This window comes from Azolla caroliniana, unplaced genomic scaffold (assembly GCF_043228905.1).
Source record: "Azolla caroliniana isolate FFs.n. ecotype wild unplaced genomic scaffold, voAzoCaro1.0.p SCAF_5, whole genome shotgun sequence".
Taxonomy (NCBI): domain Eukaryota; kingdom Viridiplantae; phylum Streptophyta; class Polypodiopsida; order Salviniales; family Salviniaceae; genus Azolla; species Azolla caroliniana.
The window spans coordinates 17,413,049-17,485,137 of NW_028230440.1; the positions used below are offsets into that span (position 1 = coordinate 17,413,049).

Here is a 72,089-nt window from a genome sequence, read left to right on the forward strand (position 1 = left end):
GTACGTTCTTTCACCAGTTTTGCTTAATGTGCGCCGTCCGCAACCATGGTCGTCCAAGCAATAGTGGGTAAGCCCCTTGGGTATTTAACTAGAGAACCACCGTAGAAATGCGGAATACATGTCCTCCAATTGTTACCTCCAGATCTCGTATTAAACCGGTGGGTCTTACCGAACTCGTGTCTGCCATCCGGAGCCAAAACGGACAAGGCTCCCACTCCTGGATTCCCAAGGTATCACAAGTACGGAGGCTGATTACATTGACGCCTGATCCTCCGTCAATGATTGTCCCTGGTAGCTCGCGCCCTTTGACTATGGCAGTGATTGCCGGACTGCTTGTGTCCACCACTACCGACTCGTCCTCTGGGTTGGAAAAGAAAGTCGGAGCCGGCGATGAGTCTCATGGTATTATTGCTAATTTCAGTCCATCCGTGAACCGGGGTACTAATTGTAGTAGTCGGCCTAATGGCAACATAATTGGACATTCCTATAACGCCTTCCATGTTGGGTTTTTGGATTGTATTGTGTCGGTAACCTCCGTCAGTGCCTCCTTTTGTTGTTTGACCTCGGCCGCATTTCGTTCATTTGCCTTCTCTACCCATTTGGTGGCCTGTTTCCGGATAGCCTCTTGTGTCTTTGCTTAGATGTATCTGATGTTGATACATCTGCGGATCCAGCCCTCACATATCCTCATAAGACCATGCAAATACATCCTGGAATTCTTTCAATAATGTAATCATTGCCGTTTTGTTTTCTGGTGACATCTCTTTGGCAATATGTATTGGCCGTGCTTCCTCTCCAATTCCCAAGTCTACTTCTTCTAGCTAGGATGGCTTCACCCTTTGAGATACCGCCATTTCCCGTTCCAGGGCCTCCTGTGCTTGACGTAGTTCTCTGACGGCATCTCTATTTAGTTGCTCTCCGGCATCTTCCGGTTGTGCAATATACAGAGAGACTGCTTTGGCCACATCTATTTCGAACAAGGGTATGCTTCAAGATACTGATCGACTTCCTCGTCGGCAAGCCCTTCCAGCATATTAACGCTTTCAATGTATAACGGTGTTAGCTCTTTGCCCGTTCTAGTTTGTGGATGTGTTGGTACCCATACTTTGGTTTTGCCTCGTCGGAACGTAATCACGTACGTTCTTTCACCAGTTTTGCTTAATGTGCGCCGTCCGCAACCAATGTCGTCCAAGCAATAGTGGGTAAGCCCCTTGGGTATTTAACTGGAGAACCACCGCAGAAATGCGGAATACATGTCCTTCAATTGTTACCTCCAGATCTCATATTAAACCGGTGGGTCTTACCGAACTCGTGTCTGCCATCCGGAGCCAAAACGGACAAGGCTCCCACTCCTGGATTCCCAGGGTATCACAAGTACGGAGGCTGATTACATTGACGCCCGATCCTCCGTCAATGATCGTCCCTGGTAGCTCGCGTCCTTGGACAATGGCAGTGATTGCCGGACTGCTTGTGTCCACCACTATCGACCCGTCCTCTGGGTTGGAAAAGAAAGTCGGAGCCGGCGACAAGTCTTGTGGTGTTATTGCTAAATTCAGTCCATCCGTGAACCGGGGTACTAATTGTAGTAGTCGGCCTAATGGCAACGTAATTGGACATTCCTATAACGCCTTCCATGTTGGGTTTTTGGATTGTATTGTGTCGGTAACCTCCGTTAGTACCTCCTTTTGTTGTTTGACCTCGGCCACATTTCGTTCATTTGCCTTCTCTACCCATTTGGTGGCCTGTTTCCGGATAGCCTCTTGTGCTTCCCACTCCGTCGTCTTTCCTTTTGCCCTGGTGGTGACTTGCTGTATATCCGCGACCTCTGCTACCACCATATTGACTACCGGTCATTTTTCATTACTTTTCATCAGTCATTGGTTGTTGTAATGGCCTTCCTGCCGACAATAATAACAATACGCTTTCCGGGTATTGTTTGATTCTACTTTTGGCCCGATACTTAGTTGAAATCTTGTTGCCAGCCGATTAGGCTCTTCCGTTCATCTTTGTTTTGGCTGAGTGCCACTCAAGCCTCCCTCTGGCTCTCGTGGGTATTCCTTCGCCAGTTCCCGATGCTCCTCCTTTCGGTTGTTTCATTTCTTATTAAAACATCGATGGATCTTGTATCCTTGTTGGCGGCGATCTCCGTAATCCCCGCGTTGATCCTCTCCCCTTTGTTGAATACGAGTGTATAATGGCCGTATTCACATTGTCCCTTTGGACAGCCCAAGTTTGGGCCATTTCTGTAAATAGCATAAAGGGCAGTTGCCCTAGGATAGTCACTATATATAGTGACTTTGTAACCTTTAGTGAAGGTTGGTTGTCATTTGTAATTGTTGCTATTAGAATATACCGTTTCCTTTGTGCCTCTCTCTCTCTCTCTCTCTCTCCCTCTGTGTCTATCTTGCTCATGTATACACAGGTTCTTCATCACGAATGTTGCTTGCACTTCCGCATTGACGACGTTGTCCACAACATTTGGTATCAGAGCGTTGGAGGTTCTTCAACCCGTTGCCAGCAGTCATCGTACAACACAACATTTTGTTTTCGTTTTCTTTGAAGAACAGAGAAGGGAGAAGAAAAAACAAAAAGCTCTCATCTCACTGTGTTAAATCACAAATTGGAGTAAGCTAGTCAGTTGTACTCTATTCCTGTGATTGTAACCGCTTGAGGGGAGCTCCTTGAGCAACAATCGACCCAATCGTGCTTCATTCGGTTAAACAACATCCGAATAGGTCACCGGACGCTATTCATCCGCTTGTTGTAACCACCCATTGCAGATTGGTCTCCTGGCAACAACCATTCCGTGCTTCAATCGGCTGATCGACATTTGGGAGGATCAGTTGGATCCGTCCCTCACATCGTTGCAGTCATCCGAAGCAGAATCGGCCCAAACAATCGGTTTCGTGTAATCGGTATTCAGGATACAATCGGAAGCTAACCAGGCTCACTCCGACTCGGCAACATTCGGGAAGACCAGCCAGTTCTATCCCTCAAGTTATGTTGAGAGACAAGCTCAACATTTGTGCGTAATACGATGCGTAACTAGTGTGTAGACTGGGTGCGTAAACTCGGTACGCATAACATGGTCGTAGCGGTGCGTAAACCGTGAGGCCGTTAGAAAGATATTCCTCGTAAGGAATAGTTTTGGGAGTATGTGTCGAGGCTCATTTATGAGCAGTCGAGTACTGTTAGTACTTGTGTCAGCCCAATTGTCATGGCTTGTATAAAAGTGCTCACTGAGCACATCCTATGTACAGATTGAGTATTATTTTTTAATTAAGTTCTGTGTTTACTCTCTCTCTGTCTCTCCCGTGCGTATTGTGCAAACCTAAGCTTTCCATTAAACCTGCGTTTTTTGTTCAGTTTTCTATATTGCTTCTGCACGCAATTCTTTTCAAGTTACCAGAGTCACTCCGAGCAAGTTCAGCAACAAGTATCCGAAACCAAACCGACTCGGGTTCAAAACCGACTAGAACGATATCGGATGAGCCGACCGACTGCACCCCACTAAGGTTCGTAGTCAACTCCGAAACGAGTCTTACCAACCGAAACCGAAGCAGATGGCATCAACATCCGGCTCATCGGAGATAAGTCTAAGGAGGTTCGACGGTTCGAACTTCAACTTCTAGAAGGAACAAATGCATGACTATCTCATAGTCAAGGGTCAGATAGACCTGATTGAGAATGAAAATCCTCCAGAAGCATACAAGGCAAATGAGTGGCTAAAGCTGGACAGAATCGTCCGCGCCACGATTCGGATGCACTTGTCGGAGTCAGTGTACTTCACAGTGCAATCATGCACGACAACGTTTGAAATTTGGAAAACACTGTCGGAAACTTATGTAAAGAAGGTTGCCGCAACGAAGATGTATCTGATCCGGCGCCTCTACAACTTGCGGTTCAAGCACACCTCAACAAGTATGAAAGCATAAGCTCCCAAATCTCGTCTCAGGGGACGGTAATCGAGGATGAACTCAAAGCAATGATACTCATGAGTAGTCTCCCCTCTTCATGGGAAACTTTCATTACAACCGTGTGCAATGCTTCAACAACTGTCGTTAAGTACTCCGAAGTCACGAGCGCAATCCTGACTGAAGCAGCTCGGAGAAAGTCTTTCGCCAAAGACTTTCCAGATGAAGCTTACGTAGTACAAGGTTCGACCAACCGATCGAACAACCGGGGAAGAAGTTCTTCCCGACCACCGAACAATCAGCAAAGCCAGAGCAAGTCCCAGGACAACCGAATTTGCAACTATTGCAAGAAATCGGGACACATCAAAGTCGACTGTCTGGCACTCAAAGCAAAAAACAACAAAGCTCAGAGAGCGGATCAGAAGAGTAGCCGGCATGAGGAGGTCAACTACGAAGAGTCAAAATTTTGACGACCGACCCGAACATACTGTCCATAGAGAAACTAGTCGAATCAGAAGTTCTGCTTACGACTGAGGAATCGAGCACATGGCTCCTGGACTCGGGCGCATCGTATCATGTGACACCTCACCGATCTCAGTTTTGGCAATACACGGACTGGTACTCCGACTCAGTTCGAGTTAGAAACGCACAACATTGTGCTATAATCGAAATCGGCACCGTAGAGCTCAAACTTCCGGGTTGCTCTACACTCATACTACACAACATCCGACACGTTCCTGAGCTATCAAGACCCTTGATCTCATTCGGACAACTTGACGAAGCCGGCATCTATGTCGGGTTCTCATCAGGAGGGTGGACACTCCATAAAGGGAACCTCCTGCTTGCTCGAGGACCCAAGTTACACTCTTTGTATCCTTTATATGTCACGCTCAAAGAGGGTGACTTATTTCTGGTTGATATCCCTGTGTCATCGTTATGGCATGGACGACTTGGACACCTCAGCAAGGCTGGCATAACGCACCTATCCAGAGCCGGTTACATCCCCAAGCTCTCCTTCTCGGATCACCAATTCTGCGAGCATTGCTAGTATAGCAAACAGGTAGCCACATCACACCCGACATCAGCACCAAGAGAATCGAGCCCCCTCGATTTAGTCCACTCGGACGTCTGTGGCCCGATGCCACATCAATCTCTCGGTGGTGCTTCGTACTTCGTCAGTTTCATTGACAACTCGACTCGGAAGGTGTGGGCTTATCCCATCCGAACCAAAGATCGAGTGTTATCAATCTTCTCTGAATGGCTTGCAATGGTCGAAAATCAGACCGGTCGGAAACTGAAATGTCTCCGAACCGACAATGGAGGAGAATTCAAGTCTAAAGAATTCGTCAAATTCTGCCAGGAACACGGCATTCGACGTGAATATATGGCACCCTATAGTCCAGAGCAGAACAGAATTGTTGAACACATGAATCGAACGATTCAAGAACGCGTAGTATCCATGCTCCAACACTCCGGACTGTCGGATGGCTTCTGGGCGGAGGCTCTACTTACGGCAGTACACATAATAATTATGTCGCCAAGTAGACCTCTAGGACTCCAAATACCTCAGGAAATATGGACCGGCAGTAAGCTGAATTATGACAAACTGAGGATCTTCGGTTGCGAGGTGTATGCTCTCATACCGAAAGACGACCGCCGGAAACTCGCACCAAGGTCAAGGAAATGTGTTTTTCTTGGATATGGACCCGACGGCGAGATCGGATACCGACTCTGGGACCCCGAGCACAGACAAATCGTCCGAAGTTCGGACGTCGTGTTCAACGAGTCGGCTATGCATAAAACGGCCGAAAGGCCTATTGAAGTTTGAAGGGTAATATTTTCCGAAGTGCCAACCCTTCATGACAGCCCAGCCCACAACACGAGATCGGTTTCACGGGTAACCGAGAACTCTCACACCGAATCCCCCAATTCGGCACAGCCGAATGGCTCGGCTCCCGACCATCCGACATTGACACCCGGTGCGACTAGTCCAGTCATACCTCACAGATCCAAGAGACTATCGCAACCTCCCGAGAGGTACTCTCCCGGAATTTTCTTTACCGACGTCTTACGAAGAAGCATCGGCATCTACCGATTCAGCCACATGGCATCTAGCGATGGAGTCGGAAATGCACTCCATTCGGGCAAAAAAGACTTGGGACTTGGTCGAATTACCAAAGAATCGACATGCTTTTCCATGTAAGTGGGTCTATCGACTAAAAGAGACGTCTGACTCGACCACCCCAAAGTACAAGGCCAGATTAGTTGCGAAGGGATTTAGACAAGAACATGGCGTCGACTTCGACGAAATCTTTTCACTAGTGGTGAAAATGACGACCCTCCATTTCATGCTCAACTTCATGGCCGCCGACAACTTGGAGTTGATTCAGCTAGATGTAAAAGCGGCATTCCTCCATGGTGACCTATAGGAGGAAATCTATATGGAGCAGCTAAAAGGTTTTGTGGTATCCGGCCAGGAACATCTAGTCTGCTGACTCATGAAGAGTTTATACGGCCTGAAATAGGCACCCCAACAGTGGTACAAGAAGTTCGACGACTTCATCCAATTGGTCGGCTTCTCCAAGAGCGATGAGAACCACTGTCTCTTCACCAAAACAGCTCAAGATGGGTCTCTCGTCTTCTTCATCATCTACGTGGACGACATGCTACTCTCCGGTCGGCATGCCGAAGAGCTCACCGAACTCGTTCGGCAACTATGGCTGAAGTTTGCCATGAAGAACCGCGGTCCGGCAAGACACATACTTGGTATGAAGATTAGTCGGTATCGCGATACACGACAACTTTTCTTGTCTCAAACCGACTACATCAGACGTGTCTTAGAACGCTTCAACATGCAATAGGCCAAGTCTGCTTCGACCCCGCTCCCCATTAACCTTCGGCTGTCTCAGCAAGATTGTCCGACACCCGGTCCGGAGGGGGAAGATATGAAGTCAGTACCGTATGCACCGGCAGTCAGCTCCCTCATGTACGCGATGGTCGCGACACGGCCTGATATTTCTCACGCCGTATGAGTCGTCAGCAGATTCATGCACAACCCCGGCCGATCACACTAGAACGCAGTCAAGCATGTGTTCAGATATCTAGCTGGCACAAAAGACCACGACATTCTTTTCGGCCTGAACTCAACCTTAGGCGTAGTCGGTTACACTGACTCGGACTTCGCCGGCTATGTGGACAGTCGGAAATCAACAACCGGATATTGTTTCAAATTCAGCAATGGAACAATCTCGTGGAAGTCAAAACTTCAAGAGTGCACGACCACCTCAACGACCGAAGCAGAATATGTAGTTGTGTCCGACGCGGCAAAAGAAGCTTTATGGCTCAGTCGGCTAGCGCACACGTTTCGATAGGTCGACTCCGACTCGGCTCCAGTTGTCTACAGCGACAGTTGGGGTGTTGTTGCTTTGTCAAAAAATCCAATTCACCACAACGCCTCTAAGCATATCGACGTTCAATATCACTTCGTTCAGGACTGCGTCATTTCAGGGAAAATCGGTCTCGAGAAGATATCCTAAACTGATAATGTCGCAAATGGAATGACCAAGTGCCTTTCGGTGGATCGTTTCCGGTCCCTTCGGCACCAGATGGGCGTAATGAAAAATCGGTTTGATTAAAGTCGGACACACAGCACAGGATGGTTTCGGACCACCGACATCGATTCTCTTAGGATCGGCTTCAGCCCTTCCGACCCGATCGATTCGGTCCTCTGTCTTCGGATCTTGTCGACTCTGACAAAACTGATCTTGTCAGATCTTGTCGCTATACCGGACATCCTGTACAGGTCGGTAACACTCGTCTCGATGCCAACGTTCTTCTTCCTCTTCCCAGTCGTTGCGGGTATCGATTTGTCTTACATGTGCCGCTTGCCAGTTCAGTAGGCTATATTCGCATCGGTCCATTGTGTGCGACTTGGAATGACATAACATGCATTGTGATCGCATGGTACATTCTATTGCAGAGTGCCCAGCATTGAGACAAGTCGTACATTGTATAGCTTGTCGAAAATGTAGGTCTTCTTCTGTTGGTAATGTACGTTGGAGTGCCCCCACTATTAGCCCCGAGTTCATTTTCTCCATCTCCCTGACCCGGTCTATGACATGGTCGATCGTGCTAGTGTGAAAATCAATGAATGCGCACAACGTACGCAGGGGTTCCTGGAGTGCTGCTAGGAATATTGCTTTAGCCTCTGCTTCTTGTGGTGCCCGACTTAGCTGGTTGTGCATCCGCTGGAACCAGATTACGAATTGTTGAATGGTTTCTATAGGTTCTTCCTGTATGGTGTAGAATAGGCCGACCATCTCTCATTGATCCATCTCCTTGTTGAAGAATTGTAAAAATCTGGTTTTCAAGTCCTCAAACGTAGTGATGGTGCCGGGAAGGTGCGTCAAACGCCATCGCGCGGTTGGTCCTTCCAAAGTCATGCCAAACTCTGCGATCTTCGATCGTTCTGCTTCGGCGGCGTTCAAGCGTTGCAACACATGGTTTGCTTCCCATGTTTGTAGAAATGCATACACATGGGCTTCTACGTCTAGATCATCCCGGTACTTGGGATATTGGAAAGGCATATTGTCATCCGGTGTCGGAACTCAAGGTGGTGGTGACGGAGGTCTCTCCCCCTCTTCTGTTGGAGGCGGTGTCAGAGGTTTTTCCTCCTCTTTTGTCGGAGGCGGTGTATGAGGTCTTTCCTCCTCTTTTTTCGGCGTTGAAGGTCTTCCCTCTTCCTCCTTCGGAGGCCCACGTGGTACTGTCGGAGGTCGATCCGCCTCGTGCCTTCTTGAAGCTTCTAGTTCTGTTATCGCTGGTTATGGTGTCAGTATATTATCCAATACCTCGTCCTCCGGTCCGTCCGGGGTGTCGTGATTGTTGTGGTAATTCGAATGTACGTTGTAAAACGCCGAAAATGGTTCTGAATCGCCTTCTCCCGGTGCTAATGCTTGTAGGATGGATTCCACTTCTCTTAGACTACTTAAACTGCTTCCTTCGTCTGGATGGGGATTTTGCTGCACACGGAGTGACTCCGCGGCCACTCGCTGGATCACCTTTGAAAAGGATCGATCCGCGCGGATTTCTTCCACCGCCTAGTGGTACGCTTCGTGCTTCCGCAGTCTTTCGGCAAGTCGTCTCGCTCGCTCTGTTGCTGGGTCGTTTGTTGGTCTAGTCATCCATGCCCCCCGTTGTTCACTGCGCTTGAGTAGGAATCGTGGTCGCCAAAAATTGTGTTACTCCTTGGGCAGGACTAGCCCTAACACAGAGTGTCCCTCTAGGACACTTCACCAAAGGGTGGTGCAAGTGGGGTAGGCGTAGACCGTGATACAAACGTATTCCTAACCGGCTATTAGCTAGCATGGTAAATGATCTCAATACACGTGTAAGATAGATTCTATTAAGCACAGAACGGTAATTAACTAAAGCTTCAAAGATTAAACAAGATATAGAACAACAATACTCTCATTAATAAACCGCTAATTGATTACAATCTAACCGGGTCCTTTTATAGGTCACCGGCTTTGGGTACGAACCGGTCCGGATCTGAATCGGCATACTGAATCCGTGTCCATCCGTTCGATTCTCAAAATATAATAATTATAGATAGTTCTAAAATAAATATCCCTTTCCCATTCTGGACTTTATTCGGCTTGTAAGTCTTTGTCGGTCAACACCGTCCGATTTGGATAAAAAAGAACACACAAAAAAAATTGTTGTTGGAGGTCGCCCAACTTTGACACCTCGGTCACCCAACCACATCTGCTTGCCCAACTCTGGTCGTTGTAGGTTGGGCGACCTGATTATAGGTTGGGTGACCTGATTAAAAAACTTGAGATCCAACAAAAACTGGAGTACTACTTGACATCAAAAACTTGAGATAAACAACAAAAACTTGAGTATTACTTGACATCAAGAACTTGAGATACATAACAAAAACTTTAGTACTACTTGACATTAAAAACTTGAGATCCAACACAAACTTAAGTACTTCTTGACATAAAAAACTTGAGATAAACAATAAAAACTTGAGTACTACTTGACATCAAAAACTTGAGATAAACAACAAAATACATCAAAAACTTGAGTACTACTTGACATCAAAAACTTGAGATCCAACAAAAACTTGAGTACTACTTGACATCAAAAACTTGAGATCCAACAAAAACTTGAGACAACACTTGACATAAAAAACTTGAGTACTGCTTGACATCAAAAACTTGAGTACTACATGACATCAAGAACTTGAGATAAATAACAAAAACTTGAGTACTACTTGACATCAAAATCTTGAGATCCAACAAGAACTTGAGACAACACTTGACATAAAAAACTTGAGATAAACAACAAAAACTTGAGACAACACTTGACATCAAAAACTTGAGATAAACAACAAAAACTTGAGACAACACTTGACATCAAAAACTTGAGATAAACAACAAAAACTTGAGATCCAACACTTGAATTGAAAATGGATAGATATTCCATTAATAAGGTTATTCAATATACAATATGTGGCATTTTTTCCGTATACAAAATACAAAAAAATTTACAAAATCCGTCGTATACACAATTTACAAAATCTGGAGTATACAAAATTTACAAAATCCCCCCACCCTACGCAACTGGAAATCCTAGTACCCTTCATGCCCACCCTGCAACCTGAATCTGAAGGGAATCCACGTCATATTTGGTGAACCACATACTCTATGCCTTGTCACCAAATACGTATAAGAAGAAAATTTACAAAATCCGCATGAGACATCCATTTGCAATCACACTTACAATCTGGAGATATCCATCATCATAAAAACTCATCGACCAACATCTGTATAGTCTTCATCATGTAAAAGCCATAATCCCAACCATTTGGTTGAGTTGGGATGTGCATTGTCAACCCTCCAACACAATGGTGTGATCTTCTGTAGCACTAGAAATTGTCCGATCGCAATATCTACAAGACTCCGTAAGGTGTAAGTCGCCTTGTTGTTCAGTGGATCAGAGAAGACTATTGTGCTTGTTAGCTTAGAAACTTTGTGTTGTATCTTTATCCACAACACCCAATGGCCCGATACCACGATTAGAATGAAGATGAAATCATGATCGGACACATGTCTAAGGATGTCTTGCACCTTCGTCGTTTGCTTGTGTAGTTGCACCCAAAGTGGGTCGACTATGGTGAACTATTCTAATACCTCATGGAGTAGTGAGTACTCCATCCACATGGTGAATAATGTCATGTTCCATGTGAATGCCATTTCTCCATCCTTGCATATCGGTTGAAGATCTGACTCCGCAATGTCAAAGGCAAGCTTGAGCCTTTGGCATGTAAGATGGTACCTATTTCAAAGAAACATTCATGCAATTTGAGTCGAAGCCACCCTTAAATATGAAAGTTTACAAATTGTATTCCACAAATAAAAAACCTGGCAAACTGTTCCACAATCGGATGGCATTGGCTCTTCCAATATTTACCGTGGCCACATTCGGTGCTACATCATCTAAATCTGGTGTTAATGGGACAACATCTGTCACCAACTCCACCTCCTTCCGTCTAACTTGCATTTTGGGTCGTCTTTGTCTAGGTGGTGTGGACACATTGGATGGGTGTTGTGCCTATTGTGTATCTATTGACACACCACCCTCTTTGGTGGATATGCCCACCTTTTTACACTGTTTCACCAAATAGACACATGTTATGACCTAATCCAAAGATTTAACCCTCCAACACTAAAAAAGCATGAAAGGTTCATACTTACATAAGAATCCAATCCAGATGCAATATTCTTCTTCAACATCTCCATTCATTCATCCTTTTTGGTGTCATAGATGGCCATCTCATGCGCTATAAATCTCACAATGAACTCTACCTCGGTGATACATCGGAGTTCTACGGGAATGGAGTTGAACCTCAAAATGACCCTAACCTTCAACTTCTGAATGTATGATTGTCGACCAATATTCCATAGAGGAATAATTTTGGGAGTTAGTGTCAGATGCTCATTTAATGAGCACTCTGAACTACTTGTTAGCCCATTGTCAGGGCTTGTATTTAAAGTGCTCTCTAAGCATATTTGTATGTAAAGAGTATTATTCATTTTGTATCTAAGTTTGTTGTCTACTCACTTTGTCACCCTCTCATCTCATCTCTACGTATACCTAATTGTTGTATTTCTGGATATTCGACTGTGTATTCTGTGCTTCACATAATGCTTCCGCGCGTAATCTTTTACATGGCATCAAAGTATGAGGGTTAGAAGAAACCTCTATTGCCGACAAAGTAAACAAGACAGAGACAAGTTTTCTTCTTCCGGAGAAGAAAAGAAAGGAACATGGATAGAGTTATGGGTAGCTCGCTTCCAACAAGAAGCTGGACAGAAGGAACTATGCATCTTGGTCTTACAAGACACCAGTACTTGCTCGGACACAAGTACTGGAGCTATGTCGAAGGAGCCAATGATGTGGCACCGGATTCGACACACAGAGATTTCCTGGCCTAGGAACAGGCAACAAGCAAAGTTCTTTACTGTTTCACATCTAGTGTGCGCAACTAGCTATTGAGCTACATCTGGGACGCCAAAACACCAAAGGATGCTTGGGGAAATCTGAAGAAGATTTTTGCAGCAAGCACGACGGCCAAGAAGCTACAACTCAGACAAGAGTAACTGAGCAATGTCTGACAAAGAGATATGTCGGTGGCTAATTACACCTCCAAGATGAAGGAGATTTGCAACTCAATCGGGTCTATTAATGTGACGGTTGAAGAAGACGAGATGGTGTAGGTCTACCTTGGAGGTTTGGCCCAAAAGTTTAGATCATTCAGAATGGTGGTTTGCACAAGAAGAACACGTTGTCGTTCTTCGAGCTAGAATCAATGTTGCCTGTTGAAGAAAACCACACAGGTGACCAACAAGCACGCACGCCGACAGCAAGATGTTGTACACAGAGACGGACCAGCCCTGTGTTCATGGTGGACGAGGTGGGTTGGCACGTAATGGAGGCGACCGACAAGAGTAAAACTAGAGGCATAATAGAAATGTTGACGGCAATTCCGGACCCTCCATAAGCAGGGGGAGTCAAGGCGGCGCTAGAAGCCAACAAGGAAAGGCCGCAACGAATTGCTGGTAGTCTGGCCAGAAGGACCACAGAGAGAGCGAGTGCCGGAAAAAGCACGTTGATTCAGACAGAACCGGATCAAACCAATGAAACATAAATAGGCATCACTGATCACACTTCGTCGAAGGCTCAGGATGAGTCAAAACGGGCCCTACTCTCGTGATGAAGCACAAGACAAATTAGATGGGTTGGTAACTGTCACACAAATCGCCGATCAAGGACTCTTCACTTTTTATCCGGCGGGGTCGGAATGGGTCGGTAAGCATTCTACTTTATGTTGATGACCTAGTCATCGCTAGGTCCGACTATTGGCATAAAAGGTTGACTCCATCCACTTTGTATCCTAGTGTGAACATGTCCTCTAGCTAGGGATTGAGTAAATAAGCTCAACCCTAACATTGTAAACATATACTTGGAGTGTAAGAGTTGCAAAGTAAGAGAAGAAGAACTTCCATTCAAGCTCGTATCTGAGTCTATTTTCTGTTTCTCCCTTTGTCATCTATCTGTGTTGTTTGTTGTGCACAACTTGACAAGTCCTCACACATTCTTCCGCATATCTTACTTCAAGTGGTATCAGAGGGACCTTGTTGTTCGGCGGCAACGAAAAATAGAAAAGGCTAAAAGAAAAGACTAAGCCAACAACGTCCATCTTCCAGAAAAATGGCAACACAATCCAACACAAATGTGGAGATCCAAAAATTTGATGGAAAGAACTTCGCCCTATGGAAAGAAATGATGCAAGACGTTGTCGCGATTTTCTGTGGGTGTGTGTTGAAATGGGGCAGGACCACCAGGGTCTCAGACCAAGGAGACAATGAGAGAAGAAAGGTTGTACGGATCATTTCCGGATAACTTCACCAGATCGGTTTTCGGGCACGTGTCCAATCCGGATCGATCCCCGGATGTTGGACGGTGAGTGCATGGGCTCGGAGACGAATATTGTTTCGGACCGGTTGCCGGATAGCAGCGAAGAGCTCACTGGCTCACTAACTTGGATACGCACACTCAAACAGGAATAGAATAGAGATAAGAACATGTGGGTACCAAAACACGCAGAGAGACTCAACAAAACTATTGATTAACAGATGAAACAGGAAGATTACAACCGGATGCGGCCGACAAAGGAGCTTCGAGCTCTACACGCACACACACAAACACAGACACAAAACGATGGATCTCTGATCGGGAGCACATAGGCTTCCTATGCGAGCAAAGGCCTCCACCTTCTTCGCAAAAACCAACGCATAATAGAAACAGAACAACCGAGCTTGGAACTCAAACCGACAACACTTCATTCTCCAAATCCTGGATCCCTTCTCAGTCTTCTCTCCCTCCTTTTATTGCTCAAGGAGTGAGAGACCATTACATTAGGTTGTTATGACAACCGCTTTCTGTCCTTGATCCTCTCCTCGATTTTCTCACATCATATCTTCTTATTCCTCTCTTTTTGTGGGACATTAAAGTACCCATCAAAATCATACTCTCTAGTACTTATTAGTCCTATGTTATTACACACTTTTGTACATAAAGACAATTTTTGTGTGCATCCACGCACACTCCCGTTCATGCGCACCAAACAAATTTTCTCAATGTAGCCAGAATTCCCCACGACATCCACCCCCACCAAACCGTGCATCCTCCGGTATGTGCCGATCTAGGGAACCAGTGGGGATTCCGGGTCGTTCTTTAATCGCCCTCGTCTGAACCATCGCCGATCCAATCTGCATCCGGTTCCTCGTCCTCGTCCGTGCTTCCGATCCCTACCTCTGGATCTGGTTCTGCTTTGTGTCGCTTCTTGAAGGCCTTGATCCACTTCCCCACAACCGGTATCAAGATCCTCGTTCCATCGAGCTCTACAAGGTGATAGGTTGCATTGTCATTCACACTTGTCAACACGTAAGGCCCAAACCACCACTTCGCGAACTTCTAGGTTGACTAGTGTTGATTGTCGAGGTTGTTGTCGTAGACTAGCACCCAGTCACCTTCCTCAATCTTCTTTGGCCAAAGTCGGTGTGTTTGGTCGGATCGCCCTTTCTTCCTCAATCGCGTTGCATGTAGCTTCGCCATAGCAACCCTGACAACTTCTACCACATCTCGTAGGCATTAGTGTCATTAGCCACATGCTGAAGGACACTCACATCTATGCACTGTTTGATGGTGGACACCGCCTTCCTATTTAGGAGTTGGGTGAAAGCATGGGAATGGGAACAATTAGCTATGTCCTTGACATAGCTAATTAGCTATCTAAAAAGCTACATGTAATCTGTATAATTTGGCAATTTTAGGGATGATTAGAATTTGATCTCAAATAAAGACTAGCTAAACGGTGGACCATAAATGGTAATATTTCCATTCCCATCATAAATGATACGTATCTTTAAGATCTTCCTACTAAAAATTAGCTATAAAAAAAACTATTTAGCTGTGGTCAATTTACCAGCTAAATAGCTATAATAGTGTTTCCATTCGCATGCTTTCACCCAGTTTCCATTCAGACTATAATACCCCTGTGGGTATTTCTTCTCTCTCAATGGGCTCATACAAATCTTTGACAATGAGAAGATCTTCCATTTTGATCTTCCATTTTGATCTCCCAATCAGAGTAGTTATGTGAGTTTAGGACTATCATACCTGGGAAGTCACTCACACCTCCTTCCATTTCTGCACCTCTACTTTGATACTAATTTGAAAGACAAGGACCGTAGATTTCTGAGAAAGGATTTGTTGAAATGTACAACGTGGAAGCAGAAAACACAGATTATACACAATACACAACGTTTTTTGTGGAAACTCCTAAACAAGGGAAAAACCATGGGAACAGATATTCCACTATATGAACGAAAGTACAGAAGAAAGAACAAGTTGCAACTCTCTCATAATAAACAGAGAATACCCACTTAGGGTTCTTGGCAAGTTTCTCAGAACTATGCCGCCGCTCTCTCACGCTCTCTTCTTACTCTCTCACTCTGTTACGCTTTGTACAACACTTCGTTATGTTCTGCACCTGTATACACTATGTTTGCCCTAGGTCTATTTATACTCATACACAATATGGGCTATTTACAAACATAGCTTTCATTATTATTATTAATCTTAGTTGATCAGCCGACTAATCGACTCTTATGTCATTTTTTCAATTGGCCCGACTAGCCGACTCCCATGTCAGCTATCTAGTCGACCCGACTACCGGCCTTCTCCTTGACTTGCAACATCCATGATGTAGTCGACTATTATAGTCTACTCTCTCTATCTCCTTCAGAGCAGTCGACAACCCTGTCGACTCGCTAGTCGATCCGACCGACCATCCAGTGTTCGGCTTGTGTCTGTTCGACTGCTGACTTCTCTCATAGACACCGATTGTCGACTTCTCCCAAAGGAGGGACACATTCCGAACAAATATTTGGTCTTACTTACAAATCCTTTTGTCCGAGTCTTAAGCTTGAATCGAGTTCCCTCACCCCCCCTCCCCGCATGGTAAGGCTATGTTAAACGTATATGTACATACATATGTCCATAGCTTTCAAGTTTGAAGAAAAAGAAGAAAGAAGAAAGAAGAAGAGAGACATCGTCAGGCGTGGGACAAAAGCCATTGGCAGTGTGAAACCTGCATTTCATTTCCCTTTTGCAGAAGCTCATTTTCTGTAGCCATGGGAGACAGTCAGAGAGAGAGAGAGAGAGATCGACAGATTTTCTGTTGTTGACTGGAACACTCAACGCACACGCACGATATTTGAAGGGAACGAATACTGCAGAAGTGTAGGACGCAACTGAAGAAGACCGAAGATTGAAAGGAAAAGAAGAAAAGACGAGAGAAGTAAGGGAAGGAAGGAAGAAAAAATAGGCAGGAAGGAAGTCTCTGGAATTCAGGACCTTTCCGTCATCAGCCAAGATCGTTAATCTTGACGAGAGGCAGCCTTCCACAGAAGAAGAAGAAGAAGGAGAAGAAGAAGAAGAAGAAGAAGAAGACAAGAGAAAGAAAAAGGAGAAGGGAGGGGTAGAGAAAAGGAGAAAGAAGAGAAGAGAAAAGTAGGAGAACAAGAACAAACAGCAGGAGGAGGAGGAGGAGGAGAAGAAGACGGAGCTAGAAATAGCCGATAATAGATATGGAGGAAGAGACGGTTGGAGTGTTGCTGGAACGGACGAGCCGTTCCACCCGGGGCAAGAGGTAAACACCATTTGACTTTATTATGTCTGATTTCGTCCACTTCAATGGATTCTTTATATACACTCCCTGTATGTTGTTTTTCTTTCCAGAATGACAAAGCTCGTCGATGATGAACTCGAAGCAGATGAGGAATTCTGGGGCCAAGATGCATTCAAAGAGGTCAGTCTGACCTTCTCTCCTTTCTGTGAAATGCTTTCTTCACTAATAAGTGACTGAGGTTCCCTTTTCTCATGTAGAGAATTATAGGAATTCAGTAGGAAATTAATACTTCCCTGACTGATTTCATTCCTGTACAAAGATGTCCAGATGTACTATTCTTATTTTCATCTTTATCTATCGTTGTTTCATCTGTGAAAATGCTTGATTGTTGTACTATTCTGATGAGATTACATCCTTTATACACACCGATAGGCTGGAGAAGATGCTGAATATGAAGCTGAGGACGATGTTATTGATGAATTTGACAGTGATTTTGATGAAGAAGTGAGTATTTTGCTCCTTAGGTTCCTTCTAGCACATTACAGTAGTGTAGTGCTTGATCTTTTGATTCTTCCAACCAGGAAGCGAATATCGAAGAGGAGGAAAAACAAGAAGAATATGAAAGGTATTTTCTGTATATGATATGCATTGATTACTCATGCTTGTAGTGTAGATGTTGTGTCTTATCTTGAACGACATCCAGAGTTTTAAAAAAAACAGATGTTTTGTAGATTTTGTGTCTTATCTTTAAACTATGTTTAGTATAGAGTTAAAAGGAAGAGACTTTTGCCTCCGGGAAGTAAGCCAGTCAAAAAAGATGGAAAGGGAACAGCACAAAAAACCAAAGATTTAGATGCAATTGAGGCAGCAGTTGCAGCAGCAATGGAACCTTTGAACGATGAGCATAAGACCATTATAGTAGAGGATTCTCATAAGGAGATCATGTCACAAGAGGTTCATGATTCAATGGAGGATCTAGAAAGTGAAAAGATAGTGAGGAAGTCTACTCGTACTGCTGTTGTTGTCAGGCAAGCTGAAAGAGAGGCCCTAAGAGCTGCTATGCATGTTGCAACCATCAAAGTAAGTGGTTCAATTAGCTAATATCTTTGACATTCCATTTGCATGAAGGAATCCTCCATATTGTCTCTTTTGTGCATAATTGGGACTCATGCTACTTGTTTGTGTTCATATCTCAGCCAGTAAAGAGAAAGCGTGAAGGGGAACGCCGAATAACACAAGAAGATATGCTTCTTGAAGCTGCTCAAACAGGTAAAATATGGAAAAGACTGTCAAGAATATTTGTTGGAGCAAATGCTCACATGTTTGAAATTGGGAGTTATGCCGTGTATAAAGCAATGACTGTAGTATTTCTAGGAGCCCAAACCATTAATTAGAGCTCATATGAGACTATGGACTATAAGCAAAAAAACATTTGATGTGGAACTCATATGTTTGAAGTTGGGAGTTATGCCCTGGTACAAAACAATTATTGTAGCATTTCTAGAACCCCAAACTATTAATCAGAGCTCATATGAGACTATTAGCAATGAATCTTTCTTACTCTTGCACTCCCTTTTCACTTGTGTTGTTTTTGAAAAGTTGTATGAGTGTGAGATTCGATTCTTGATGAGCCTTGCCCCTGAGCCAAGTAAATGCATTGTCTATGCAAGAGGATGTAACTCATTTGGGAGGAATCCTCTCACTGATCAGTCCGAAGATATTTCACCTTCAGGTTCAATTTCTTGTGCACCATGTGATGCCACAATGGAAATGTTCCACAAGTCCATGGCTTCTCTTTGAGAAAGTATATCCACATCATCCTACTATAATTTCCTGCGATCAGGAATAAGTAGGATGATCCACCTGCCTGTCGCTATGAGAAAAACTTGTGATTTTCATTCAGTGTGCAAGCCTCACACTTCGGTGAGTGTAGGCAGGCAGTGTACAGGCCCATTCGTCTGCATCTTCCATAGTAATATGAGACTCAAGTGCTGCACCTTTGCATTCTAAACACGTTTACACTTGTTGACAACAATTGTAGTAAGCTGTAACTGCTTGACTCTTCTCTCCACTGGCCCAACTACATGTATTGTGTTGTATATTTTGACACCTGATTTGTGGAAGATTGTCGCTTAGCTGGCATATGCCAACCTTGACAAGGACAATAGATTCTGTTGGATTTGGTCTTCTAGGCACTTTGTCCACTTGCATCAGTCTTCACACAGTGTAATCCAGTTCCCTTGGTTCGATGTTCTGGTTCCCCACTAATAAACTCACCTTCATCTCACGGTGACTGTTTGCATATTGGCTTTCTGCCCTATTTCTATTCTAGTGAGAATGCTTAGTTCATATTCAACTGGAAATGAATCTTCATCCGTAGCTGCTCTTGAAATATAGAGAATTCCTCAAAATGAAGTGACTAATTCTGCACATTATTAAATTTCAAAGCCACCGTACAGTTAGGTCTTCATGCCAATTCTTCCCGAGGCAGACTTCTCCAATCTGACCCCAACCATCTGAAGGTGCTTTATATTTGTGTAAATTACTTTTGGATGCTTATAGATAATGCCTAGGGTAGGGTGGTTATGGGGCTTATTTTGTAGGGGAAGTGTTTGTACTTGTGAGCATTTGGCTGTATGATATCTCCATCCAAAGCATTTTGGTAATCATATTGGGGTGTTAAAATGTGAATTAGATTTGGTTTCTTGCTTCTTAAATAGTAAGACTTGGAAGTTGGGATCAAGATTAGAGTATGCATTGAGATATTAGTCATTTGACTATATGGCCTCAGTTATATTCATGTGCAGTAATCTGACTGGTTACTTTCGTTTTTGTGATAGAGATACTTAATCGCCAGAATCTGGAGAGAATGCTTGCTCGGGAAGAGGAGGTCAAACAGAAGGCCATTATCCATAAAACAGTCTATACTGGTCCAACAATACGATTTTATTCGCGAGATGGTGAATACGAGCATCATTATGAATGTGTTTAAACAATGAATTCCCAATGTCTTAACAATGATGTCTTACAGGGAATAATTTTCTGGAATTTTGTGGTGAGATTCCTGAAGCTGAGAAGTTGTTTATGTCAGCCACTAAACCTGGTGAGATACAATGTTCCTTTTATGCTCCTTTCATGTTTTTGTCTTTAGGAAAACCTAAGATTTTAGTTAATGCATTTCAGATGTCAAGAAACCAACGAAGTGTGTAGTGACAGGGTTGCCTGCGAAGTAAGAAAAAACTTAGCATTTGCAACGCATTAAACATAACTGCAACTACTTTCTTCTGTGAAATGCTTTGTTTTTCATCGGACATATGCTAGCAACATTTCTACAATGGTTATTCTTTTACTTGCTAGATACATCGATCCTTTGACTGGGTTTCCATATGCCACAAAAGAGGCTTTCAACATCATTAGAAAGAGGTACACATTTTCTGCAAATGTAATGGAAAAGTCCTTAGTTTGGATGGACATGTGCAATCCAAAAACTTTTATGCCTGCCCAAAAGGGCAGGATCATCAGCATGAATAATTATTCCACTTGGTGAAAACAAAAGTGCATCAACCATTTAATGATTTGTATTTTTCACCGCATTTTGTTCTCGTACCATATCTTTAGTGCAGTCATGTGAAGCTTTGTTTCACCTTGTTTATAGGGTGGAAAAAAAAGAGAGCTCGCAAAGGAAAGCTACTCCTGGTAAAAAGCTGAGGTCTGAGAGGATAATCTCAGGTCGTCCACACTCCAAGACACCAAGGTCTGCTCATAAGTCTATCTCACGAAGACACCTTTCTAGAATTGAAGCAAGGCACATTGATTTCAAGGGTGATGTAGATGATGTGATTCAAGATCTACCCTTAGCTCCAGACTTGACTCAACAAGAATCTATTGCTCAGCCCATGCATGAAGTGAAGTTCCCAGGATCTTCCATGTCAACTCCTATATCAGAACAATCATTTGATGATAATAGAGCTTCAACTCTCAAACCTTTGGATCAGTTAGGGAACACGGAAAACCTATCTAAAGGAACAGGGCAGCCTAGGCAAGTCAAGGATGAACTTTTGTGGGTAGAGATTCCACCACCAAGTGAGGAACCGATCGATGATGATTACCTACTTGATGACCTTACGTCGCTGGACTTCGGCCCAATTTTGACATTAGAACATGGTGTAAGAGTTGATCTTCAAGACCAAGATGAACAGGAAATTGGAGATCCAACTTTAGGACTCATTTCTCTATTAGATTTTTCTGCAAATACGGCATTCTGATATAAATGAATACGGTCAAACAGCTGAATCCATTGCCACTTTCTCCACTCATTATTGGTTTGTGTTAAGAAAGTGAAGAAGCAGAGCGAATGAGATGGTTTCTGTGACGATATCAGTTTTTGAGGAAGACAAAGCACGTCTTTTGCAAGGCTATATCCATCAAGCACAAAATCATTGTAGAGTATGGAAACCTAAAACAATACATTAATATCTAACATGCTATCAAACCCTGATTAACCTGGGTAATCGACTTACGAATGCATCGTGTAATCTGTGCTTTTATTAGTCCAAATTGGAGCAATACTAAGGTGATAGCAAATTCAGTTCTGTATCATTCTTGGAATTTAGATTATATAGTTGAAGATTAGGATCTGAAAATAGTACACGGATAGTTCTTTATGGGTACAAATTCAATTATTAGCAAATGTGAATAGTTAAGTGATCTTTAAATGCAGATTAGCTTCACAAAGTCCACATTTATGATAAAGTTGAAGTGATTAATGTTTGATAATATGATTAATAGTAGACATGTTCTAGTATTTCATTAGTTGACTACACATGGCATATGCATTATTTAGAAGAACTAAAATGTTGGTGTTCTATGTTGTACATATAGAGAGAGGTGATGGTGCATGTAGAGGGAGTAAAAATGTCCTATGGAATTAGAAAAATTATTGCTTACTTATCCCCTTTCTAATCAGGGTAGATTTGTGTGTTAGGCTTAACTGCAATTAATTTGGATAGGTCATTGTGATTACTGATCTTCAACAAGGATTTCATTGGTGTGTTATGCAGAAGTGCAAGGGGATGGGGCTTCTAACCACATGTTTACTTGCTGGTATATGCTGCAAATAGATCTTTGATAGTAGTGCATCCTTTGTTTTTGTGTTCTTAATTATGACGTTAGCATACATTAGAAAAGAAGAGGACAAATTATTTGACTTAAAAAAAAGGGATGTTGTCCAAAGGGATAACAAGAAGCATATGCGGTATGCCTAGTGAATGTTGAACTCTTGGATATCATTGGCTTGCCTTGATAATCCACTCACTTACCATTTGCATTGATTGCTTGCACTTTCTTGGGTTCTTTTTTAGTTGCAAGCTTGGTGCCTTGAGGAATCATCCTAAGATGAAGATCAAGCATTTCTTTCTTTTGAAGTCTTGAACATAGTCTCAATAGGATATCAAACAAAAATGTCCATTAAGTTTACATGTCAATGAATGGAGGAAATATGATACATTTCTAGTGTATATTGGGTTTGAAATAGAGAATATGGTCCCAATCATTATAAACAAAGGGGCCATTCACTTGAACTAATAAGTTTCATCCACACATTGTCCTCGTGCCCTTTCATATGTCTTAAGCCTTCTTCACGAATCACACCTAATGATTACCTTCATCTTCATTAATGTCCTCATTCACAAACCTTATCCTTTACCAATCTCAACTTAGGCAATTATTCTTATCCTAAAAAATATTATAACATAATACAATGAGGTACTTACTCATTGCATAACATATGGAGAATGAAGAGGTGACCCAACCTTTTAAAATCTTTTAGTCGAGAGCCTTAATTTTGCAAGATTAAAGGCATAGAAACACTTTATTAGCAAGAAAAATATAGTTTCGAGTATTTTTTCATTTATGTATAGCAATAGCATTATTGTTCAAATGATGTTTTATATAATCATTGAGGATCAACTTTCAAATATACTCATTATCACCATGATTCCAACTTTCATGTATTTGGTTTTTAATGGTGTATATGTAAAGGTGTTAAATATTCTCATGTTTATTACATTTTTGCTCAAGAACATTCTAGGTTACAAAGCTTTACTATATATGACTACATACAAAAGGAGAAAGGAAAAATAACAATTTGTTACATCTGTATACATTAGTTATTATGGATAATATGTAATAATTTTGTACTCTTCATGATTGTCTATTAATATAATATAGATGTTGATTCCTCCTCTTTTATCTTCTTTTCCTTGCACATAGACTTGTTAAGTGTGAGACGTGAAGCCTACGACACAAGTTCTTAACACCCCCCAACCTAATAAGTGCATATTCCATGGTGCATTGTGTTAGACTCTCCTCATTGAGCCATAGTCCAAAAAGTTCAAGGAAGGGGGAGACAAAGAATGAGAGTTGGGCGAGAGGTGGATATCGTTACACATGGGAATATGTGGGAGGGGGATTAGGGTTGAAATGAAGAGGAATTATTTGGGGCAAGGATTAGAGGTGACATTGGAAACGATGGAGATGGGGTTGATACAAGTATAATGGTGTAGGATGGGTTGTTGATAGGTCAACACAAGGGTAGTGGGGCTTGTTGAAGTCATTAAATATTGCGGGGAGGCAATTGGATATCTTGCACGAGTGTGGTTTCCTACCAAAACTTTGTTATGTTGTTATAAACCCTATAGTGAGTGGCATGACAAGCGAACATGGAGAGCATGTTACATTCTTACATGAAGTAGGGTAGGTAGAACCATGTAGTGACCATGGGTTCAAAGTATCATTGGTAAGACAAGGATAGAATAATTGCCCCGTCTAGTGGAACCTTTCGTAAGGTAAAAAGCAAGGCCCCAACTAAATTGGTCATATTGGTGAAAATATGAAGGCTCAATCATGAGATATAGAAGCCAAAGGAGAATATGTTGGGGCGAAGAATATCTCTTGCATTAACATTATTGGATGCGCGGTTTGGTTGGAGAAGACCCGTCTACACCATTGTTTCCATAGAAACCAGAGAGTTATTGGGCTAACCAATTCCAACACAACTTGAGATTTGGCATTAATAGGACTTGAGTGGATATTGCCAATGGTGGAAAAAAACCTCATGTGTTTTTATCATCAAAGTCATCCCTTCCTCTTGATGCTCGTACATGTCAAGTGGGGCTTGCCATGATGACAACATACATTTCCCCACTTGATTGTGCCTTGCACCTAGCATAATTGCAATAGGCATCCAACCCCCTGCCATATTCGATGGGTCTCTGGGCAGTCCCACAAAGCGTGTCGGATTGATTCTATTGCATTTCGGCACGCTACACAATTAGGAGAGCTAAGACGTGCCAACCGGTAGTGACTTATGTATTAATTGTCATTGGAACGTGGTAATTCGCCTTGTGTGTTGTTGTTTCCAGATTTACCGCAAAAACTTGGTGATAATTGTGTGAGGAACATGATATGTGTGCCAGACCTTTGCAACAACCGGCTCTCGGGTGGTTTGAGCGGTTAGAATGTGGCGACCCAATCTAGTCGTGAATTCGAAGAAAGGGATGGCTTTGCTTCCTGGACCCGCATAAGGATCATGCCATGCCCATTGCAAAGGGTTCCAACTTATATGTAACCATGTGTTTTCATGAGTACATATGTGCCATTCTAGTTTGTACTTTGATCAGATTGGGATCTACAATCCATTTATGTCCAGTATATGCAAGTACTCAAATTACCATATTCAATGTTAGTATCTCATTGTCTCGCAATTTAGAGCCTTCGATCCTGTCCGGTGTTTCCCTACTGTAAAGAATCGGGTATGATTCTTGTGTAGCGGAATAGATGCGTGTTATGTGCGTATGTGTGTGTGTGTGAGAGAGAGAGAGAGACACACACACACACACACACATAGAGTATACGCAAGGTAGATTGTATTAACAAAGGAGAAAGACTCAACTTCATACAAGGTGGGAGGAGGGTGCTTTATATAGTCACCCTCTCTCTTCATTAACTACAAGACTCATGGAGCATGGGGAATGTGAAAGCTCATAAGTTATGTGTCATAGAATATGATTCTATGACTCATACTAAATGCTAGAATACAAAGAGGTGACATAATGGCGACTCTTGACCGTTGGAGTGTCTATTCACTCTCAAGGTGAGTTCACACACTAGACCAAGTTGAGCTTGATTCTCAACACGCCCCCTCAAGCTCAAGCCGGGTCGGTTTTAGACAGTATCCGAAATCCGCTTCGACTCGCGTTCCGAAGTCCGCGTCGACTCGCATTTATGCGGAGTTGCGGAATACGTGCTCCAGCTTGCGTTGTGCGTAGTTGCGAAGTCTGTGCTTCGGCTTGCGTCTTTCTTCACGACTTTGTGCGGTAGATCGGCTCTTCGCGGCTTCGTTGCGTGGTTGCGTAATCCACGCGTTCTTGCGTAGTGTGCGCAGCTTGCGGAATCCACACGTTATTGCGTAATGTCTTCAGTACTCCCCCTCAAGCTTGGCAAGTCAGGGATCGTCAATCCAAGATCGGTCATGAATTGCCACAGCTTGTCGGCTCCTAAGGCTTTAGTGTCGGTCGTTTGAAGATTTGAGCTAATGTGTTGTAGGTCGACATCGCCAGCTAGAACGCGCTCTCGGATGAAGTGATAGTGCACTTCGATGTGCTTTGTCCACGCGTGGAACACCGGGTTCCGAGCTAGATAGATACTGCTCATGTTGTCGCAGTAAAGGGAAGTTGGATCCTTGATGGGTACGCCCAGATCCTTGAGTATCCTTTTGAGCCATACGGCTTCACATGCGGCCACTGTCGTGCCCTTGTATTCCGCCTCTGTGCTCGAAAGAGTGACAGTTGGTTGTTTTTTGCTGCTCCAGGATATTGCTCCGCTGCCTAGAGAGAAAACAAATCCGGAGGTTGATCTTCTATTGTCTTTGTAGCCAGCCCAATCGGCATCTATGTACCCCTCGGGTCGTATTGGCATCGCGGTCTTGTAGAGGATGCCACAATCCATTGTGCCACTCACGTATCGTAGAACTCGCTTAGCGCAATCCAAGTGAGTATCACATGGTGTTTGCATGAATTGGCTAAGGAGACCGACCGGATAACTTAGATCGGGTCAAGTGATCATGAGGTAGATGAGACTCTTGATGAGTTGCCGATACTGAGTCGGCTCACACGCTTTGGTGCCGGAGTTCGCATCGAGTTTGACATTGCGATCGAGCTGGGTTGCCGCGGATTTGCACTCAGCCATGCTGAACTTGTATAACAAGTTGAGGATGTAGTGCCGTTGAGAGATCATGATTCTGGTCGGACTCCGAATTACCTCGATGCCGAGGAAGTAGTGGAGCTCCTTCATGTCCGTCATCTCGAACTTGTCGGAAAGGAGGGATTTGACTTTATTGATTTCGAAGAGATGCTCGCCTCCAATGACTAGGTCATCCACATATAAAATGATGACGATCGGACTTGCGGAATCGCTTCGTATGTAGAGGGAGTTGTCCGATTTTGACATACGGAAGCCGATTTGATGAAGATATTGCGTTATCTTCGAATGCCAAGCACGCGGTGCTTGCTTGAGGCCGTAGAGTGGCTTCTTGAGTCGGCATACAGCTTTCGGATGGGTACTCAAGTTGAAGTCGGGTGGTTGTATCATGTACACCTCCTCTTCTAATTCGCCTTGTAGAAAGGCGTTCTTGACGTTCATTTGATGGAGGTGCCACCCTTTCGCCGCGGCAAGTGCAATTACGGTCTGCACCGTCGTCATCTTTGCCACCGGGGCAAAGGTCTCCTCGTAGTCAACTCCATGAGTTTGGGCATAACCTTTCGCTACAAGTCGCGCTTTGTAGCGGTTGATGGACCCGTCGGCGTTGTACTTGACTTTGTAAATCCATCTGCATCCGATCGCCTTTTTGTGTGGTAAGGTGGGAACGAGATCCCATGTCTCGTTCTTGCGTAGTGCCTGCATCTCCTCGTTCATGGCTTCGATCCATCGTGGATCCTTGGCTGCTTCGGAGAATGTTTCCGGCTCTCGTACTGTTGCTACCTTCATAATAAAGGCATAGTGATATGCCATGTAGCCGTTGTAGCCGAATCTGCTGACCGGATTCTTTTCACGGGTGGATCGGCAAAGCTTTTCATTTGCAGAGATGAGAGCTTTCTTAGCTCCGATTGGTACCTCGAAACTGCCGAACTCACTGTCGAGTGAGTGAGTCGACTCATCGTCATCGATGTGATCGTCTGCGTATTCCGCCATTTTCGACTTGCCTTTGTCCATCTTCGGGCTAGGCCATGATGTGCTTTGATCGCTCAAAGGCTCTTGTGGTCCGCTCAGTCGGGTCGTGATCGGACTTTCTTCGAACATGCGCGTAAGGCGATCTTCATCCTGTATCTCTTGTTCGGCGGATTCCGGGTCAAGCAGAGTCGGAGTCGGAGTTATCTCTGGTGCTTACCAAGATGCGAACTCGTCAAAGACGACGTCTCGACTTACTCGAGATTTTCGAGTTGAGGGGTTGTAGCACTTGTACCGCTTTTGCTCCAGTGAGTATCCTACGAGGATACATTTCTCCGACTTTGGGTCAAGCTTTTGACGCTTCTCGTCGGGGATGTGTACGTACGCTATCGCGCCGAATATCCGGGTGTGTGATAAGTCTGGCTTCTTTCCGAAGTATTTTTCGTGCGGAGTGACCTCGTGCACGCCGGATGTTGTGCACCGATTCATTAGGTAGACAGTTGTATTTGCAGCTTCGGCCCAATATGACTTGGGCATATGCTTCTCGTTCATCATGGCCCCCGCTACTTCGAGGATGTGACGATTTTTGCGCTCGGCTACTCCGTTTTGTTGCGGAGTGTGTCGGCAAGTGAATTCTCGCCGAATTCCTTCCTTTTGGAGATACGTCGTGAAATCGCCCGAGAAGTACTCCTTGCCACCATCCGATCGAAGACAACGTACATGTCAGCCCGTGGCTTTCTCGACTTCATTCTTGAATGTTTGGAAGTGTCTGAACACTTCGCTCTTTTGCCACATCGGGTAGATCCAAGTGTGCCTGGAGAAGTCATCGATGAAGAGCACGTAATATCGGCATCCGCCGAATGTAGCCATCTGCGCTGGTCCCCATACGTCGGAATGGACTACGTCGAGTAGACCTTTGCTCATGTTCCGCTCTTTCGAGAATGGGTGTCGGTGTTGCTTGCCGAATTGGCATGCTTCGCATACACCTTCAATCTCCTTCTCTTTGAATGTCGGGAATCCGATGACGACTCCTTCTTATTTCATTGCTTTGAGTTTGTTGAGATTGATGTGGCCGATTCGCTTATGCCATAGCTCTATGTCAGAGTCAGCTTTCGTGCTTTTCGCGAACATGGCGGATTTCATCTCGTGTGAATCGAGAATGAACATCCAACCCTCTCTTCTTCCGCGTGCGATGACTCAGCCTTCTTTTTCGATGAAGCACCCTTCTTGGTCGAATTGTACTTGCATCCCTTGCTCAACCATTTGGCCGACCGAGACCAAATTCTTCGTGATGGTGGGAACATGCAAGACATTTTTAAAGTATGTTTGCTTACCTCTTTCGCCGAACGGAACATTGCCGATGTGCCGAATTGGGTGTGTAGTGTCATCTCCGGTTTCGACATAACCGGGTCGCTTCGGCTCTCGAAGTTTGAGAAACCATTCTTTATGGGATGTCATATGGTTTGAGGCTCCGGAGTCAACAAACCGTACATCCTCCAGATTGAGGGCACTAGTTGAGGTAGAGGCCGACATAGAGTTTGCTCTATGTTTCATCATGAACATACCGCCACGGTCAGAGTTGCGTACATACATTCCGCTACGATCTTCGTAGTCGGAGTTGTTCCCGTACATTCCGCTATACTCTTCGTAGTCAGAATTGTGCGCATAATTCGTGAGTTGTCGGCTTGTGGAAGCCGATTCACGCATCTTCTTTCGACACTCTTTTTCGTAGTGGCTGAGCTTTCCGCAATATCCGCATTCGGTTGCGTTTTGACGGCTCAAGCCAGAGTGGAAGCTCCCCCTTCTTGCGAAGGTTCCTCGTTGGCTTCCGTTTTGCGGCCGAAATTGGAAGTTGTTATCGTAGGTCGGACCTCGTCCGCCTTGTCCTTGGCCAAATTGGCCTCTCGACCGTCCGTGTCCTCTTCCTCCGTTCGAGCGTGTGTCGAGCATGTGGCCTTCCAACTCATTGCTCCTTGTACGCACGTGGTTTTCTTCGACCAATAGCATTGATTGGAGCTCGAAGAAGGAGGGAGATTTCTCTTGTGCTAGAACGGCGGTTCGCATCACGCCCAACTGTGGTGCGAGGCCGCCGAGGCATATTTGAACCATCTCATCATCATCATCGATATTTACGCTTATTGAGCCGAGCGAATCGCAAAGCTCCTTGATCTTCGAGGTGTATGTCGTAATGGACATGTCCCTTTGTTGAATGTTGTTCAACTCTTGGTGGAGTTGAAGCCTTCTTGCGGTTGTGTTCGCCGCGAAAATCTTTCGTAGATTTTCTCATGCCTCCTTCGGCGTCTTGGCTTCGCGAATGTAGTCGAGCATGTGATCGTGAACACATATCGCCAAGCAATACATCATGTGTCTTGTGGCTTGCTCCCATGTCGCGTATCCGGGAGCTGCTTCGGCGGGTCGGTCTTCATGCACTCCTTTGATGTAGCTCCAATAGCCTTGTCCGAAAACGTATTGGTGCATCTTGTACTCCCAAGATGCGAAGTTGTTTCGATCCAACTTCTCAGTAGGTAGAGCGCTCCCCATTTGAGTATTCATTATGTCGATTCTTCTTCTTCTTCTTCTATCTTCGAATGCGAGCTATGTAGCGAAGCTACGATAGCGATGAGCCGGTTCTTGGTCGTCGGCGTAGAGCATAACACACGATCACGATGAGGCAAATGGGTTAGATCGAGCTACCAAATTTCTCTGATACCATGTAAAGAATCGGGTATGATTCTTGTGTAGCGGAATAGATGTGTGTGTGTGTGTGTGTGTGTGTGTGTGAGAAAGAGAGAGACACACACACAGAGAGAGAGAGAGTATACGCAAGGTAGATTGTATTAACAAAGGAGAAAGACTCAACTTCATACAAGGTGGGAGGAGGGTGCTTTATATAGTCACCCTCTCTCTTCATTAACCACAAGACTCATGGAGCATGCGGAATGTGAAAGCTCATAATTTATGTGTCATAGAATATGATTCTATGACTCATACTAAATGCTAGAATACAAAGAGGTGACATAATGGTGACTCTTGACCGTTGGAGTGTCTATTCACTCTCAAGGTGAGTTCACACACTAGACCAAGTTGAGCTTGATTCTCAACACCTACCTCTTGGGATCAAAGAGCCCTCCTTCCTGTAGCCTATCCATTTCTCCATTGTTGTTCTTCGATTAGCAGCTTCCCTAAGCAATAGTGTGTTTGCTTCATGAGAAAGCCATATTGCACAGGATTTGTGCCAATTGATCATGGCATTTGATCTCTTGGAAAATATAGCAAATCCACTTTCTAGCTTCTTCAGATTTTTTCGGGTGGAGCGACAGAGTTTTTCGTTTGTTGTGGCGATGGCTTTCTTTACGCCAGGTGTCCTCATGATAGGTACATCGAAGCCACTGAACTCACTGTCGAGGGAGTGAGTCCATTTGTTGCCATCGAAGTGATCGTCTTCATATTCCGACATTTTTGCCTTGCCTTTGTCCATCTTCAGACTAGGCCGAGATGTGCTTTTGTCGCTCGGAGGTTCTTGTGGCCCACTAAGCCTTGTCGTAATCATAGTTCCTAATATTCGCGTATGTCCAATTTGGTGGACATACGCGAACGTTTGCATACGTTCACATATGATATGCGACATTCGTTTAGATTTATTTTTTCCTTTTTGTTTTTTCTAGTTTTTTTTTTCTGATATTTATAATTCATTGCGAACAAAAGTGACGTCTAACACACACACTCTCTCTCTCTCTCACACGAGAACTGACAGATCTTCTCTCTCTACAGAATCCAATACACACACTTAGAGCTTCTCTCTCCCTCACATAGACAAAACCCTTAGCTCCTCTCTCTCTCTCTCTAGACATACACAACCACTATCTCCTCACACATGCAAAACATGGCTTCTCTCTCTAGACCACACACGCTCTCTCTCTCTCTCTCTCTCTCTCTCTCACACACACACACACACACTATGTAGTATGTACACCATATGTAGATATGATTATATCTACATACCGCGTACTATGGATTTCAATCATACTCGGAGCCTTTTCACGTATGAGTATGGCACGAATGGGATGTATGGCTAGAACTGTGGTCGTAATCAGGCTTTCTTCGAACATGTGTTCGAGTCGATCTCCATCTTCTATCTCTTGTTTGGTGCATTCTAGGTCGACTAGAAATGATTCAAGAGGAGTGGGTTCGGGTTCATACCATGATGTTGATTCGTCGAAGACTACATCTCGACTCACACGAACCTTTCGAGTCGAGGGGTTATAGCACTTGTACCCCTTTTGCTCCAGTAAGTATCCTACGAGGATACATTTCTCCGACTTCAGGTCAAGCTTTTGTCGTTTCTCGTCAGGGATGTGCATGTATGCAATGGAGCCGAATATCCGAACATGTGATAGATCCGACTTCTTTCCGAAAAACTTCTCGTGTGGGGTAACCTCATGCACACTGGATGTCGTGCACTGATTCATGAGGTAGACAACAATATTCGCTACTTCGGCTCAATATGACTTCGGCATGTGCTTTTTGTTCATCATGGCCCGTGCTACTTCGAAGATGTGTCGATTTTTGCATTCAACTACTCAGTTTTGTTGTGGCGTATGTCAACTCGAAAACTCTCGCCAAATTCCGTCTTTCCAAAGAAAAGGCGAAAATTCGTTGGAGAAGTACTCTTTTCCTCCATCGGACCGAAGACATCGTACATGTCGACCTGTTTCCTTTTCGACTCCACGCTTGAATTTTTGGAAGTGTCCGAACACTTAGCTCTTTTGCCTCATGGGGTGGTGTGCCTAGAGAAGTCGTCGATAAAGGTCACGTTGTCGTGAAGATTCCCGACCACAGTGAGAAAACCGGGTGGAATGGGCAAAGTGGGCAATGTGCACCGTGTGCACATGTACATTCAAAAATGTGTATAAAATAACAAGGGGATATTTATCCCACATTGTAACATCCTTCCCTCCTTGGACTATAAAAGGAGAGGAAGGGGCTCTAATGAAGGGTTGCCCATTTTGAGTTAGGAGGGTATACCGTTAGATCTAGGGTTTGGTAGTTTTCCCTTCTTCTTACTTTCTTTAGGGTTTCATTTAGTTCTTCTTCGTCGTCGTCATGTGGGTTGGGTTTCTCTTCTTAGTGGAGTCTTGGTAGTTCCTCTATTAGGGTTTGTTGCTTCATCTCTGCTAGGGTTTTCTTAGTTCGTGTGCCTTGAGGCTCCGGTTCCCAGTTCCGTCTTCTGTGCAAGACCCCACTCGTAGGCGAGCCCATGTGCTCCCTGATTGAGAGCTGTTATGTTTTCGTCGGGAAGACCGTGTCCAATGCAAGGCCTCCACTCGCATAGGCGAGCCCGTGTGCTCCCCAACTGGATCTTGCTTGTGGATGACTCCCTTGCCTCTTTGGAATCAGACTGGCTCGTAACCGGCGTTGTAATTGTTGTTGTAATATATATACATACATATAAGAAAGCTTCTATGTATCTATGTCGGCGTTGGTGTCTTTAGTGTCTTTATCCCACGGGTGCACGTGTTGTGATGTGTGTGCGTGTTGAATCGTTTTGTGTCGCGGCGTGTCTCCTCTTTCGGTCCGGAGGAGGCTCATCGATTTGTATATAAGAGGGTGTGAAAAGCCGTTGTGCGTGGGCGTGCTCTCCCTCTCTTCAATCCGGTTGCTTCCGGAACGCATCCGGACCCATCCGGTCGCATATGGACCTGTCCGTTTCAGTTGCTTCCGGCTTGCATCCGGAACCGTCCTAGTTGGTGCCACAGTCGGTGTAACCGGCCCCAGAGAAATCGGCCTTTCTGCAACCATCTATGCCCGGTCCGTGACCCCAGTGGTCCCGCTCGATCCGACACACGTGCGCGGATTTCCGCGACAACATAGTATCGTCATCTGCCGAATGTAGCCGTCTAAGCCAGTTCCCATACATTGGAATGAATTAAATCCAATATGCCTTCACTCACGTTGTCGCGAAGTTTCGCGCGCGTTTGTTTCTTGGGCGGGACCACAGGGGTCTTGGACTAGGGAGTACAAAGGGATAGAGAAGACCTGAGGTTTGCTTTACGACAAGACTACTTCCCGGGCAAGGGCTCGTTGCCCCTTTTGTGGTGCCAGTGGCTTTCATTGATCACAACTCGTCGAGTTTTCGAGATCACCGCATGAGCCAAGTGATCAAATGGATATAGGCAATGATGAGCACGCAAAATGAATGCACAAGGGGACGAGAACACAAACACGAATGCTCGTATGTCTTTACGAGGAGGAGAGGTGCATGGGCATGCCCAAACGCTCCCTTGTCACAAGATGCCGAACGTACAAGGAAAGGGACGAGAATACAAACACGAAAGCTCGTACGTCTTTATGAGGAGGAGCATATGCATGATGGGCATCTCCCATGTCCACCTTTCATATTGAAATGTACAATGTTCTTGCTATGTATGCATTCCATGCCAAAGAGGGCATACATAGCAATAAGACATTGTTTTCTCCTATTGATTATCCTATATCATAGATGACTCTGCCGAACAGTCGGCTCCTCCCACAGGAGGGACATATTCCTAACAATAGATACTTCAATGTGTTAAAGAAAATTTCCACCGAGAATTGCAAGAAATAACATAGTTTTCTGCAACAAATCAACTACCAACTTACCTATCTTTTCTGTGTAAAACTTGCTTCAATGAGCCATTCACCATGTACTTTGTGACAATTGTTAGAGTTCCTCTAGGTCTATCTAGCACAACCCCATGAAATACAACATTTGGATAATGCAACTGACCTAGGAAAATTGTTTGTTTCCTTTGGTGGTTGGTGCATATAGCTACTTGGTGCTTACCAAGTATTACAAATTTATATTCAACTTTGGAGAGTTTGGATCATTCAATCGCTCCTTCAAAGGTATTGTTTGCATCCTAAAAGCTCTTCTATACGAGTGTTGGAGGGTTTCCAATAACATGAGATGAGATTAAGTATGTGATTTAGGACCCCTATTTCCATAAGCCATGCTGATTTTTCTACTTTACCATTACTTATTTTCCTTTCTAAATCTAGCAACGACCCAAAAATATATTTGTTTTTAAATGGTATTATTGCCCATAGGTATTATGTTGTTCTCTAAATAAACATGAATTCTTTTACTAAAATATTTCGTGGAATTTAATCTTTAAAGAATTAGCATTTCCTTAGATGAGGTACATGGTCACCATTTTAATCCATGTGAGCATCATTGTGAGGGATGTTGTGGATTGATCATACATGAAATCTACTTACAACTTTATTGTCACCTTGGGACTGACTTTGAGGTATTATGATTCTCAAAACATAGGGATGGAATCTGGAGAAAAAAAATATTACTTATTACTAAATCTTATGCACTCATCATCAATGATATACATCACTTGTTCACTTCAACGAAAATTACCTTGAAAGACTACAATAGTAAATGAGGCTTTCGATTTTCTAAAGATTGCCAGTAGTTCTCACTCAATAGAAATTTGGAATGGCTTAACATTTCTTCATATAATTAACTTCTAATATGTCTCATGTTTTTTCAGCTAAAATGATTTATCAATCTTTTTTTTTCCAAAAACGAATATACCCCATTAGTTAAATATGATCTTTTGTACACAACTTAAGTCCCCTTATCAGGTAGTCCTTGCCTAAATTATTCTATCATGCTTAGCTACTATATACCCTATGTTAATTGTATAAAATCTTGCCACCATACGTCTACTTACATTTGGGCGACATCTCATATTTATCTAACACTTTCGTATATGTCTCTATATCTATTTCTTAGCTATCCACGCATTATCCATACACTTCTCTATGTATCTCATCTCATTCACACCCCTCTTTCAACTAATGGGAGCAGGGGGGAACAACCATCTAGGTACCACATAATGTCATCATATATCCATTCCATTTTTTGTAACATTGCAACTTATCGTACTTCAAACAAAGGTGCTCATATCATTGCAAACAAATGAATCAATTATGTGATGTCTTCATGGCCTTTGTTGTCAAATTTGTACCAATAAAATAATGGAAGTTTTATTCAATTTCTTTAGTGTATGAATATGATTAAATTTTCACTAAGAAAACTAACCTCACTACCTAATGGAACCATCCTTTGGAATGCAAAAAACATTGCATTTCTATCCTAGGTTTAGTATCTCCTTATGGACAACAAGTAATGTATTGCTCAAATTTATCTCAAGTCTCCTCCTTGTCGAATATGCCCCCTAGAAAGTAACCTTGTATGTATCTCCCACCTTGTGAGGTAATGCAATTTAGATTGTGAATCTAAAGAAGTAGCTTCATATGTCTTACGAAAATAAAATAGTGTAACCTTGTCTAAAAGCATATATATACCTGGATTCATAGATTGACATATTTGCATTCGTGGGTTTCCCATTCGAATGCATACGCATGCATGGTCAAGTATTTGTTTATCCCAAAAAAAGAAAATGGAGTCCAAGAACTCCCTCCTTTTTTACTTTACTAGGATAAAAAAAAAGGGACTTCAGTGTTCACAATAAAAAGGGACATTAAAAGAGAGACTATAAAAAGGAACATTAAGAGGGACTTGACACTAATAAATTTTTATAATAAATATAAAAGTATTCGTTTTATTTTTAATAAATAAATAAAAGGGAAAAGTACGAGGATACCCTTGGAAGTTCCAAATTTACTAAACTACCCCTATGTCCAAAAAATTACACTTTATAAAGTAATTATACACTCAAATCTACACACCCTATTTACCAAAGATTTGAGTTTATAATTACTTTATAAAGTGTAATTTTTTGGACATAGGGATAGTTTGGTAAATTTGGAACTTCCAGGGGCATTCTGGTAAATAGACGAACTTCCAGGGGTATCCTGGTACTTTTCCCAAAAATACAATAAAGGTTCATTAATTCCTCACTTTTTATTCTCTAAAAAATTATATATTTTTTTTATTTTGATATTAAAAATTGGACTTCACACTAATCATATTTCTATAATAAATATACAAATATTCGTTTAAAAAAAAAAGAGTAATTAAAATAAAGGTTCATAAACTTCCCCATTTTTTATTTGACACTATAAAAGAGACTTAATACTAATCATATGTATATAATCTATTAATGAATGATTGTTCTTTTTTTAGTGAATTAAATTTATTTAAATAAAAAAATGAATGAATTAATATTTTATATATTTTTGTAAAACGAATGGTTTTATAATATTCTTGGGGCCATTTCGTATTCTCGAATATTGAGAATATCACGCATGGAGAATATAACGAATATCACACATGTGTCAATCTATACTGGATTACTGAACATTGTGGTTAAGGAAGATGAACAGAACTAAATAAGTTATGAGAACTTATTTCAAAGCAAGACTATATAAGATAAGAGACATGGATAATGGTTACTTTGAAGGGAATGAGACTTGAAGCTAAAACCTAAGGAGAACATATCCCAATGAAGCCTTGATTTTTAAAAGCCCATACTCGTTAGAGACGTTGAGATTTTCAATTAGAAGCCTTGATTATTAAAAGGCCATACTTGTTGAGCATTTGAATTAGAAAACCTAACAAAGTATATTCTACAGGAGAATGGGAGGTGCAACATTGTACTCGAAAGTCAAACATGACCTATGAGATGAAGAAATTTGAAGTATGTTCTTGATTTGTGCATGTTAAACAATCAACATGTTAATATTCTCTCTCTCTATCTATCTATCTATATGTATGTATGTATATACATATGTAGAGAAAGATATTGCATTTACAACTAGTATAGATTCACATCATTATAGGGTGTCCTGTACTATAGTGTGGTGTAGTCTTTCGGGAATCCAAATACATTATAAATGAGTAAGATGGTTTAATTTTAATGCTCAAACTATCATGACTTTATAAAGTTATGTCATGCCAAATGCTTTAGAAACTAAATATACTAGTATGACAAGACGTGCTCCGTTGTGACATGATCAAGTTATGGAAGACTCCTTGATTAGATTTTTTCAAAAAATTGATTGGGACCAAAAACATCGTGTACAAGCAAAATTAAAGGGTATACTCATGTTCGAAAAATAAATCAAAATAAATCTCTTGATGATCGAAATAATTATATAGATGTATAAAGCAAAAACAAAAAGGATAGTCTGAAATTCATATTTTCCACTTGAAATGATTATACAAATCTACAAACACACAAAAATATAAGGAAATTGCCAGCTTTTAGTTTCCACCGCACACAATAAAACAACTACCTTGCGGATTGGCAGAGCTCCTTTGTACAAACTGAGTATTGTATGTAGCATCACTCACGAATCTATTGTATTCTCTCAAGGTTGCTTTCCTTTTCAAATGAATAGGTGATATATGCCATAGTGAATAGGTACATAACATCTATAATAAAGAGTGTGTTCGTAAGTCGATCCCCATCTTGAGCTTAAAAATTTGTAACACTTTTAAGTAAGTCCCTAGATGCTTCTTGTATGGTTGGGTTGCAACTTCTTGTAATGATGCTCACATGGATTAGAATGATGAACATGTGTGTGTCTTGCTTAAGGAAATGCTAACGAGTTCTGTCGCAAAACTTCGAGCTTAAATGCTTAGGCAACTATCTATCATGTATTTAAATCTTAACTGTACAAAAAACATTTTAATAGGTTGTAGAACATTTGGGTCGAGCAACCTCGTTTATCATTATCTTCATGTATGGTCACATAGTACATTAAATAGAGACTTAAGAACACTTTCACATTGCGCAAAATCCAGCTATATATATGAAATGTCTTAAAACTGCCACACCTCCATTACAATCTAAAATTTCATGAATTTATCTAGCTCTATCTATTTCACAAGGTAATAAGTAGAACGTGTTACCAATTTTGTTAGGTATGATTTGTAATACCCATATGTATTCCAATTGAGTTTCATAAACAACTAGAAATAATTTGTGTACGTGAAATAATTTGATTTCCCTTTCTTTTCTTATAATATGCCCTCCAATATACGTTTTCTCTGTTTATAGGGCCAACATGTGTTCTAGATCAAATGACTGTATATTTACATGCTTAATTGCAAATACGAGAAAACCAAAAGCTTTACGCATATGAACATGGGAATGAGAAGGAGATGGGGGGAGAGAGAGAGAGAGAGAGAGAGAGAGAGAGAGAATTGAGTACATCTCAAGTGTTACATTGCTATGTCAAAACGAATATTTTAAACTCCGCTACTTTTGTTGGTCGTTACTTTCATTGAATTAAAATAATAAGTTTTCCTACAAATGAAAAAAGTAAACCTTGAAATTTTGATATAATTATTGTTGCCAATGAAAATGGGAATTAAGAACAATGAGTGCAAAAGCTCTATATATCAATGTAGTGTAGAATTGTCTATCTTGATAGTCCACTTACATGGCGCTCCACAATCCAAAAACTAGACGTTATATCTTTATCTTAAAGAACAAATCAAACATTTGCGAGGTAAGATTGAGGGAGAATATTTAAATTGACAAGCTTAAAGAACTAATATATTATAGCCCACATGATGGATGAGCGATGGCTAGAGGTCGATATATCGTGTGAACACGAAAAGGGTGATATTTTAATCAATGAATGGCATCTCTTTACTCATGTATTATATACATTTGTAAAAAGTAGATATTGTGATTGATTTGAATTTTGAATGTATGGGAATGATCTTCTAGTGGGCAATATGTTTATACATGGTATAATACTACTGGATACATTTGAACACATTTTATATTTCTGTTTTGGAGAAGATTCTTGGTCCTTCCAAACCACATAAAGTTAATGCTGTCAGGTTAAAATAGATTACTTATCAAGTTAAACTTTGTATGGAATTTTTTTTATGAAATACTCTTTATCGATTCATTATTTCCTCAAATATGCTTACCATCGAAAGCTTAGTTATTTGGTCAATTCAGTCATAGTCTTTTCCTCAATTGCCCCTTCATGGTTTAATCATCACCCCTTGCTCTCTTTTGCAGGGTTTAATAGAGGGCATTCTGGGAAATAATGAAAACCCAGGGGCATTTCGGGAAATTAAGGAAAAGTAATGGGTATGTTTTTTCATTTTAGAATACAAATTTGGCCTATAGACTTGTCAAGGAGTGGGTTTGTATTAAATGCCCGAAGGAATTTGAATTGAAAGGATTTTTCTAATGGTTGAGAAAAAGTTTATTTGCAAGTCATCGAGGGTCGAGGGCCATATGTATTATATTTTCTTCTAGTTGGTGATTAGTTTGATGTTAAATACGCTTGTTGGGATCACCAATGTTTCAGTAGCTTCCACATGAAAATATGTATGCAATAACTTTAATATTATCCCTCGTTCCTATCACCTATTTAAGAAGCTAGTGTGAAAGTTTGAGAATCCATAAATAAGATTTCAAGACAAATTCTTCGCAAACCGCAAACATTTCTTCCAATTCACGCATAAAACAATAGGAAATTATAAGGAGAAAACCCGTAAATGTATAAAATGTTGTATGAATTTTGCGCATTTCCTTTGAAAAGGTTCCCTTCATAACTAGATTTGAATCCACAAATCAAAACTTTATAGTATATACAAGTGTGTTGATAGATGTGGGCCCATCAATCCCTTGGAAATGGATTAACTTTCATCGTAGTGTAGTGCCATGAAATCAAATCCTTTTATGGGCTTGCCAAGGAGGTATTCCACTAAGTTGCTTGGCTATCAGGCCTTGTAGTGCCATCACACGGTGTGGGCATTTCTCCACAATTTTCTATTTTTTTTTCCTTGTTTGAATATCTATGTAATAATTTTGAGTTTGTCTTCTATTTGTTCGTGCTTTGGAGATGCGTTTCAAGAGCCTTGAAAATCCATTGTACATCGAAAACACTCTCCTTCCAATTTTATCTCGTTCATTGTTTGAATGTCCATTTAATGATTCTGAGAGCTTGTACAATGCGTGCTAAGAGCTCCCCCGGAATCCTTTTAATCAATAATTGAGTGCACATATTTCAGAAAGAGCTTGATTAAATTTCTGAACTTGGATAAACATTGGACAATTCGGAACATCATTGAGACCAAAAGACACTGACTTTTGGCAATGTTCGCGAACAAAAAAAAACTAATAAACACTAGAGAATAACTTTTGTCTTCTCCCCTTATAAAAGACAAGAGTAGTAGTATTATGTTTACTATAGTATCAAAACAAGGAATAAACCCAGGTAGCTAAAATAATAAAGGATTGTCCAAGAATTAAATCTTTGGAATCCAAGGAGAGAGGGAACCTGAGTACCAAGCGGTCACCGTTTTTATTGTTATCATTGAATACAATAGCATAGTGATTTGAAAAGCGATGATCCTACCATGTTCATTAGTTTTTTTTTCTAAGGTGCAAGACTTTTTCAATACTAAATTAATAGTACATGGTTTACTAGTTCTAGTTTTAATTAGAAGCATTTCAATGCTAAGCATTCACAAAAAGTTAAATAGAATTAATTATACTTGTCAAACACTCAACGTATTTTACATGATTCATTCTTAGGTTAGATCGTTACCTAGCCACAACTCTATTATCCATCTTTCTATTAGGAGTGTAAATTATTAAAACATGATGCCAATAGGGGAAAACCCTTCTTGGCTTGTCCCTCCTCCTACTACTAATAGTAGTTACTACTACTAGATGAGTGAGGAATGCTTATATGCCAAGCCAAACCCTCTCAAATGCTTGCTTGCTTGCTTTATGTAAGACTAGTTCATTCTACTAGGCCTAACCTAGTGGAGAGCCATACTAAGGTTGTCAACTCAAGGGTTCACATATTTACTTTCACTCATCTTTGTTACACCATACATACATACATTCACACATACCATAGTACATACCATCACTTTCTCTTAAAACCACATCCCGCGTAAGTTAGTGTATAGAACTAGTGACATGACAATCTCAAAAGCATGTCGAGAGAACCATCTTGATTCTCAACTATGCATGGCCTGATTTGATTCTCTCACACACTCTCTCTATGCTCTGCCTTTGATCATATTCGACCATGCTTTCCACATCTCTTCGACCGAGCCCAATCCTTGCATGAATTCCTCTCACAACCACAATGTGCACTCTCGATTGCAACATTCATTGGTAAAGTTCGTGAACATCAAGAGTCACTACTCACTTTCAAACGTGAAATGTAATATTTTTGGTCTCATAGTTCATATTTGACCTCCGAAGACGATAATATAATCTCTCTCTCTCTCTCTCTCTCTCTCTCTCTCTCTCTCAATGTGATAATACAAGAAAGCAATCCCTTATCATCCCTACGTCAATAGTGAAGATCTTATATGGCAAGCTAAACCCTCGACAAGTGTAGTAGGACTAGCTAACATAGTGAAGGAAAATGACCAAATCAGTGTTCCGTAAGCCTACTGACATCTCTCCGTGTTTGTTCAATCCTCTCGACGGGCGTGGCCCTATCCGAGCACAAGAAGAAGAAGAAGAAGAAGAAGATATTCATGGCTTTTGGTTGTGACAAAGTTTCTCTCTCTCTCTCTCTCTCACACACACACACACACACACCATCTTCTCTCTCTCTCTCTCTCTCTCTCTCTCTCTCTTTCTCTCTCTGACACTGCTTTTTCCGTGCACAAATGAAGAGAGAAAAGAAAGCAGCTGTTCTTTTTTGTTTGCTCCTTTTGATGCATTTATGTATTTGAAGAGAGAAAAGCAGAGACAGGAAGAGAGAGAATAGAGAGGGAGGAAAAAGAGAGAGCAGCACCAGATTCCCTCTGACTGAGAGAGATGTGTCTGTGTCTGTGTGTGTTGTGAGCTGGATGGCATCAGCATCATCATGCTTCTTCTTTGCTTTTTGACATTTGAGAACTGAAACAGAAACAGAAACAGAACAGAGCAGGGCATTCCATATGTACAATACAACTCTTTACATGTGTGTGGTTTTCTTAGAGGGAATAATGGTGGAGTAAGAAGAAAGAGAGAAGAAAGAAGCAGAATAGGGTTGGATGGCATGTTGTGAGCATTAAAGAGTAAGAAAGAAGGAAGAAGGAAGAGGAAGAGTAACAAGAAGAAGAAAGAAAAGAAAGAAGAAGAAGAAGAAGAAGAAGAAGAAGAAGAAGAAGAAGAAGAAGAAGAAGAAGAAGAAGAAGAAGAAGAAGAAGAAGAAGGTTCAATGGCATGTTATGAGCATTTGATGCAGAGCCAGCTGCTGCTTTGCTTTTTCCTTCTACTTCTGCAAGGTAAGCACATCCTTTGCTCTTATGAGACACATGCACATACATTTAATCTATTTAGACATTCTATCCATGTCAATGACACATATTACACATATATAAGTGTGTTGATTTCTCTGTCTCTATTTCTCTCTGTCTCTCTGTCTCTCTCTCTCTATATATATACCGAGAGAGAGAGAGATGCAATACTTGTGAAATGGGACCTGTATAAGCATTCATTACATGTGAGTATCATATTATTCAATGTATATGCGTACACACACCTATTACATAATGCATGAAAAAAGAAATCAGAAACAACCATTACATAATGCATGTAAAAAAGAAAACAGAAACCAAAAATGAGACTCTGATTCCATGTATGTATGATGTATGAATGTTATGTTTGTGATATGATATGATATGTATGACATGAACAGCTTGGATAGTCCGTGCGGGAGAGGTGGGCTTCTGCTATGGCCGCTTCGCAAACAACCTCCCATCGCCTCAAGATGTCGCGAGTTTCCTAGTTCAGAAATCCATCTCAAAAGTGAGGATCTTTGACAATGATCAAACAGTTATCCAAGCATTTGCAAACACCAACATAGAGCTTGTGATTGGGATTCCCAACGGAGATTTGCCTGATTTCCAAACCGAGGCACAAGCCGATGAATGGGTTACCTCTTACTTAGCCCCCCTTGTTACTGCAACCAAAATCACAACCATTGCGGTAGGATCAGAAGTTGTAACAAATGACTTCAGCTCCTCGGCTCTCGTCATACCGGCCATGAAGAATATCCACACGGGGCTCACCAAGGCGAGCCTTTCGCAGATTCAAGTAACGACAGCGAACTCGATGGCCATTCTTCAAGACTCATTCCCGCCTTCGGCGGCTGGTTTCAATAGTACCTTTGCAACCACATTCATGAAGCCATTACTGGATTTCTTGCGATCCGTTGGATCGTTCGTGATGATAAATGCATATCCGTACCTAGCATATACGAACGATCCTACCACAGTTCCTCTAGACTATGCTCTTTTCCAAGGAAACCAAGCTGTCGTAGACCCGAACACTACCTTGGAGTATACGAGTCTTTATGATGCTCAGCTGGATGCCCTCTACTTTGCAATGGAAAGGATGGGTCATTCCGAGTTGAAGGTGGTTGTGAGCGAAACTGGTTGGCCGACAAAGGGTGATCCGGATGAGACAGGGGCAACTATACAGAATGCAAAGACTTACAACAATTACCTTGTTGCGCGAGTAGTGAAAGGCGTAGGCACGCCGCATCGGCCCAACCAACCCATCGATGCTTACATCTTTTCTCTTTATAACGAGAACTTGAAAACCGGGGCTGAGTCCGAGAGAAACTGGGGTGTGTATAACACCGATGGGACAAGTATTTATAGCTTGGATCTGACAGGGGAGAACACATCGGTAACTGTTCCGGCATCTCCACAGAGTAATACAACTACAACTACAACTACAACTACAACTAGCAGTAAAGGTAATAATGGTGGAGCATGGTGTATTGCAAAGTCTGGGGCTAGCAACACGAGTTTATCAGATGGTATCAATTGGGCATGCGGTCAAGGAAAGGCGAATTGCACGGCTATCCAACAAGGTCAAGTTTGTTATCAACCCAATACATTCCAAAACCATGCCTCTTATGCCTACAATAGCTACTTCTTTAGTACTGGTGGAAAAACAACTGCTTGTGATTTCAATGGTACTGCTACCATAACAAGCACCGACCCAAGTGAGTCATGGTTTCTCTGTTCCTCTCTCTCTCTTGACTCATTGGTCTTTCAAATTCCCTATAAAATCATGTCCACTCTTTGAGCCATTTTGTGTAACTGACCACATTCCTTTTTTTGAGAGTGCAATACCCTTGTTTCTGTGTAATAATCTCGTTTCTTTTTGTATCATGTTTTGATCACAGGCTATGGATCTTGCAAATTCTCTGCTTCCCAGTAAGTGTACTTATGGCGTTAAGTTTTAAGATTTAGGGTTTTAGTGTTTAGGGAGCCTTAGACAGTTTAGGGCTTTCTGATATCGAAGAATTAAACTGGAAATCGTGAACCATATGTTGGGTGGCGTCGGCCTGAACCCCTAAACCAATTGTTAGGGGTTAGCCCTTAAATCCTTGAGCATTTATGTAATACCATTGTGTTTCTTATTTTGCTTTGACATGTGTGCTGCACAGGTCGACATCGTTATCTAGCAGTAGTGGGAATGGTACTTCAACAGCGCCATTCCCGGCATTCAGCAGCTGGGACTTCAGAATTTCCACTTCCATTCTCCTACTTTTGACACTCTTCTGCTGCAGTTAAGTGTGTATGTTTCCCCCTCTTGATGAAAGACAACAAAAAAAAATTTGAGAGAAAACCCCATTTGTAACAAACAAAACAAGCTTATTAAGAGGCAAAAATTCATGTTGATGGATTGGATGGATCTCTTTAGTAGAAGATGATGTGAGATCCGTGTCGGAGAAAAAGGGTCTGATGGGCATTGATTTGTATATAATGAGATACTTGTTTCACATACACTGAATGTTAAAATTATCATGATCCAAGCCTTTTAAAACACATCCGAAAAATACACCTTAACATGCTTAGCATTGGGTTTATAGCAAACACATGGAAAATCCTTGCTACTCTTTCCAACTATTTGTTATAGTAGCCATTAAAGCTATAATCATGATGTTTGTTTGTGATGGATGGTTTGACACTGACCATTCACACTTTACATTATATCCTTTCAGGTGAGGAACTATATATGTTGTTAAGGATATCTGAAATTTGGGTCATCCTTGAGCATTGAATTGGGCAAATAAAGCCAGCAAAGGTTGTCTAATAATTTGCAATCAGAAATCATAGCAACTACATATCCTTTTTGTAGAAAACTAGGTGTTTGTACCAAGATAGCATTAACATCTCTCTTTTTGGTGCTTCTATTCAGCTTGGGTTTAACATAATAGGGATCAGACCCCAAGCAAGAATGTGTGAATAACCAAACAAAATAAGGGACGGGTGCCTTTTTGACAATTACAAGCAAGTGGTTTGTGAATGCCAAGCAAGAATAGAACCTTTCTCGCTCAACGTGAACATAATCCTTCTTGCCCAATGAATCTTGGAACAATGCGCTCTTAGGAGTCACTAATCGATTTTGAGCTATTAAAAAGGATTGGGGAAATTTTGGCATACTCTATTAGCTCTAAACATGTGTCAATGCCAATTCAAATTGTTAATTCCCGTTTTGTCCTTCTTGGGTTGGTTTACCCAACATTAAACAAAAGTGTACTTTTAACTATTGACTTTATGAAATGTGGCAGTGGTAGACAATACCAATGATTGCTTACTAATTAGATAGAGGAGCTACCAATATGAGCTAATTGACAAAGGAATGCCGCACAAAATAGAGCTCCCCTGAGAAGCCTTAGTATAAACAATCCTACACTATTGAGGTCTACATCAACACATGGAATCATTGTGAAAAGAGGAAGAAGCATGTGTGGGAAAGTAAGAGAGACATCAACCATGGAGAAAAGAAGCACAATGGGGAGAAGGGGGAAGAGCTTTGTTGCATACATGTAGAGGAATTGGTGATCTACAATTTGGAAGGCTTCAACCCCCTCCTCATTTCAATATAGGATGGTGAAGACCACGTAATCTTGGTGATCCATGGTTTGGAAGCCTTCTAGACTCCTATGAATTATGACCATGGGATGGAGGAGACGAGGTAACCTAAGCCTAAACCTTAAACTTGATAACCTAGGTATGAGGGGGCATTCATGAGGAGAGGTTTGTGGGTCCACAATTGGGAAACACCTCCTAGAAGTTCAACACCATTAAAAGATGGAGACAACGTAGCCTAGTGACGACACTCTTCTTTGAGTTTGGGAAAAGGTTTCACACAATTATCCATGTAAAAAATCCCCATTAGCGAAATTGTGTATCATTAATTAACATATCTGTTGTTGCATGGGGTTGTAAGTTAAACTTATACGATCCATAAGCCAATGCCTTTTCACGCTATAACAACCCAACTTATGTGAAGTCCTACAAACACATTAATGTAGAATATGTTGATCAACCTTTCAAACACATTATCAAATGGAGTTATACACTTTTTGGTGGAGTCTATAGTGAAACTAGGTTTTTACTCATTGATAATATACGCCATTGTAATATGTGACCCAATTCTTCCATAGAAATATAAAGCATTTAAAGTAACCCAATGTTGCATTGCATTTGGGTTACTTTGTCAATGTTGAGAGTCAAACCCAACTTCCCCAATGTAATGACTTTCACACTGGCAATGGACACACTAGGTTCATGCTAGTTTTGTAAATAGTAAAAAGGACAGTTGCCCTAAGTTTTTTGGGAAGAACCCATATTTATCCCACGTCCGGATATTTGGCTCGATTGCTTATGTACATATTCCCGACAAAAAGTGTCTGAAGCTCAATCCCAAGTTGGAGAAATGTATCCTCGTAGGGTACTTACTCGAACAAAAGGGGTACAAGTGTTATAATCCATCTACCCAAAAAGTTTGAGTGAGTCGGGACATCGTTTTCGACGATTCGACATCATGGTACAAACCAGAGTCGACACCGATCCCAATCGACCCGATTTCGGTCGACCAAGAGATAGAAGACGTCGGTTGACCGAGGCATACAATAGAACAAAACCTGATTACAACTAGGCTTAGTGGGCCACAAGAGCCTTCGAGTGACCGAAGCACATCTCGACTAAGTTTGAAGATGGAAGGCCAAAATGCCGAAGTACGAAGATCTGGACGACAACGAATCAACTCACTCACTCGATAGTGAGTTCGAAAGCCTTGATTCTCCGATTATGTGGACGAATGGAGTTTAAAAGAAATCCATAGCTATCGCAAATGAGAAACTTCGTCGTTCCACCCGAGAGAAAAACCTGATCAATCGACTCAGTTACGATGACTACATGGAATATCATCATGCCTTTATGATGAAGGTGGCGACAATCCGAGAACCAGAAATTTTTTCCGAGGCAACCAAGGATCCACGATGGGTCGAAGTTATGAACGAGGAGATGTAGGCGCTTGTTGGCCGGAGTATGATCCGGAGGATAAATGTGGAAAGGGACGAGTCAAATATTATAACTAGATTAATTAGAAATATTATTGGAACGGACGGATCCGGAATAGTTGTACTGATCTAGATCAATGTATTTAATAATAGAAGTAATACAAGTTTGAGCGTTCTACTTTAATTCTATTGTCTGTCTTGCTTACTTGCCGTTTTACGCTTTCATTCATAATCTTACATGTGTTTTCATTAATCGGTTGTGTATTAATCATCCGGAGAGTATCCGGAAAATACCTGGATTGGAATAGGATAACATCATTCCCTTAACCACCCTTTGGTGAAGTGTCCGGAATGGACACCCCTGTGTTTGTGGCTATGTCCAGCCCAGAGTAAACACAGTGTAAAGAGGAGCAAGAGTGGTTGAGATGCAACTGAAGGACTGTGTGTACGTAAGGCAAAAACAGAGAGAGAGTTTAAGACAGAGATAACAATATATTACATCCAATAGTAACAAAATTGCAAAGGGTTGGTTTAAATACTTACTAAATTAGGGCAAGGGCCCCTTTCTACTACTTACAAAACTAGCATGGTATGTCAATGAGCTAGTGTGAATCCTATTTCTATGGGAAGTTGAGTTCAATTCTCAACACGCCCCTTTGAACACAACTCCCGGATATCGAAAAATGGTTTCGGATCGGTCCGGTCTTTGGAACGCTTCAAACTTTGATTGTTCGGCCTTTTCTATACTCCCCCTCAAGCTCAATTGGTCAGGAAGAGATAGACCAAGGTTCGACGTGAACTGCTGCAGCTTGTCGATACCAAGGGCTTTCGTGAAAATGTCGGCTACCTGTAGGTGCGTACTGATATGTTGTAAATCGATATCTCGGGCCTGTACGCGCTCGCGGATGAAATGATAGTGCACTTCGATGTGCTTAGTCTGCACGTGGAATACGGGGTTCCGCGCCAAGTAGATATTGCTCATGTTATCGCAGTATAGACAAATTGAATCTTTGATGAGTATGCCCAACTCCTTCAGTATACGCTTGAGCCATACGGCTTGGTTTCGGATTGGTCCGGTCTTTGGAACGCTTCAAACTTTGATTGTTCGGCCTTTTCTATACTCCCCCTCAAGCTCAATTGGTCAGGAAGAGATAGACCAAGGTTCGACGTGAACTGCCGCAACTTGTCGATACCAAGGGCTTTCGTGAAAATGTCGGCTACCTGTAGGTGCGTACTGATATGTTGTAAATCGATATCTCCGGCCTGTACGCGCTCGTGGATGAAATGATAGTGCACTTCGATGTGCTTAGTCTGCACGTGGAATACGGGGTTCCGTGCCAAGTAGATATTGCTCATGTTGTCGCAGTATAGACAAATTGGATCTTTGATGAGTATGCCCAACTCCTTCAGTATACGCTTGAGCCATACGGCTTTGCATGCGGCGACTGCCGCACTCCTGTATTCAGCTTTCGTGCTTACCAATGCGATTGTCGGCTGCTTCTTACTGCTCTAGGAGATCGCTCCGCTACCAAGAGAGAAGACGAATCCGGATGTGGATCGTCTATCTGCTTTGTATCCTGCCCAGTCTGCGTCTATGTACCCTTCGAGTCGAATGATCGTATTCGACTTATACATGATGCCGTAGTCCATTGTCGTGCTGACATACCGAAGTATCCGCTTAGCACAATCTAGATGAAGATTTCACGGAGTTTGCATAAATTGACTAAGCAGGCCGATCGAATAGTTGAGGTTGGGTCTCGTGATGGTTAGATAAATTAAGTGTTGAGATACAAGCTCAACATTGGCTGGATCGGATGTGCAAGCCGAGAGCCGAATCGGTTAGGCCGGATCGGTGCGTAAATTGGTGCGCAAACCTGTGTGCAACAAGAGGCTGGATCGGTGCGGAAATTGGGAGGCCGTTGAATAGATATTCCACGAGAGAATATATTTGGGAGTTAGTGTAGGAGCTCAATTATGAGCATTGAAGTACGTGTCAGTACTTCTGTCAGTCCGTATGGAATTGTATAAAAGTGCTCTCTGAGCACATCCTATGTACAAAGCATAGTTCCTAATATTCGTGTACGTCGAATTTACTGGACGTACACGAATGTTTGCAAATGTACACGTATGATACACGATATTTGTTTGGCTGATTTATTTTTTTTGGTTTTTTTTAGGCGTTTTTTATTTCTAATATTCATCGTTCTTTGCAAATAGAAGTGACGTTTGACACACACACACCCTCTCTCTCTCATAGGAGAACTGACAGATCTTCTCTCTCTACAAAATCTAGATATCTAATATTCACACTCCCTCACATAGACAAACCCCATAGCTCCTCTCTCTCTCTCTCTAGAGTCTAGACATACACTCAAACCACTGTCTCCTCACACATGCAAAATAGGGCTTCTCTCTCTAGACCACACACGCACACACACACACACAATGTACACCATATGTATATATCTATGTACCACGTATGGATTTCAATCATACTCAAAGCCTTTTCACGTATGAGTATGATACGAATATTGGTGTTTGAGTATGGCACGAATGGGACGTATGGCTAGAACTATGGTACAGAGTTTTACACATTATTTTGAATTTAGTTTTTCTGTGTGTTCACTCCATCTCTGTCTCTCCCACGTACATTGTGTCTTAAGCTCTCCATTAAACATGTTTTTCCTTGTTGGTATTCTGTATTTCATATAGCTTCTACACGCCACATTTCTCATGGTATCAGAGTGCGAGGGTTGAGAACCTCTCCAGTCGACTTAAGCTCGAAACGACAAAAAAAAAACTAATCTCGGTGAAGAACGAAAAGGAAAAAATGGATAGAGGCATGGCTAGTTCGATTCCAATTGAGAAGCTTGACAGAAGCAACTATGCATCTTGGTCATACAAGATGCACTAGTACCTTCTCGGACATGGATACTGGAGCTATGTTGATGGAGCAAATGATGCAACACCCGAATCGACACACAGAGACTTCCCGGCTTGGGAACAATCGGCGAGCAGAGTTCTCTACTACTTCGCGTCCTGTGTGAGCGAACAACTCTTGAGCTACATTCGAGATGCAAGAATGCTGAAGGATGCTTGGGGAAATCTGAAAAAGATTTTCGCCGCAAGCACCACAACCAAGAAGTTCCAACTCTGACAGGAGTTGAGCAATGTGCGTCAACGTGACATGACGGTGGCTAACTAGACCTCCAAGATAAAGGATATCTGCGATTCCCTCGCCTTCATCGATGTTGTCGTTGAGGAGGGCGAAATGGTGCAAATCTACCTCGGAGGATTGGCGTCGAAGTTTGGAGCATTCCGAATTACTATTTGTACAAGGGAGAATATGCTGTCGTTTTTCGACTTGCAATTGATGCTCCTTGTAGAGGAGAATCACACGGGTGCATCAATTGTTCTCTTTCAATTGTTTCCAAAAACGATTAAATTCCTATCAATATCTTCTTGTCTCTTCAGACCATCCCATACATGTCAAACAAAATTTTATTTCGAACGAATTAAAACGCTACCTAGTTAGAGAAAGTACACCTATAGGGTACCTAGAAATGAAAAAACATTTCTTCCTTAGACTCATTAGCCGAGGTTACCCACCAAATTTCATCCTTAAAGCCTTTAAAAAACATCCTTTCTCCCTTAGGAATACTCTCATCCATAAGCATAAAAACAAATCTTCCCTTACACCTACCATATTCAAGCTTAGGTACTCTAAAAACTCCCCTAAATTAGGCATCCACTCGTCACGTCGACCTTAGCCTAGATCCCCAACTAAAAGACATTCCTAAGCCTTTCATATGTTGGACCAAGTCCAAATCACTTTATTCTTATCTAGTCAAAATTAAATATATTAGATCCCCAAATCCCCATTAAAACATCACACTTACTATTGCTATCATTCTATTAGAACTAAATATAATAGATTCCCAAATCATCCCTTCCCATCAAACTCATTAAGCTATCCCTCTCTAGATTCACTACCTCCCTAATTCCAACATCCTCCTTTATACACATTCAAATCCCCTCTCATCCATCCCCGCCACTCCCCGTCTCTCTTCTTTCATCTTCCCTTATATAAGCCTCTCACATTTTTGTATATGGTCTTTAGCACTGATGAGCTCATATAGAGTGAAACATGTTTGCCAAAAGACCTTTTCTTACATAAATTGAAATTTGAATTCTCTCTCTCTCTCTCTCCTCCTCCCCTACTATTCTCTTTTATAGTATTCTTTAGGTACCTTACTATTTAAGCTAACTATTCAACCGCCGAAGGTTATACGCTCGCACTCCTTGCTTAGGCCATGTGGCCTACAACTACTAAAGAGTTTGCACGATGACAACAAGATGTTGTACACGGAGGGAGATAGGCCCCATGGTCGTGGTGGACGAGGTGAATCAGCGTGCAATGGAGGTGGCCGACGGGAGCAAGGAAGAAGGCATTGTGGTGATGCCAACAACAATTCCGAACCCTCCGAAAACAGGGGGAGTCGAGGAGGCGACGAGAATCAGCAAGGGAAACACACCGCGAAATGCTGGTATTGTGGCAAGGAAGGCCAAAAGGAGAGCGAGTGCTGGAAGAAGCGTGCTGATTCGGAGAAAACCGGATCCGGATCCGGATGGACTAAACAAGGAAATCGGCAACGAAAGCACTATGCCGAAGGATCCAAAAAAGTCGGAAAAGGGGGCAGCCTTTGTGACAAGACATGAAGCGAACTCAATGAAGAAGACCACCCCGAAATTAGATGAAGTGTGGTACGTTGACTCTGGAGCCTCAAACCATATGACGAACCATAAAGAGTGGTTCTCATATCTGGAAAAACTGGAACAACAGGGAGTAGTCACAACAGGAGATGACACTCCGCATCCGATCGTACATGTCGGTGAAGTTCCCCTCAGCCACGTCGGGCAAAAAGGGAAGCTAATGAACGTGTTACATGTCCCGACAATTACGAAGAATCTGGTGTCAGTCAGACAGATCGTCAACCAAGGGATGCAAGTCCGGTTCACGCATCTCGGGTGCGCTTCATTGAGGAAGAAGGCCAAGTTATTGCGCAAGGGCGTAGGCACCGCCATATTCACGAAAGGGCAAAAAGTCGAGTCGGATATTGACTTGTGACATTAGCGAAAAGGCCACGTCAACTACCAAAGGCTTCAGGACCTACAATCAAAACAAGTTGTGTTCGGATTGCCGAAATTCAGTGGTCGAAAGGCCCAAATTTGTGAAGCCTGCTAGCTAGGGAAGCAACACTGACTTCCTTTCCCAAACGAGCGTAATTGGAGCCGAAATAAGCTTGACTTGATACATTCAGATGTATGGGGATCGGCACAGAACGTGAGTCTTGGTGGGAGTCGATGTTTTGTCTCCTTCATCAACAACTACACTCGACGCACATGGATCTACCTCATTGAAAAGAAGAGTGAAGTCTTCGACTGTTTTCGGAACATCAAAAATCTTGCCGAAAGGGAAATAGGGAGGAAGATCAAGTGCTTGCAGTCGGATGGCGGAAAAGAGTACTTTTCCGGCCAATTCAATAGTTATCTGCAACAAATGGGAATTCGGCGCGAATTCAGTTGCAGGTATACGCCAGATCAAAACGGCGTAGCCGAAAGGAAGAATCGGTCGGTTGTGGAAGCAACACGGGCAATGCTGGAAGAAAAGAGCATGCCCAAGTTCTATTGGGCCGAAGCGGTCCAAACCGCGGTCTACATCCAGAATCGGATCGGAGAAAAAGTGTCGGCAAACTTCCCCAACTTCCCCAATGTAATGGCTTTCACACTAGCAATGGACACACTAAGTTCATGCCAGTTTTGTAAATAGTAGAAAGGCCAGTTGCCCTAAGTTAGTTGGTATTTAAATAAACTCTTTTGTAACCTAGTTATTGTTGGATGTATTTCTTGCTAATACAACTTCTTGTTCTTTGTCTCTAGGTTCTCTCTCTCTCTCTCTCTCTCTCTCTCTGGTTGTCTGACACACACGCACGCACATAGTTACCTTCCGTTGCACTAGATCGCCTACACTCTCCATTTCTTTACAATCAAGATCCATATTTGTAAATGAATTTTATCAAGTAAGAACTTAAAAAAATGAAGTCTACCAAAACCCATAATAATGATTTGGCAAGATGAGATTTGAGTTTGAGACTTAAGTCACTCTTGAAATCTGGCTAAAATAATCATAATTTGACAAGGAAAGGTTTGAACTTGAGACCTATTTTTTGAAAGCATACAACTAAGAACCACTATTGGGCATACATTATGTGAAAGTGTTTTTAGAATTCAAGGTATTGAACACTACAAGGATATAAGGTATGGAGCATTCACATCTAGAGGGCAAGAACAGAAACCAAGATCTTGAGGATAAGTCAAACTAAAAGCAAGAAACATGGAGAAAAGTAAAAGAAGAAAAAAGCGGGCCACCAAAACACAATCTGAAACGAATGATCATAACTCTTTAATTCTAATATAACTAACCAAGCTAGTATACAAATGATGTGAGATGTAGATAATCCAAGAACTGATGGAACTATCCCCAAGCAACTAAATCAACACCTGGATGAGCTAACGAATCAATTTCGTCAAATGCAAGCAAGTTTCAACACCAACCAAATTCGAGAGGTGCCACAAGAAAAACGAGTCCTGGTTTGTTATTCTTGTGGTGTTGAAGGCCATATTGCTACATGGTGTCCTTCGAGACGACAAGGAGTCTTAGGACAAGGTATCTATCAAGTTCAAGGAGGTTCCCTAACAACCATGCAAATAACAACAATCAAGTTTCTATGGATGGAGGACTATTGCGAATGGCACAAGTTCCAACAATACCTCCCAATGTAAATCTTCTTGATTTTATGTATGATACTGACGATGATTGTGATGTTGTTCCAATCAAGAGAACTTGAGCAACCCACAAGGACAAAGAGGTGGAAAGGGAATCAAGTAACCCTCAAATAAAGAAAAAAACTAAGGAGTCTAAGATGGAGAATTCTTCAAAAAATCGTTGTTCAAACTTCAAGGAGAAAGATCGATGTGGAGGACATGCCTATGGGGAAAGGAGCGGAGCCTTTCGACCTCAAGCAAGAGTTAATTACTAATGGACCCCGAATCACTTGGCCGCAACTTCTTCAACTCTCTCCAAAGATACAGAAGGAATGGGGATGACCAACGAGCATACGTCAAAGTACCAAAATAATGCACTATGCGGAGTTTGTACGAGTGAAGGAACTAAAGGATATTTGACCCGTTATTTTGGTAACCATGAAAGGTCTTTTCATTAACGATGCCTTAGTAAATAGTGGTATTAGGATTGGTCCTTCATCCAATGTCATAGTGAATAAAATTGGAAATCCTATTTGTCCAAAGTCCTCCAACATGGTTGACAAGGGTTTGGTTCCTTGTTTGGGAGCTATAGAGGATAAGGTTATTGATTTTTTTGGCATATCCATTTCCATGGATTTACATGTAATACTCATTAAAGGCCCATCTTATTCCTTAATATTAGTAAGACCTTGGATGCAAGAATTACATGTAATACATGATTGGAGTATCATGAACATATCACCATCAAAGGGGTTTAACATATTCTACGATTTGTATCTACAACAACTAATCAAATGTATAAAGGAGAATGAATCATCTATTGACAATGGCAAGCAAGAAGAGGAAAGCATAACAATTGACAAAGCTTCGTGGGATAGGGAAAACAAATTGTTTCACGTGGTGTTTAAGGATAAAGGAGAAGTCATTGAAGAAGGGAAAAAGAAGATGAATTCAAACGATATCCAAGGAGAAGAATATCTAAGGTTTACTTCTCTTCTTTCTAAGTTTCCAAAGTTACTTATAAATGACTATTACATATAAGAGGAGAAGATGGCATCAAACACCACATCAAGTTGAAGGAAAGTGTACCAATTGCCCAAACGCTTCAACAATCGAACGTTGTGCAAAAGGAAGATCTTAAAGCATTGTTACAAGAGAGTTTCATTTATCATATGGAGGATTTGAAGTGTGTGTCACCTATTGTTGTGGTTCTAAAGTAGGATGACATCAACTTTCAACACTTGATTGATTCTATCAAACAAGATCAATTTTCACTTCCTTTTTGAGATGAGATTGTAGATGAAATCATCGTTTATAAAAAACAAGGTAGTGTGGAGAATGTGGTACGCCACGAAGGAATTCATGTGGAATCAAAGATCGAAGTAATTCAAAAGGTGACAACTCCAACAAGTTTCAAAGCTTTGAAGGTATTTGTGCAAAAGGTTGGCTTGCTTAAAAGGTTTATTTATATGTTGACATGCTTACCTCTATCAAGAGTTATGTATCGCATGGCCCTACTTGTGTTTGGAGAGTTGACAAAAACATAATAATTATGGTAACCTCTTTCTTTGTGTTGACAAGGAGAAAGATGGTGATGGCAATTGTCAATATGCGTGTGCGTGTGGGTGGGTGTTTAGAAGTGTGAGGTTTTTCCTACCGATTAGTGGAGGTTTACTCACATAATTTGTTATTTATTTATTTATTCTCTCCTTCTTTTTCTATAGCCATGAATAAGGCGAAGGAGAATATTTGGTTTTATTAGTAGCTTAGGGGGAGGGATAAATGTGAAAGTGTTTTTAGAATTCAAGTTATTGAATTCTAAATGTGAAAGTCTTTGGTTCACCAAGAAGCAAGGGGGAGGGCTAAATGTGAAAGTGTTTTTAGAATTCAAGTTATTGAATTCTAAATGTGAAAGTCTTCGGTTCACCAAGAAGCAAGGGGGAGGGCTAAATGTGAAAGTGTTTTTAGAATTCAAGTTATTGAATTCTAAATGTGAAAGTCTTCGGTTCACCAAGAAGCAAGGGGGAGGGCTAAATGTGAAAGTGTTTTTAGAATTCAAGTTATTGAATTCTAAATGTGAAAGTCTTTGGTTCACCAAGAAGCAAGGGGGAGGGCTAAATGTGAAAGTGTTTTTAGAATTCAAGTTATTGAATTCTAAATGTGAAAGTCTTTGGTTCACCAAGAAGCAAGGGGGAGGGCTAAATGTGAAAGTGTTTTTAGAATTCAAGTTATTGAACACTACAAGAATATAAGGTATGGATCATTCACATAAGGAGGTCAAGAACACGAACCAAGATCTTGAGGATAAGTCAAACTAAAAGTAAGAAACATAGAGAAAAGTAAAAAAAGAAAAAAGTGGGCCACCCAAACACAGTCTGAAACGAACGATCATAAACCTTTCGTTTGAAACATAAATATAATGTGAAAATATGGGTTAGAAAGATCGTGAAGTCAGATATCTTTAGAACTTTAGATATCTAAATTTGGAGCTTTGGTGAGGGAGATATGACAATTAGAAGGTCGTTGTGTCATAGTTAAAAATAGTTCAAGATGAAAAACTTCTTAAAAAAACGTGAAAAAGAAAGCAAGGGGAAGTTATCTAGTAGAGGAGACCTTTATATAAAGCAAGAAGAGTAAGGTGGTGAGAGGCGTTCTTAGTCTACTTCTTGTTGTGTTTTCTTGCCCATCCATGATGATATTATATTGATGTAGTGTGGTTGAGTTGTTATCAATATCTCATCATGAATGGGAAAGAAAACACCACAAGAAGTAGACCAAGAACCCCTCTCACCACCTTACTCTTCTTGCTTTATATAAAGGTCTCCTCTACTAGATAACTTCCCCTTGCTTTCTTTTTTACGTTTTTTTTAGAAGTTTTGCATCTTCTATTTTTAGCTATGACACAACAACTTTCTAATCATCATATCTCCCTCACCAGAGCTCCAAATTTCGAGATCTAAAGTTCTAAAGATAGTTGACTTCACGATCTTTCTAACCCATGCTTGCACATTATATTTGTGTTTCAAACGAAAGAGTTATGATCGTTCGTTTCAGACTGTGTTTGGGTGGCCCGCTTTTTTCTTCTTTTACTTTTCTCTATGTTTCTTACTTTTAGTTTGATTTATCCTCAAGATCTTGGTTCGTGTTCTTGCCCTCCGGATGTGAATGATCCATACCTTATATTCTTGTAGTGTGCAATAGTTTGAATTCTAAAAACACTTTCACATTTAGCTCTTCCCCTTGCTTCTTGGTGAACCTTAAGTTACTAATAAAACCAAAGATTCTCCTTCGCCTTATTCATGGCTATAGAAAAAGAATGAGAGAATAAATAAATAAATAACAAATTATGTGAGTAAACCCCATCTAGTCGATAGGAAATACCTCACACTTCTAAACACACACCCACACGCACACGCACACGCACATTGACAATTGTCATCACCATCTTTCTCCTTGTCAACACAAAAAAAGAGGTTACCACAATTATTATGTCTTTGTCAACCCTCCAAACACAAGTAGGGCCATGCGATACATAACTCTTGATAGAAGTAAGCATGTCAACATATGAATAAACCTTTTAAGCGAGCGAACCTTTTGCACAAATACCTTCAAAGCTTTGAGACTTGTTGGAGTTGTCACCTTTTGAATTACTTCGATCTTTGATTCTAAAGATAGTTGACTTCACGAGAGTTCTAACCCGTATTTGCACATTATATTTGGGTTTCAAATGAAAGAGTTATGAGCATTTGTTTCAGACTGTGTTTTGGTGGCCCGTTTTTTTTTTCTTTTACTTTTCTCCCCGTTTTTTGCTTTTAGTTTGACTTATTCTCAAGATCTTGGTTTGTGTTCTTGCCCTCCGGATGTGAAGGCTCCATACCTTATATTCTTGTAGTGTTCAATAGCTTGAATTCTCAAAACACTTTCACACATTCCAAAATAAAATACATTATTCTTGAAATTTCAAGGAAAGGATTGTTATTATAATTGATGCGGATTTAGTCTCAATGACTTGCAATGGAGATGCATCATTTTCGTGCCTTAGTTTCACCAATCGGTCTTCACTAGTCAAAAACACTAGTCACCGTTTTATCTCGCATATCAACGTTTTGTAGAAAACACTAGTCGAAGAAATGAGAAAATGCCTTGAATCCGTTTTCTTCAATCTCATAGGAAAAGGAGGGGGGGAGAGGGTAGAGAATATTTTCTCGACGCTCCCATCTCACATTATTTGAAGAGAAGTGATGAGTGTTGGGAATCTTCTGATTTTACATGAAAAAGAGGGGAGGGCATAGAATTATAGGTTTGCAAGGTTGCAATTAATGAGGGAAGACAACATGAAAAACTACATGATTTAAAGGGCAATTTATTTTTTACTTCTAGTTTTCTCTAGTAAAAAACCCAAAATTCTAAGATCTAGTCAAGTTAGAACTCGATACTATTAACTAAGTATGTCAACTTTTAAATTCCATACACAGATACATACATACATGTAGTATGTTTAAGAGGTGGGATTCATGGACACTTGAAATATAATGGAAACCCATCAAATTTGGTTGTTATAGAAAATGGTTGGACATGATTTTAGTTAGCAACGAGAGTGTGGTACCCTTGGTTAATTTGTGAGCCTTGTAGAAAAATCTTTTCCATGGGTTCAAATGGCTTTTATGATGTTGGAAACCAACAAAAGATTTTCATGTGATTGTCACACATCATCATCATCTTGACATTTTGAAAGATGTGATACTCCAATGTCAAATGTTTTGACAAGAAGGTGAAGGAATACTCGTCAAAATCTTGATTTATATCGCTTCCCTCCATACTTATATAATAAGCTATCTAAAATCTATCCATATATATTGAAGGCATGATTAATGTGGACATCAAACTCGAGAGATACTCTCGTTGGGTGTCTTTTAAATAGAAGAAGGCCTATTGATGCATGTGGAACTTATATCACACTAGATAGAATTATGATGGCAATGGGTTCATTTAAACAAGATAATCTTGGGGAGTTCTTAGAAGCATATAGCAATGAGATGCAATTGAAAGGCATTTCTTAGAACTTGACTTGGTGCACTTTGTCTAACCTTCATCTAATAACACATCACTGTTTACTAAGATTAGTGTTAAGTGCAATGATCTTTGCATAAGGTTATTGTTAATTGTGTTACTCTAAGTCATGAATTAATCCTCTTGTATTGCCACAACCAAATCTTGATTAATTGAAGCATTGTCATTCATTTAATGAGTTTACTATTTTGGTTACCAATAGTTTTTATCTAGGGGGCATACATGAAGCTATGCAGTTTCACTATATAAGAGACGTTAGGGTCATTCAATTAAAAACATTTGCATAAATATGAAAATCTAATGACTAAGAAGAAATGCCAATTTTACTATCAATGCACATTATATTCAATGTGAATGCCACGTTTAATAAATTCTAATGACTCCTGACAATAGTTGGTAAGTATTACTAGGATTGTGTAAGTATGGAACATATGATGAAACCTCTAATATATTGGGCAATATCAATTAAGCCCTTCACAATTGCTCAATACCAAAAACTACTAGAAGATCAATTTCTTAGAACCGTAGAATCCTAATAGAAGTAAAACAAAAGAGAGTAAATGCTTAGTGTACATTGCTATTATAAGTGGTCAAAATTAATGAGAGATTAATTATTTATACAATCAATCCTAGTTAGGTCTTAACAATGTTATGATTTTTTTTTGGAAAAAAAAAACAATGTTGTTAAAATTGTTGCACATGCATAGACAACCATTAGATTCTATTTGCAAGTGGTAATGAGGCTCATCATGAAGAGAAGAGATCCTGAATCCCGATCATTCGAGAATTCACACAATGATTAAATATCACACACAATTGAAGTTGAGAATTTAAATAAAAGAAAGAGCCCTAGATTTTATATTAATAATTTCCCCTACTTACCTAGCGACCTTTTATACATTTGCCAAACCATTGCTCTTGTATTTTCTCTCTCTTGTCAGTACTTTTTTCGTCTCTCTCATTGCTTTTTTGGTAATTGCGTTCTGATATTATGAGAAATACCCCATACTTAGTTTAACTTGGGCTAGTTTTGATCTTACCATGGATATAATGTAATAATATCCCATAGTCAAAATATACTTATGATACTTATCCACGTGTGTAGTAGAGCCTTGGCAACGTGGTCAGGTTACAAAAGGCTCATTGGTCATGGTTATGACTGATAATAAAGCACCCGTCTATGCTTACCTTGCATATTAATCACGTTATATGATTCAATTGGGTTATCATTGGTCATTTTTTGTCTTCACAATTGTATCGCGATGTTACAAATCTAGAATCCCACCTAATCTACAATTTTATTGGAGTAGAGGCTTGAACCTATCGTATAATGTGTTTTCCTAGAAATTCGCACACAAGCATGAAAAATGAAAGAACCAGAATTTCAATTGCCATATTGCTCCAAGTTGTCCTTTCAAATTTGTTTTTCTCTAAAGCTTTTTCAATTCATAACACCTATTGAAGAACCTATGGATAATATATCAATGAAGCACAATTATTGCAATACATGTGCTATGTAAGAACATTTCGTAATGGGCACCTTTATGTGTGTTAACTTTTGGAATATCAACCATGATTGGAGATCATATTTTGTTATCTTTAATTTGAGGATCTAATTCTTGAGATATCCAATCGAATAAAAGTAGATGCCCCTAATGAAAGTAAAGAAAGTATGCTAGAAAATGTGACCATTAATCATTCAACAACTCTAGAAATCCAAGAAGTAGGTAGGTATACAAGAATTCTTGTCTTGTCTACTAGATGTTTGTGACACCTTGAGTTAGTTTATTTATACAACACAAGTAGAAGTGTGAATTGTATGATATTGAGAATTGTTAAATATTTTTCCCATATTTTTGCATTTAGCTCTGGTACTGTCATATTGATCCACCAATTCACATATTGACCCCAAAGGAAGTGCTTGTGTATATTGATCTTGTTATGATAGATAAAAACAATTGTTAATCAACCACTTCAAGCTTTGTAGCATATTGGCCCCACAAAAAGTTGTGTATTGAACTTGACATGGTAGATAAAAACCGGTGTAAATCAACAACCTTTGTAGCATAGTCACTAGTTCTATACAATAATTAGCTAGATGACCTATGGTGCAAGGTGGAAACCATGAAACCTATGGATTGTCCACATGCAAAGGGAGGTAGGACATCAATTGCAAGGAAAAAACAATAAAAACCTTCAAGCTGCATTACACATGGTAAAAGAACCCAAAATTGCTAGCAATGTTTGCTCAACATGGCAAATAGGAACTTTCGAGAAGTAAGGCTCGGTTTATAATAGATGTCCAAATGATGTAATATTGGTTCTATGGGGAGGGTTACGTTAGCTAGAACATGTATTAAGAAAAGGCTGTATTATTGGTTATATGAGAATTGCATGTCTTCAAGGTCTGCAAATTGTTATGGTGGTAACTAAATCACAACACGGATGAAGACCATACAACCTCTTATCAAGAAAACGGACAATCCATTGACATCAACATAAAATTATGACTTCAAAACCCACATCCAATTACGACTTGAAGTATCAAATCCATCGCAATTTCATCCAACTACATCTACATTCATTCATACGCCTAATCATCTGCCTCAATAGTACTCTTTTGTGATTTTAACAAACAAGGCAAATGCATGCTTAACCTTTTTCTCGAATTACACGGGAGGGAATGCATTTTGGGACTTCCTTCTGCATTTGCTAACTAACTGCCTGCTAAACTTTAGTAACCAGCAGTGTCCTTTGCAATGGTTGTAATTATTCAAAACGAAAGGGGAACAAAATCAAGCAGGTAAATAAACTCACTCCTAAGCTGTCTATTAAAAGGGAATGCAGCCAAGCAAGTAAATCAACCTGCAGCAGACTGTCTATCCAACTATAAACCACATAACACATACTGCAATGCCATAAAATGTAAAATGGTTCCAATGCTATATGCTAAGATTGGAGAATATCGATGTCACAACATACATGCATACCATGAGACCCGGCATAAGATCTGCTAAGTAAATTTCTCGTGGCTTCATAGATCTGTCATAAAATTAACGAAATACTTGGATCTGGAGGGAGACATTTTCGGAGGAATCGTTTTCTTTATTTATATGGAATTGTAAAACAGAACAAAAGGGCTGTTTTATTGAACGAAAGAATTGCACTTACCATGGGAAATGGAACTTTGGCATGGATATCATTCACAATGTGATCAACATCGAAGGAATATATTTAGTTTATAATTTGACACTTCACCTTCCAAATTCACAAAACATCTGGCTAATAGGAAACCACTTCAATATATTTGTAGTTCAAAAAACTGTTGTAAGCACAATGACAAAAGTTCAGAAGCACAAACCTACAAGACACAGAACTACAAATGTATCCACCATCAACGTGCTGGTGATTATGTAAACCAGCTCATATCCCAAATATTCCACCAAAAAACCAAGACTGGATCCAATTTCCCAAAGGCCCATCTATATTATTCAGATTATGCTTAAAGACTTAATGTGTGCACAAAGACATCATAGGTGAAATATTCCGACTAGAACCCCTGCTCCAAAAGATAATCTCCAAGCTTCTCTACAATAGTATTACATTCACCAGGCGCGACAGGCTCATCATAGATTCCAAAAACCATAGCCAACTGGGTCTTCTTAATTGTAACCCCCCCAGGGCCCTGCATATTTTGCAAACAATATTCATCACACAATCCCAAGCACAATACACACATATGATGCACATGGGTGCACACAACCACAGACTAAGTATATATTCTTTTATTCATCCTTACTTATCATTGAAGAAACAACTAACATATATAGATCCGTTTTAGAAATATACCTTCTTCCCACGAATGACCACCCCTTGCTCCCCCTGGATAACCAAGAACTTGGTTCCTCCGAGGAATAAACCCGATTGTGCAAGGTTGCTGGAATCATTGAAGGCATTCACAATATTTGTGATCTCCTGAGCCTTTAACTGTACAAGTCATAAGAAAGGGCCACAATCAAGCTAATGAACCACTAATCCAACAAATCTTGTCATGACAACCTGGGCATGTAGTTCTACAATGCATATTAAACTATCTAATAAATCAAAGCTGGAAATCAGCCATGCCAAGATGTTTTAAACATTGATACGTTTTAATGTTGTTATGCATACATAGGTTTGTTTCAACATATACTTATTTTGTTTATGCGTAAGTTTACGAGCTATACAATGCATAGAGAACGATCTGGCCATTTGTGCCAGCAAGAACATAAAATAATTAGTATCGTGTGATATATCTCACAAGTGGTTGCATTTGATGTACAGATTGTAAAGTTGAACTTTGACCTAATCTGGGGTGGTATATTCACTCCTGTTGCAGTTTTCAATATCAAGGATTAGAGAATATATTTAGGTTGATCTTGTTTCATTATTAATTTTTCCTCATTGCAAAGGTACATGGTTACTGTGTTTTATGCAATATTGGCATATAAATGAATGTAAAATAGTAGAGTTTTACCAAATTTACCAGTATGTACAGACAAAAGAAATAGCAAACAACTCAATGTAACGCTTTGAAATCTTCAATTAATACAAAAAATCACAAGTTCACATTAGTTACGGTTCTCTTAAGCCATAAGAATAAAAAAATTAGATTGGTTAAATACACTTCATTCCTATGATCATTTCTGAGAGACCTACAAAATTGCCATTAATCATCCGTGAATACGCATTGCCTTTTAGAAGATCCTTGCCGAGATCCAAGTGAATATACATAGCACACAACTCATAGAATGTAGAGGCATGGATTCGTAAACTTTAACGAGCTTCTGCGGGTCAACTCATCAGATCAAGATCTAAGTGATTCGGGTAGCAACAGACGAAATACAAGGACAGAGGAAGGGAGGATTTAGGTTCCAAATGGAAGTTCAAACACAGCAATAGTAGCTATGGGCACAAAAGAAACCCTACTACGAGAGGAAACAAGCAGCAACAGTATACAGATACACATCCAAACAATTATAAGACACAAGCAAAACAATATTTGTAACATAAGATTCAGCACAAACGAGAGCAGAAGAATCGACCAGACCAGAAGGCATTTATTCCTCCGCCAGGAACCGAGAAATCCATCGCCAAAACTAATATGCCACATCAAAACAGAATGAAGCAGATATGATAATAAGAAAACAAGAGGAAAAGAATCTTGCGACAAGAAAACAGTAAGTATAAACCTACCAAGCACTGAACAGAGAAGGGGATTCGAGGCATTAAAACCCAATGAAAGAAAGAGAAATACGGTAGCTTAAGATATACGAAAACAACGTCCTATAGAATATCAAGGAGGAAAACAAGCCGGAGAACCGATCTAATGGCCGTCGAAACGTAGAAATACAAAGATGCGACAACAGTGATGTATACAATATAAAGCAGGAAAACTCGCGGAAGGAACGATCTAAAGGCCACTGAACGAACACTCGGCAACCAGTAACACTGCAAGAACAGTGCTTGAAACAAGATCAAGCAAGAGATGAGAGCCGAAAGGAGACGAACTATGAGAGCGATTCGATATCCTAATAATAGAAAGAAGAATTGGAAAAGACTTGAATAACATCGACGCAGAGATCTGTGTGAGGAAAACACAGGCAGACGACAAAGCGAGCGGACTGCAGCGCTTGAGATGTGCAGAGAAAAGAGGCGCAGGCAGTTGCCGTACAGTACACGAAACCACGCAGAAAAAAGAAGAAGAAGAAGAAGAGAGAATCGATCTGAGAAGAAATACCTCCGGGAACTTTTCGCTAGAAGCCCAGACGGATCCATCGAGGCCAACAATGGCGGCAGCGGTGAGGGAATGGCCGGAAGGCACAGGGCACAGGAGGTGATCGTCGACGTATGCTTGCCAAGACATGGTAGGTGGGGAGAGGAGAAGCAGAAATTAGGGTTTGGCAGGAGAGGAGAGGAGAGGATGGAGAAGGAGCAGAAACAGAAGGTAAGAAAGAAAGAGAGGAAGACTGAGATATGGGATGTGTGTGTGTGTGTGTAATGGGGAGAAGAATGAAGAGATGATATGATGATATATGATTAAGAAGAAGAAGAAGAGAATTAGATTGACTAATTCTAGAGATGTGTGTATGTGTTGATCTACATACATAAATACATACATACATACATACACTCATACATACATACACACATACATACACTCATAAAATTATACATACATACATACATTCTAAGCAACCACTTCCACATAGGGATCGACAACGGCTCGGCTCAAGCCTAAACCATTTGGCTTAGCAGCTCGGCTCGGCTTGGTTTAGGCTTGAACTTGCCTTAATGGTTTGAGCTCGGCTTGAGCCTTGCCAAACCGGCTCAAGCCGGTTAAGCCGTTTAGAAACTTGAGAGAGGGGGGGGAGAGAGAAAGAGAGAGAGAAAGAGAGAGAGGGAGGGAGACAACAGACAAGGGGAAAGAGAGAGAGAGAGAGAGGGGTTTCCAAACCGGTTCACAAACCAGTTTAGGCTAAATCGTTTGTGAACCGGTTTGGTTCAGTTCGGTTCAAGTTTGAGATCCCCAAAACGATTTAGGCTTAGCCGGTTTGGCTTGGATCAGGCCAAACCGGCTAAGCCTAAACCAAACCGTTGTCGATCCCTACTTCCACACACATATTTGTGATTGATAATATCTCGCTCGCAGGCTCGCATATGCATCCCGCCATACCTCCTTCTATCTGCCTGCCTTTCTTTGTGCTTATGTGTGTTTTTAAAAACACCACAACGATACAAACAACCTACCAAGAACCGTTATATATGAATCCGGGATGCTCAAAACGATTCATTTAACGTGGATCTTGATGGTGCCACCTCCGAGTCGAGTGTAGAATGTGTATCGTAGAGAGACGCAGTCCAGACAATCGCATTGGGAGATACCTGCCCCCCAAGTTTTTGGGCGTCATCCTTGACCTAGATTTTTATGGTCGTAGAACTATTACTCACTGAAGGAGCACAACTTTTGTGCCATTGCACGGTATAATATTTATATGCTAAAGAATTAATTTAGGAGCAAAAGTAACTAATGTTGCAGGTGATGCTATGTACTTTAATGTTGATGATGATGGTAGGTTGTGGCATGTATACTTTGCATCGGATGTGTGGATGTCCACCAATATTTTAGATATTCGAGTAGTTGCAAGATTGGGAAAAAAATGGTTTTTGGATCCACCCTTTCACGAATGCTTTCTTGTTGTATTGCTCATTGTGGGTTTTTCAAAACAAACCTCTTCATAATTTGGAATGGGGATCCGGCTGATTATCAATGGAAAAAGCTGAGTGTTGGTGGAAATGGTGAACATTTGGAGTTTTTCTAATATTCAGTTTAGCTAGGTAGAAACTTGTTGTTGTAATCAAAGCATAAATGCCTTGTTGCCATGAACCACTAGACTAATAATAATGTGCAAGAATTGCAACTTGCAAAATTTTAGAAATGGTTGTGGAGCATGCAGTCGCCGAAAAAAGTTATTTGCTTTCGTTGGTTGTTGATTCATATGCTCTTCTTGTTGGTGATTGGTTGAGGCAACATCAATAATATGCTTGTGGAATGCATTGTGGTGCACCTACTGAATCTATTTTGCATGTGTTTTGGTTATGTCATAGGATTAAGCAATTTTGGAGTAAGCTGCTTTTATTGCTGAGACAACATTAATCTCGTTCAATTTTCTCTTGGGGTGCAATATTATGGGGTGTCCTCCATGGGGATGTTATGAGGTATGAAAGTACGCATGCTTCTCATGTCTTTCACTTTTCCTATAGACACCTCTCTCTCACCTCATTTCCTTCTTCTATTCAACGGTTTAGAATTAAATATCTAGTTATTTGGCATACTATTACGTCGTTGGCTCTTTGATAATATGGAATGCGAGATGTGATTATGTTGTTAACCATGTTCACATACATTTCCGCACTATGCTTATTGAATTCTGGATGTTATTTGTCCACACACTACGTGGTCAATATGATGATTTGCCGGGTTTGGCTGATGTTCTATTGCAATGACAAGTGGCCTTTAAGAACTGATGGCAAGGACTTCACTTATTCTCGGATACAATTGTAATAAATGTTCTGATCATTAATCATTCTACTTCATGGTGAGTGAACATTCAATAGATTGTTGCTCCCTCCTGGAGGAAGTTCCATAAACACAATATTTGCATGCCAATATTTTATTATTTAACCTACTTGTGCTAAGAGAACCTAGTATATGAATAAGCAAATGTACAAAATATGTCTTCTTGTGGCTTTGATATTTGAGAGGTTTAGGTTACTCTTATTGGTATAATAATGATATAGAGAATGAGATAACTAGATCTGCATAGGATATAATTTTCTTCCCCATATGAAGACCATCTCCATACAATACAATATTCTGATCCAAATTAAAATATTGTATCCTTCTATGTATTTCGACATTGATCATGACATATGCTCACAACGTGGACAATGTATTTCAACATTTATGCAAGGTGTTGATTTTAATATGCATTAGAAAATTTATATTTCATAGTTTAGTTAATAAACATCCATCCACACTTTGTTTTAAATATTCTTATATATGGTGTAAAATACATGTGTGTTGGCTTGGCAAATATTCTTGCAAATTGATGGGCATAAACACTTAACACCCAAAGATGGTCACCCACTTGAACCTCGTCACTTTCCTCCATTATTTTACTCTCCCCCCGAGTTTGGAAAAATCCGTGCATCCTTGTGAAATGTTGAATTGGACTATCTCGGTCTCAAGGTAGGGAAGACGTCGTTGAAGATTGTAAAAAGAATAGCGTGCGGGAGCAATAGAAAACCGAACACAGAAACGTAGGTTTAATGGAGAGCTTGAATATACACAGTACGCGGGAGAGATAGAGAGAGAGAGAGAGAGAGCACACAAACTCAATTAAAAAATAATACACAGTCTGTACATAGGATGTGCTTAGTGAGCACTTTTATACAAGTCCATGCGGACTGACAGAAGTACTGACACGTACTTCAATGCTCATAAGTGAGCTCTACACTAACTCCTAAAATATATTCCTACACGGAATATCTTTCCAACGGCCTTGCGGTTTACGCACCACTACGGCTTCTCGTTGTGCACCGGTCTCCGCACCGGTTTACGCACCAGTCCGGCCTAACCGATCGATCCCAACCGATCCGGTTCTCGGCTTGCACAATGATCCGGCCAATGTTGAGCTTGTATCTCAACACTCCCCCTCAAGCTCAACTTGAGGTTCCATCTGCTCTTCCGGATCTACGCTCCGGTTCCTTCTGGCTTCACGCCTTGCTCGCGCTCCTCGACCTGTTCGATTCCACGCGCCTCGACCCTTCCGGTCGGCTTGCGTGCTCGTGCGACCCTCCTCAGCTCCGTTGCTGTTGTGGTGATGACGCTTCTTCTGCTGCCTTCTCTTCCGCTTGGCCCTTAGTTGATTCGGCGTATCTGAATCAAAGATCCGAACTGACTCGGCTTCCTCCGATCGGTTGTCTCCAACTCGTCTTTGATCTTCTCGCCCTTGATGGCTTTGTCTCCCCCATGCTTGGTTGGCTTCGGCTCTTTCTTTCAATTGCTCCCCTGCTTTCAGAATCTTCCGCGGATCCGCCTTCGGCTTCTTCAGCCGATCCGAAATCGAATTCGTTATCCAACTCGGCGTCGCGGTCTTCCAGAACTTCTCTCCCCCTTCTGTGGTCATTCGGGACGTCTCTCCCCCTCAAGTTTGGCACGTCGAAGTGACACAACCCAAGTGCACCCGAGAATTGCTGCAACTTGTCCAAACCAAGAGGCTTGGTGAAGATGTCCACGGTCTGCCAATCCGTCGGAACATACTGAAGTTCGACTTCACCGGAGAGGACACGCTCACGGACGAAATGGTAGTGCATCTCAATGTGCTTAGTCCGGGCATGGAAGACGGGGTTCTTTGCTAGTTGGATGTTGATGAGGTTGTCGCAATAGATTGTCGATGGATCAGATACCTCCACCTGTAAATCCTTTAGTAGCCGCTTCAACCATATGGTTTCGCATGTCGTGATAGCCGCTCCTCTATACTCGGCTTCAATGCTCGACAGCGCAACTATCGGCTGCTTCTTGCTACTCCACGCGATCGCGGCACTCCCAAGAGAGAACGCGAAACCGGACGTGGATTGGCGATCGGCGACATTGCCGGCCCAATCGGCATCAGTGTAGCCAACCAACTGCGGGGTTGTATCGGTCTGATATAGTAGCCCCCGGTCCTTAGTGCCGCTTACGTACCACAGTACGCATTGTGCACACTGAAGGTGCTCTTCGGTAAACCGTGCCATGAACTGACTCATCACCCCGATCGGGTAGCTGAGATCTGGTCGGGTGATGGTCAAGTATATAAGGCTTCCGACTATCTATCGGAACCTCGTCAGGTCGCATACCTTTCCGGAATCAGGGCGAAGCTTGACGGTTCTATCCAGAGGAGTTGAGATGGACTTATAGTCGGCCATCCCGAATTTGAAGAGCATACTCAACACGTAATGCCGTTGGCTGATCAGTATGCCTTCGGGGGTGCGGATCACTTCGATCCCGAGGAAGTAATGAAGGTCCCCCAAATCCTTCATGTCGAATGATGGCACAAGCTGGAGCTTCACGCGGTCAATCTCACCGAGGTCGGCGCCGGTGATGACCAAGTCATCAACATAAAGTAAAATGCTCACCGGCTTGAGTCGACCTTTTCGAATGAATAGGGAGGAGTCCGATTTTGACTTCGCAAAGCCCATCCAACATAATCGTTGTGTGATCTTCGCGTTCCAAGCACGCGGGCCTTGCTTTAGTCCGTAAAGGGACTTCTTCAACTGGCACACCACCGAGGTGTTCGTTCTGGAGTAAAATCTGGGAGTTTGTACCATGTACACCTGTTCCTCAAGCTCACCCCTTCGCCGCAGCTACCACAAGCAAAACACGGACGGTTGTTATCTTCGCGACAGGCGCGAAGGTCTCATCGTAGTCCACGTCGTGCTTCTGCGCGTAGCCTTTCGCTACTAACCGGGCCTTGTATCGGTTGACCGTGCCGTCGGTGTTGTAGTTGACCTTGTAAACCCACCTACATCCGATCGACTTCACACCTTTCAGTGCGTCAACCAGGTCCCAGGTTTAATATGCGCGCATCTCTTCCTCCATTGCGGTACGCTAATTTGCGTCCTTCGCCGCTTCTGCGTAGCTCTCCTGCTCATGCACTTCCGCTACACAGGTCATGTACGCATAGTGACGTGCCAGTACTCATTGTATCCGAACCGCACAAGAAGGTTCTTCTGGTGGGTAGATCGGCGTAATTGCTCATTTGTCGATGTTGAGGCTTTCTTGGCCGACGCGGACTTCGCTCTCAAAGACCCATCATCACTTCCCTCGGAGTCAGACTCACGTCGATCCGACTCCTTCCTATCCGTGCCGTAATCCGACACCTTCTTCTTCCCTTTTTCCTTGCGCGTAAGCCGTCTCCTTGGCTTCCTGCGCGGTGAATGCACAACTGAGTCTCCACTACTCGCCGACTCTTCTTCGGACTGGTCAAACCGACTCAGTCATCCATTCGGTCCACTTAACCAAAACGAGATCGGACTCTCTTCAAGGGTCTTGATTTCGCGGTCATGCGGAGGCATTTCAGCTTCACTGACCTCATCGTCAGAACTCGGGTCCGGAGATCCGGAGTTGGAGTTGAGGTCCAAAGTCGGAGGCAAGTACCAGGACGCGGACTCGTCAAACACAACATCGCGGCTCACGCGAGCTTGTTTGGTTCGGGGGTTATAACACTTATAACCCTTCAGTTCGTCCGAATAGCAGACTAATATACACTTCTCAGCTTTCACGTCCAACTGCCTCCGTTTCTCCTTCGGCACATGCACATACGCAATGCTACCGAAAACTCTCAGGTGTCGTAGGTTCAACTTTCTTCCGAAGCATCACTCATGCGCAGACACTTTGTCTCTGATTTGATTCTGGATGTAGACCGTGATTCGTACCGCTTCGGCCCAATAGAACTTGGTCAAGCTCTTTTCTTCCAGTATTGCCCACGCCGCTTCCACAATCGACCGATTCTTCTTTTCGGTCACGCCGTTCTGTTCCGGCGTATATCTGCAACTGAATTCGAGCCGAATTCCTATCTATTGCAGATACCCGTTGAATTGACCGGAAAAGTACTCTTTTCCGCCATCCGACCATAGGCACTTGATCTTTCTTCATGTTTCCCTTTCAACGAAACTCTTGAGGTCCCGGAAACAGTCGACGACTTCACTCTTCTTCTCAATGAGGTAGATCCACGTGTGACGCGTATAGTCGTCGATGAAGGATACGAAATATCGACTCCCGCCAAGACTAACATTCTATGCCGGCCCCCATACATTGGAATGTATCAAGTCGAGCTTGTTCCGGCTCCGGTTATGCTCGTTAGGGAAAGGAAGTCGGTGTTGCTTCCCTAGTTGGCAGGCTTCACAAATTTGTGCCTTCCGGCCACTAAATTTGT

The 72,089-nt window shown here is 41.6% G+C and overlaps 3 protein-coding genes across 5 annotated transcripts; 2 read left to right on the forward strand and 1 right to left on the reverse strand.

The window, feature by feature from the left end:
- The first annotated feature begins 16,729 nt into the window (after positions 1–16,729).
- Positions 16,730–21,828, forward strand: SWC2 (DNA binding protein SWC2). Its single transcript, XM_087320035.1, has 11 exons — positions 16,730–17,199; positions 17,289–17,358; positions 17,611–17,682; positions 17,760–17,803; positions 17,946–18,258; positions 18,375–18,447; positions 20,019–20,138; positions 20,210–20,281; positions 20,362–20,407; positions 20,536–20,601; positions 20,834–21,828. Exons 1-11 carry the CDS (start codon positions 17,138–17,140, stop codon positions 21,441–21,443), a joined length of 1,548 nt encoding a protein of 515 aa, XP_087176161.1. The 5' UTR covers positions 16,730–17,137; the 3' UTR covers positions 21,444–21,828.
- A 20,482-nt stretch (positions 21,829–42,310) lies between these two features.
- On the forward strand, positions 42,311–45,321 carry LOC147864257 (glucan endo-1,3-beta-glucosidase 12-like). 3 transcript variants are annotated; one of them, XM_087320038.1, is made up of 5 exons: positions 42,311–42,469; positions 42,521–42,634; positions 43,048–44,364; positions 44,548–44,578; positions 44,812–45,321. In XM_087320038.1, the coding sequence occupies exons 2-5, from the start codon at positions 42,568–42,570 to the stop codon at positions 44,936–44,938; spliced, it is 1,542 nt and encodes a 513-aa protein (XP_087176164.1). In that variant the 5' UTR covers positions 42,311–42,469; positions 42,521–42,567; the 3' UTR covers positions 44,939–45,321. The 3 variants fall into 3 exon arrangements, with proteins under 3 accessions (XP_087176164.1, XP_087176163.1, XP_087176162.1); XM_087320037.1 differs by having other exon boundaries at positions 42,311–42,454; positions 42,491–42,634; XM_087320036.1 differs by having other exon boundaries at positions 42,311–42,634.
- Positions 45,322–62,852: 17,531 nt separating this feature from the next.
- On the reverse strand, positions 62,853–65,526 carry LOC147864258 (profilin-like). Its single transcript, XM_087320040.1, has 3 exons — positions 65,351–65,526; positions 63,421–63,558; positions 62,853–63,256 (listed from the first exon to the last, which is right to left on the reverse strand). Exons 1-3 carry the CDS (start codon positions 65,474–65,476, stop codon positions 63,122–63,124), a joined length of 399 nt encoding a protein of 132 aa, XP_087176166.1. The 5' UTR covers positions 65,477–65,526; the 3' UTR covers positions 62,853–63,121.
- Positions 65,527–72,089: the final 6,563 nt, after the last annotated feature.

Bases quoted from the DNA above. Each gene is read 5' to 3' on its own strand.
- LOC147864258 (XM_087320040.1), bottom strand. From the start codon at position 65,476: ATGTCTTGGCAAGCATACGTCGACGATCACCTCCTGTGCCCTGTGCCT. The intron at 63,559-65,350 runs GTATTTCTTCTC...TGACTTGTACAG, and splicing joins CTAGCGAAAAGTTCCCGGAG to TTAAAGGCTCAGGAGATCAC. The intron at 63,257-63,420 runs GTATATTTCTAA...CAAAATATGCAG, and splicing joins TGGTCATTCGTGGGAAGAAG to GGCCCTGGGGGGGTTACAAT.
- SWC2 (XM_087320035.1), top strand. From the start codon at position 17,138: ATGGAGGAAGAGACGGTTGGAGTGTTGCTGGAACGGACGAGCCGTTCC. The intron at 18,259-18,374 runs GTAAGTGGTTCA...TTCATATCTCAG, and splicing joins TGCATGTTGCAACCATCAAA to CCAGTAAAGAGAAAGCGTGA. The intron at 20,602-20,833 runs GTACACATTTTC...CCTTGTTTATAG, and splicing joins TTCAACATCATTAGAAAGAG to GGTGGAAAAAAAAGAGAGCT.
- LOC147864257 (XM_087320036.1), top strand. From the start codon at position 42,568: ATGGCATGTTATGAGCATTTGATGCAGAGCCAGCTGCTGCTTTGCTTT. The intron at 42,635-43,047 runs GTAAGCACATCC...TGACATGAACAG, and splicing joins TTTCCTTCTACTTCTGCAAG to CTTGGATAGTCCGTGCGGGA. The intron at 44,365-44,547 runs GTGAGTCATGGT...TTTTGATCACAG, and splicing joins CATAACAAGCACCGACCCAA to GCTATGGATCTTGCAAATTC.